The 72,089-nt window shown below is 37.0% G+C and overlaps 1 protein-coding gene across 1 annotated transcript; it reads right to left on the bottom strand.

The window, feature by feature from the left end:
• Positions 1–41,308: 41,308 nt before the first annotated feature.
• Positions 41,309–71,345, bottom strand: LOC144291330 (uncharacterized). The gene is made up of 4 exons (XM_077860879.1): positions 70,965–71,345; positions 61,469–61,561; positions 49,350–49,468; positions 41,309–41,461 (listed from the first exon to the last, which is right to left on the bottom strand). The coding sequence occupies exons 1-4, from the start codon at positions 71,031–71,033 to the stop codon at positions 41,407–41,409; spliced, it is 336 nt and encodes a 111-aa protein (XP_077717005.1). The 5' UTR covers positions 71,034–71,345; the 3' UTR covers positions 41,309–41,406.
• Positions 71,346–72,089: the final 744 nt, after the last annotated feature.

The following is a 72,089-nucleotide window of genomic DNA, read 5'->3' as shown; positions in this document are numbered from 1 at the left end:
TACACACACACATACACTGTTGATCTCACTTCCAGAAGTATTTTTGTAGCTCTGCCTTAGAATTTTGAGTAATATAAAAGCAGAAAAATTGGCATAAGAATACGTTTCCATTTTTATGGAGACTGAATGTTTCGTATTTCTTTGATTCTATGAAAATGATACAACATTTTTCAAACTGTAAAAAAAAAAAAAAAAGAAAACCATAAAACAGAATTACCGTGAAAGATTAACTGTTTTCTCCAAATCAAGTGTACCCAATCCCTCATATTGGCAACAATGAGCCCCTTAATTTTTAAACTTAGTAAAATGTCCAGAGGCCAAAGCCATGTTCAAATGAAAAAAAAAATGCCAATTTGTTGTATTTTGGACTTGAAGCTCTTCTTTAGGTATAAAAGATGCAAGTGGCCAAAGAGCATCCCTTTTCAATCATGGAACAATTTCCAATCAATCTTAACTTTAATTCATTGTCCATTCCTGGAGGTCTCTACACCCAAAACTTTGCCAACATTATACCCAAGTGCTAAAATGCAAATGCCAGATGAATAGTTTAGTGACACATTTTAAGTGTGTGTGTGTGTGTGGAGAGAGAGAGAGAGAGGGAATTGGTTTTGAAGATTACTGGATCTTCAGCAGTCCTCAGTCTATAGTTAATCAAGATGAAATGCAAGAAATTAGAGACTTGGTGAAGCCAAAGGTGAACCTAGAATGCATACGTATAGGCTCCCAAGTTGGCTCTTTGGTCTACCCGTGCTGCTGTATGCAAATCATTTCCTTCCTTCACTTGCCTACCATACAAACTCCTGGGGCAGAAAACTAGACTTTCTAATCTTCTCAGTAAAATCTATTTTGACCGTAACCTTTCATGAAAAATATTCTCAACGAATGTTTATTGAATTACACTCAATTCTTTGTCCTGCATCACCAAGCCAATCCTAACCTCACTTTCTCACATGATCTTCCGTTGTTTCCCAACATTAACCCCATATCTCTGTCCTTGATGACATCCTCTAAGAAGCAATATAGAACTCTCTTCTCCCCTAGGAAATTAATTTTAGATCTTTTTTTCTCCCTGCAAATGAGGTAATGACAAGGTCATGAGGACTTTTAAGAAACACTTGCTGTGGGTTCAATCATCCTTTTGTTCACTGGTCATTCCTAAGCTGAGAAAAGTCAATAATTTCTCTGTTACTGTAAAGGTTTTGACAGCTACACAGTCACTGCAAAAATATGCTCCAGGCTCTGAAGTAATCCATCTCATTATAGCCTGACCTTTGACCAAAAGAAAAAAAAAATGGTGAGGAGTTAAATATTTTACATGCTTCTCATGGCAAAATGTTACTTCTCCATAAAAGAGCAATCCAGCAAAGACACTAGAAGATATAAGAGGTTTTATACAGTGTAAAGGAAATCAATACTCATAAGATGATCATGATTACCTGGGTAGGTTACTAAAGTGTCCAATAAATTGTCCACAAATGCTTTTAGATGACCGTATAATAAGGAGAACTGAACTCACATGACATCTCACTTTCCTATCGATGAAACAGAAGCTATGATAAAGATAAATGTAAATTTTTTCCATAGTGGATTGCATTTTTTTTTTTTTTTTTTTTGGAATTGGCTACGATCTTAGAAGATGTAATGGGGCAGGAGTATGCTCGGATTTTTGCTTATTTTAAGAGAAAGCCAAGAGGACCCATTAGCATGTATGGAATGCCTATTTTGTCACACATACTCTTCTTGCCTCTCTTACTTAATCCTCACAACAACTCTATATGGTATTATTATCCTCATCTTGTGGAGGATGGTGCTATGGGGGATTAAACATCATGTCCAATGTTACACAAATAGTAAATTAACAAACCAGGACATAAGCTCCCTGGTACTGCTGCAATATCTAATAGATTCACTTTTCAAACATATTGAAGGAGCTAGAAATAGGAGAATAAGATATTCAAAAAATGTTCTAGAATTGTCAGTGTTATATCCTATTACCTAAAACTCTAGACACAGATTAATCTTTTATGCCCAAAATAATACTATCCCTTCCATTATTTGAATCCGATACAGAATATCTCAAAAGATATTTTATCCTATGATTTAGAGACTTTATTGTTTAAATCCAGACTCCACAGATGTTAGGATTTCAAAACCTTTAAGCTATTCGATATCCAATGGCTTGAGAATAAAAAAGAAAAAGGGTATTTAAATCTAGTTTCGTTAGATTTGGGGACAAACAAGGCATGTATCAACTGTATCCACGTGACCAGGTAAAGAGAAACTACTGAACAATTAAGACACTTGGAAGAGTAGAGGATTTGCATTGGCTCTTTGTAGGATTGACTTCAATATCATCCACAAGGGGGAAAATGGCACAGACTAGCTGAAGTTACCATCACTTCCCCACCTAGTGAACCTGGCTGACAAGTTTAATCAATCGATAGTAATATATTTTCCCTATAAACCAATGCAAGCCTCTGAATTCTTATAATATCCTTATCAAATATTTTCATTAGCACTTCAAGGAGATACCACCAATGAATAACTTCAGTTAGCATCTACCACTTAGACCTAAGCTCAGCATCTAACAAAAACCTCAAATGGACACCCCCAAGGAGCTCGGCTGGTTAAACATCAGCCTTTGGCTCAGGGCAAGTCCCAGAGACCTGGGTCAATCCAGCCCCAAGGCTTCTGCTCAGCAGGGAGTCTGCTTTTACCTCTCCCTTTGCCTCTCCTCCCACTGCCCCCCCCATGCATACTGTCTTTCAAATAAATAAGCAAAATCTTAAAAAAAAAACCTTAAAAACTGTAAATTTATTATATTGTGTAAATAAAGTTCAGTGGTAGGAAGATCAAGGCTGATGTTACAGTTCCACAGAGTCCTTAGGATCCAGGATCCTTTTATCTTTCTCTGTGAACCTTAGCACTAAATTCCATCCTCATGTTCACCTTATTGTTCAAGTTTGATCCATTCTATCATCACGTAACAGGTTTTCATTCAAGTTTCAAAACCAATGTAAGCCATGTAACCAGATTTATTACAGGGGTTAGACATCGCGGGACAGTGGGAGCTGGTTGCATGGTCCATAAAAGTCAGTGGCCCCTGTGAATGGGTAGGTGGACCTACAGCCAGCGGGGACCACAGTCAGGAAGGAGACATGGACACGAAGTGGGGACCGGCAAGAACAAACAAGAATGCATGAGGACAAGCTGAAATCCGTGAGGATGAACTGGACCTAGTGTCTCACAACCTCCAAGAATCCCACTCTGATTAGGTGGGTGACCTGAGAAGATGTGGAGCACCTTGTCATGAAACTGCACAAAAACCTGAAGGTGTAACAGGGTTCAAGAAGATCAAGGAGACCCGGCTGCTGTCTCACAGTGTGCCCTGTGGGTGAAAGGGTTAAAATAATCCTATCAGGACTCTGTGTAGTAAGAAAGAAAGTGTGTTTCCCATCTAAATTAATCTTTCTCTTTAATCTTTTCACAAATTTTTAAGCCCAATATTAACTATAAGCACAACGTAGGGCAGCATTTCACTAGAATTTTTTTCATCTTGTGACAGAAACTATACCCGTGGAAGGGTCTCCCCATTTCACTCTTCTCCGTCTCTGGAAACTGCCCTGCTACTTTCTGTGTCTATACGTTCAATGATTTAAATACAACATGTAAGTGGAATCACGCAGTGTTTGTCCCGCAGTTGGCTTATTTTACTTAGTGTTACGTCCTCAAGATTTATCAGGTGCAGCATATGAGGGGATTATCTCTTTTATAGCTGTGTAACATTCCATTGTGAGCATATAACACATTTTCTTTCCCATCCAACCATTGATGCACATGGGGATTGTTTCCACTTCCTGGCTATTGTGAATAATGCCATGATCAACATGGGAGTGCAATAGCTCCTCAAGGTCCTGACCCCAATTCTTTTGGATCAATACCTAGAAGTGAGATGGCTGGGTTATATGGTAGTTTGGGGGCTTTTTAAAGACTTTATTTATCTGTTTCAGAGAGAGAGAGAGAGAGTGCGTGAGAATGGGGGATGGGGCAGAGGGGAAGAATGTCACACAGACTCCCTGCTGAGACGAGTGGAGCCAAACACTGGGCTCCATCCCACAACCCGGAGATCACGACCTGAGCCAAAATCAAGAGTCAGATGCCTATTTTACTGAGCCACCCAGGTGCCCCTGGATTATATGGTAGTTTTATTTTTAGTTGTTCTAGAAATTTTTATTCTGTTTTTCATGGTGGTTGCACCATCGTACAATTCCACCAAAGTACACTAGGGGTCCAGTTTTCATACACCTTCACCAACACTTGTAATTATTGCTATTTTTTAATAATGACCATACAGATGTGAATTGACACCACAATTGACGTGGTTTTGATCTACATTTCCTTGATGTTTAATGATTTTTAGTGTCTTTTCATAGAACTGTCTATCATTTGTGTGTTCACTTTGGAAAAATGTTTATTCCATGTTGCCTAATTTTGATTAGGTTATTTGGGGGTTTGGGGAGGTGTTTGCCTTGTTTTGTTGCTATCATGTTGTAGAAGTGCCTTATTTTTGTGTGTGTTAATCCCTTATCAGATATACAAATATTTTCTCCAGTTCTGCTGCTTGTTTTTTACTCAGTTGACTGTTTTCTTTGCTGTGGTCTTAGTCTGATGCAGCCTTATTTGTTATTTTTGATTTTATTTTCTATGCTTTGATGTCATACCCAAGAAATCATTGTCAGACCAATATTATAAGGATATTTACTTATATTTCCTTTTTGCTTTGATTTCTTTTTATAGTATAAGGGTCCAATTTCATTTTTTTTGCATATGGAAATCTGGTTTTCCCAACATCATTTTTTAAAGACTCTCATTTTTCCATTGTGCTGCCTTAGCAAAGACCAATTGAACATACATGCATGAATTTATTTCTGGGCTCTTTATTCTGTTTAATTTGTTTATATGTCTCTCTTTATCCCAGTAACCATACTCTTTTGACTACTGCTACATTGTAATATATTTTGAAATAAGGTATTATGACATCCCTAGCTTTGCTCCTATTTCCTAAGATTTTTTTTTTGGCTACTCAGGGTCCCTTATGGTTCCATATGAATTTTAGGATTAATTTTTTACTATTTCTTAAAAAATGTCATTGGGATTTTGATAGGGATCACGTTGAATCTATAGATTGTTTTGTATAGTATGGACATTTAAACATTATTAAGTCTTCCAATTCATGAACATAGGATATCTTTTCATTTACTTATGTCTTCCTTAATTTCTTTTAACAATATTTTTTAGTTTTCAGTGTGCAAGTCTTTTCTCTTCTTAGTTAAGTTTGTTCCTAAGTATCTTATTCTTTATGATGCTATTGTAAATGGGACTGTTTTCTTAATTTGCTTTTTGAATAGAGAGTTGACTTTTGCATGTTGATTTTGTGTCCTGTAACTTTGCTGAGGTGTGTGTGATATTTGGGTCTTTGTGTGTATAAGACCACATCATTGTGAAATAATTTTACTTCTTCTTTTCTAACTTGAATGTCTTTTTTCTTCTTGTCTTGCATAGTTTCCCTGGATGAGACTTCCAGTACTAGGTTGAACAGAAGTGCTGAGAGTGAGCATACTTGTCTTATTCCTGATTTTAGAGGAAAGACTTTCAATTTTTCACCATTGAGCATGTTGTTAGATGTGGGCTTTTTTTTTTTTTTTTTTTTTAAGATGTGGGCTTTTTATATATATGTCTTTTGTTATGCTGAGGGTATGTTTCTTCTATTCCTAATTGGTTAGGTATTTTTATTATGAAAGGGTGTTGAATTTTGTCAAATGCTCTTTTCTGCATCTATTGAACATGTGACTTTTATCATTCATTATGCTAATGCAGTATAAAACATTGGTTTTTCTCTGTCGAACCATTTTTACATTCCAGGGATACATCCAACTTCATCATGTTGAGGTGCTATTAAATTAAGTTTGCTAGCATTCTGTTGAATATTTTTGCATATGTATATCAGCAATATATAGACACATATATCAGTATGGCGCATGCTTTTCTTGCTGTGTCTTTTTCTGGCTTTTGGTATCAGGATTAAATTTTCTATTTTAAGCTAATAACAAGTTCAATTACATAAAAAAATTCCACACGTTTACTTCTCCCACACACACATTTTATGTTATTTATGTTATTGATGTCATAAATTACATATTTTATACCATGTATACAATAATGTATTTTTATAATTATAGCTATTTTTATCCTTTTGCCTTTTAATTTCTTACCAGAATTAAAAGTTTCTTATGCACTACCATGACAGTATTATTACCATATTCTGTGTTTGTTTATATATATTTACCTTTACCCGTGAGTTTTGTGCTTTCTTATGCTTCTATGTTGCTTCTTAGCATCCTTTCACTTCAAAGTTAAAAAATTTCTTTAGCATTTCTTGTAAGGCAGGTCTAACGGTGACGGATGCCTTCAGGTTTTGTTTATCTGGGCAAGTGTTTCATTTTTGAAAGGTAGTTTTACCAGATACGGTATTTGAGGTGGCAATATTTTTTCTTTCAGCACTTTGAATATAACATTTCCATTCTTTTTGTCCTGTAAGATTTCTGGTGAGAAATACACTGATAGTTCTATGGGGTTCCTTTGTAAATTATGAGTCTTTTTTTTCCTTTCTGCTTTCAAAATTCTCTTTGTCTTAGAGTTCTAACAATTTGATTTTAATACATGCCAGTGTGGAGTCCTTTGGGGTTCTTGAAGCTGAAAGTCCATTTTCTCCCCAGGTTTAAGAACTCATTATTTCTTTAAATAAGCTTTCTATGTCTTTCTCCCTCTCTTCTTCTAAGAATCCACTATGGGTATTTTGCTCCACTGATGGTGTCTTAAGCTTTCTGTACTCTTTTGTTTTTTGTTTTTTTTTTTTTTCTTTTCGTTCCACTCTTTGAACAATTTCAAATGACTTATCTTCAAGTTTACTAATTCTTTTGCTTCATCAAGTCTTCTGTTGTACCCCACTAGTTAATTTTTCAGTTTATTGTATTTTTCAGTCCCAAAATTTCTATTATGCTATCTTTTCAATTTTTTCTTTCTCTGTTGATATTCTCCTTCTGTTCATTCATTATTTTCTTATGCTAATAGGATGTGCTCATAGTCATCTTTATGATGATTTTGAATTCTTTGTCAGGTAATCCATATGCCTCCTTTTCTTTAGAATTAGTTTCTGTCGTTTTATTTCGTTGGGTTTGTTTGTTTGTTTGTTTGTTTGTTGTTTGTTGTTTGTTTGTTTGTTTGGGCCATGTTGCCATCCTTCTTTGTGTGTCTTGTAGCTTTTATTGGGAACTGTGCATTTGTTAAAACAGCTATCTCTCAGTCTTTATAGACCAGTTATGCATAGGAAAAGACCCTAACTAATCAGCCCAGCTAGAGGTTCTAGGGCCTCTGAAAACTTTTTTTGGGGAGAATGCAGCTTCTCTGTGCTCACACAGGCAATTTCTCAATTAGTGTTGTTTGCTTTCTCTGGTTTCTTTCTTTCTTTCTTTCTTTCTTTCTTTCTTTCTTTCTTTCTTTCTTCTTTCTTTCTTTGTTTCTTTCTTTCTTTTTCTTTCTTTCTTTTGCTAAAGATTTATTTATTTATTTCAGATAGAGAATGTGTGCACATGAGTGGGAGGAGGGGCAGAGGGAGAGGGAGAGAGAATCTCAAGCAGATTTCTTGCTGAGCAAGAAGCCTGACACAAGCTCGATCTCCTGACCAACAGATCATGACCTGAGCTGAAACCAGGAGTCAGAAGCTAAACCAACTGAGTCACCTAGGCTCTTTCTGGTATCTTTCTCTACCACAGCTGAGAAAGAGGTGCAAAGAATACTGGCCAGTTATTTAATTTAAAAGTTACCTGGCAGTGAATCTAAAACTGGAACCCAGGCCTCTATTATCTCAGCCCAGCACCATTGCACTCTCTTTACTCATACTGAGTGTCCTCATGAGACCCCATTTTTAAAACCATATTGGGTATCCTGGCTATCAGAACCAGCACCCAATTTTTTAGTGTTCCTAATTGCCTAGAGTTTTGGGGAAAAAAGAGGGATTGAACTCTTACTTGTGATCATCAGGCTCCTAGGGCCATTAGAATGTATGCCACCTTATTTTGCCTTTTTTGAACCACAATCTCCTGCTTTTCGTCCTTTCTTACTGGTAATCCTTCTTAGTCTTCATTGACTCCTGATCCCTGGAATTGCCTAATCCATATGGAGAGAAAGAAGTACTTAGGAATTTTACATTCCCTTTTCTCTGTATTCTTGAATATGAAATCAGTTCTTTTTCCTCTACTGGGATGAATTCTATAGTGTAATTTATTCTGTAAAGACCCTTGTGGAAGACCTAGGTAGAACTTGTGAATTTATCTGAAATAACTCTCTTGCATTTCTTCCCTTACCTTGTTTTATTTATCCCACTTCATTAAAGAATCATTTGCATCCAAATCCTTGTCTTAGATTATTCCTCAAAGAGAACACAACCTATGACATAAAGTTTCTATCTCTCTTCTTAACTCCAGATGTATACCTCCAATTGCCTGCTGAGCAATATCACTTGGGAGACCCACACATCAACTTTGCATACTTAAGACTGAACTCACCTCCTTTCCAAACCTGCTCATCTCTGAATTTTCTATTCCAATAAATTGCATCATTATCCTTCTGGATCTCAGATTAATACCTTAGGATGGCTCCTTTCTTCTTCTTCCATCTTAACCTCCATCATGTTTAATCAACCATTAATTCCTATTACTTCCTTTGCTGAAGTCACATATCTCTTTTTACCTGAAAACACATCTCTTTCACTTGAATTTTTGCAACAATCATCAAATGAGTTTCACCAGCTTGGGTGCACTGCCTCCCAAGCATTTTTCACACAGCAACCAGAGTGATGTTTATAACAATACAAATCTCATTATCCATCTCCCTTATGTAAAACTTGAAACAAGTCCTCATAAGCCCACAGGAAAATGCTTGAAAAACTTATAAAGATTTCTATTGGTCCTCACTTAACTTCACAGCTGCTTTGCTTCAACTAACTGCGGGCAAACAGTGTCTCTCACCATTATGCCTTCCCTGAAGCAACTTTCTCTCGTTGGAATATCCTACTCAACCCATAACCCTATTCAACTCACTGCCCACCACCACCACCACACTCAACTGTTCCTTCTTCTGTGTCCAAATTTACTCAGTCAACAAATATTATTGAGTTTCTGTGATGTACAAAGCATTATTCCAGGTAATCAGGTAGCTAAGGCTTTAACTTCATGACACCTCACAATTTGCTTGGAAAGATGGATATTAATCAATTAATCAGACAAACAAAAGGAAATTAAACTGCTAAGAGCTACAAAGCATATAAGACATGCACAGAACAGCACATTCTTTTACTATGTGGATTTGATCTGGACAGGGAAATCCTCTATGAAGAAGCAATAATGCTTGAGGTGAGATCTGATGAACCAGCATTAATTAGATAAAGGGGGGGTAAACAAAGCATTCCACATATAAAGAATAATCTGAGGAATTTTTTATGATAAGATATAATATGATTTATAAATAAGAGTAAAATTAGGCATTCAGTTTAGTGGTCATGGCCTAAGGGAAACTTCCTGACCCAAAAGGTTGGCTCGATGCCCCTTTGACATGCTCCTATGTCACCCTGTGTGGAACTCTATTATAGTGTTTACACTACATAGTGTGACTATTTACATGTCTCTGTAACTCCTTTGAGCCCAGTACTTTGTAGTATTTATCATTATATTCATGAAACACATGACAATGATGGTATTATGAAGAAGGAAGGAAGGAAGGACAAGAAAAAAAATGGAGCAAATTAAAGCAAAGTGTAGGAAATGAAAAAGAAAGGAAGAAGAGTGTTTTTTAAAAATGAGAAGTAACCCAGTATGCTGAGAAATGAGAGGCAATCCAGGGCGTGTGGTGGAAAGAATTTACCCTGAAGTAAAAAAATGGAGTGCATGCGTCCAGTCATGGAGCCTGATTTTGTGGTGGTGGAGAAGGATGCTCTTGCATCTCCATATATCCTAGAACACAGCCTCTGGGTAGAAAGGATGAGTAATTGAGTTTGAGTTATTGCAGGAAGCTGACAGTAGATAAATCCTCAAACCAGGGCCTACACAAGAGACCTGAGCCCAGGGGACTAATTGTCCAAGAAGGCAAAGTTTAGCATGAGAAATTCTTTAGGCAAAGTACAAGGCAGCAACGAATCCAAGTTTCCTGTGGCTGTAAGGAGAGCAATAGAAACTTTTGGATCTGAAGAAAATACTTTTATTTCAGAATGAACCTGGGAGAAAAACCTCTGTCTAAATAAGTTAGCAGTGTGAAAATGCCTGTATTTGACCATTTTTTTTAATTTATAAAAATATTTCCATGTGGCAAATGAATCTTATACTCAAAAGAACTGACAATAAATAATCTAAAACTTCATGTATATCTTGATTATTTCTAACTTATCTACTTTTAAAACACATTATAGGGATCCCTGGGTGGTGCAGCGGTTTAGCGCCTGCCTTTGGCCCAGGGCGTGATCCTGGAGACCCGGGATCGAATCCCACGTCGGGCTCCCGGTGCATGGAGCCTGCTTCTCCCTCTGCCTGTGTCTCTGCCTCTCTCTCTCTCTCACTGTGTGCCTATCATAAATAATAATAATAATAATAATAATAATAATAATAATAATAATAAAACACATTATATACCCTATCGTATAGGAGTTTCTGTACCTTCACCAACTGATAGAGTATGTTTCCCAAAAAAAAAGACAAAAAAAAGTCTTATAGTGGTACATTCATTTATTCTTCATTTATTTATTTAACATCTATTTCTTGATCTCCCACTTGATGCCAGGCATTGTGTTGAGGCTGTCTCAATAGACAACACAGCAATTCATATGGAAGCTAACTTTTAACAAATAAATGAAAAAAAATGGGAAATAATATGAGTTCAATCGTGTCTCCTCCCCAAATTCTTATGATGAAGTCTTAACCCCCAGAATGTGACTGTATTTGGCGAGAGGGCCTTCAAAGAGGTGATTGATTAAAATGAGGGCATTACAGTGGCCCTAGTCCAATGTGACAAATGTCCTTATAAGAAGAGATTAGAACACAGACACATAAAGAAAAGACCACAAAGAGGTATACCAGAAACAGAGGGCTCTACAGGCCAAGGAGAAAGACTCTGAAGAAACCAAAACTGAGTTACAGCTTCCAGACCTGTGAGAAGGTAATTTCTGTCATGTAAACCACACTGTCACACTGTCTGTAGATGGTACTTTGCTATGCCGGCCTTACCAGACTAATAATGAGAACAGGGAAGTGGGAGAGGTGAAGGAGACACTAGGTCAGTACACTCTGAAGAGTGAAGAATTGGTGGGAATTAGGTGGGCTATGGTTAAAGCAAAAAGCAACACAGACAAAGGAAACAGTACATACCATGAAGCCAGGAAGCTGAAAACTTCTCTGGTTAGCTCACCTACTCAAGCCATCAGCGAGACCAAAGAATGAGACTGTTATGTGGACATGACTTTAGCTGATAGTTCCACGTTACACATATCCCTCAAGGCCAGACTTTCAAGCTAAGTGGCTCATTTATTTTTTCACACCATGTAATATTAAGACTTATAATGCCAAACATTTATTGAGTACTTTTTATACATTTGGCACCATTGTAAGCCTGTTAGTGGTATTAACATGCTCAATACACAAAACAATTCTGTAAGGTAATCTTTTACTTATCTTGCTGTACAGATGTGTTACAGGAATGAGGTACAGACAGGTAAACACATTTCTCAAAGATGCACCTCAAATATAAGAAGTAAGATGAGTTTATGGGCATCCTGGGTGGCTCAGCGGTTTAAGTGCTGCCTTCAGCCCAGGGCCTGATCCTGGAATCCTGGGATCGAGTCCCATATCAGGCTCCCTGCATGGAGCCTGCTTCCCCCTCTGCCTGTCTTTCTCTCTCTCTCTCTGTCTCTCTCTCTCTCTCTCTCCATGTTTATGAGTAAACAAATATAATCTTAAAAAAAATAAGATGAGTTAGAGTCATTCTGGCTCTAAAACCCATGTTCACATAGAACGTAACTGTTTGGGGACCTGCAGGTATGTGCTCTTTAACCATTCTTTAAGTTTTGTTTTGTTTTTTCCCTTTACTTGAATATACATACTGCCCTCAAATTAGATTATTATAAAAATATAGAGAGCACTTCATCTGTGAAGAGTTTTGAGTTATTAATAAACTCTTTGTTAAATGAACAATTTTATCATGTTTTTTTATCCCCTGCACCCCAATGTTCATAAAGCAATGTCTACAATAACCAAACTGTGGAAGGAGCCACAATATCCTTCAACAGAAGATGGATAAAGAAGATGTGGTTTATATATACAATGGAATATTCTTCAGCCATCAGAAGAGATGAACACCCACCATTTGCTTTGGCATGGATGGAACTGGTATTATGCTGAGTGAACTAAGTCAATCAGAGAAGGACAGTCATCATATGGTTTTACTCATATAGGGAATATAAGAAATAGTGAGAGGGATTATAGGGGATTATAGGGGAAAAGAGAGAAACTAAGTGGGAGAAATAAGAGAGGGAGACAAACCATGAGAGATTCCTAACTCTGGGAAACAAAGAAAGGGTTGGAGAAGGGGTAGCTGGGGGATGGGTACTGAGGAGGGCACTTGAGGGGATGAGCACTGGGTCTGATACTACTATATGCTGGCAAATTGAATTTAAATTTTTAAAAAATGTAAAAAAAATGTATCATGTTCTTAACCATTGATCATCAGGGTTTTTGTTATCCACAGCAAATACTTTCTTAAGAGATTGGACATATAAGCAAGGCAAAAAGCAAAATCCTCTGATACAACATATGAAAAAACATTTCCTATACTTCCACTAAATATTTAGACTTAGCATTTTGGTGTATATCATATCAGAATCTTATACATATAAATTCCATTGACAAAAAATTGGGTTATTTTGTAACCTATATGTTAACTTACCAATATGTCATGGATATTTTTCTATTATATCTATTTTGTGTGTATGAAAAATTAAGTCAATGGCACTGATGATTCCTCTGACACAGGAGTCAGAAAAATGTTTCCGTAAAGGGTCAGAAAGTATTTTCGGCTTGATGGGCCACATGGTCTCTGTTGCACAAAAATAGCCTTAGATGAGGCATAAGCAGATGGAAATAACTATGTTCCAATAAAACTCTATTTACAAAAACAAGTGACAGGCCATCTCTGACCAGTGAGCCATAGTTTAGGAACTACTGCTTTAAGATGTTGTTTTGAATGGCTGTCTAGAATCCCTTTATGTGAACATATTAAAATTTATAAAGCCCTTCTCAATAGTGGGGAATATATTTCCTACATGTTTGCTATAACTCAGGAAGCAAGAAATGCATATTTGTTACAAATACCAATTGAGTGAATAACTAAATGCTGATAGCTTTGGAGATCAGTGTTAAAATTTTGACATGCATAAAAAAGACAGAAATTTGTTAGAAGAAGGAGATTTATGTTGCTAAGTAAGAAAGAGAATTTGGGCAACTCTTTGTTGAGCGGGGTCAACTTAAGTTAGCAGATAAACGAGGAACAACAAAAGAGAGAATATTGAAATAGTCAACAGCCGGACGCCAGAATCCAAAGAAACATTCTCCTCAAGAGGAAGAATTTATAATATAGAAGTAGAGCAAAATCTGGATTAGAATTCAGGACTTAAATAAAGAGGACTTCAGGTCACACTAATTTGAAGTTTGATCGGAGATGAGCCCCTTCACTGAAAAGAAGATGTCTCATTCTTTGCAAAATAAGATTGGTAGATGGATGCCATCTGAACTCCTAATTTTTGTAGTACTCTTTGGTTACAGATATTCTTTATTCCGGTGTTTAATAGGTTAAGCTAAACATTGGCATCTCTTCAAATGGAAATATTAAATCGCAAGACACATAAAAGGGACATTGGAACTATTATATTCCACCTGAGAACGCAAAAATGCAAACCATGGAAGCACAAATATTTGCAAGCATTAACCAGGGTGTGTTATTAAATATTTTCTTCAATTCCACAAAAATCTATAAGAGAAAGCTATGAAGAAGCAAAATCACTGCTTACCATCCAGCAAAATCTAATCAAACTCCCCCTGGAAAACGCATCATATCTACCCCCTTAGCTATAATAGCTATTGTTTTTAAGGTTGCTTGGTCTTCCTCAGTAGTTGACTTAAACGGAATCTCTATTAGATTATCAAGCACAGGTCTTGTGATCTGTGGACCAGCACATGGTCCCTCTGGGCCCACCAGGGAATGAAGGAGCAAATGCTTGGAATCAGGATAATAAATGGGAACTATTCACCTCTCCGTAGTTTGACGCTGCTATTTAGTGACACCTATACAATAGTTTAACACACACCAAGAAGCACTTGGAAATGTAATAGAAAAACACCCAGCAAAACTTCCGGTCAAAGCATTCACCTGTGACTCAGCTGATATTTTCAGCGACTAATTTTCACATGCATTTTTATCAGGAAGACAATGGAGATTTATTATTTTACAGGATATTCAAGGCAGAAACTAAACATTTTTTTCAATGGACAGTTACTTTTCATTTTCCCAGAACTTTTGGATCGTGGATGATTTGGAGGCAAATAGTTGAATATGGGGCTTGACTTCAAGCAGAGTAGAGAAAGAGATAATACTAACACCGATAATTTAGAAACCATACACAGAAAAACATGGCAGAAATATGGGTATGCTCACCAGCTTGAGTAATGGTAACTACATTTTTGAGATTTAAGGACATCTTTTTTTTTTTAATTCTAGTAATAGTAGCACTCTACAATTATACCTCTACTGTCACTACTGAAATTATTACTACTACCACCACTTATCATTTATGGAAAACCTACAATGTGCCCTTCTTTAGTAAATTCACTAAAAAAAAATTTGTCTTAATCCATGCTATGTGCAAAACACCATATTAAATCCTGAGTACAGCTTAACATAGTTTTGCTTTTTTGGTGCTAAGCACTTTCAATAAGTAACCTGTTTCATATGCCCACATTTGAGGTATTAAAGAAGTAACCGTGGGACATTATCCAATATTTCCATTTTATTATTGATTTATTTCTTTTTAAAGATTTTTTTTGTTTGTTTATGTATGTATTTATTTGAGAGAGCACCTGTGAGTATGGACATGCACATGCTGGAGGGGGGGATGTGAAAGGGAAGGGGACAGGGGGAGGGACAGGGACAAGCAGACTCTTCACTGAGCCCAACATAGGCTCATGGTCTTGAGATCATAAGCTGAACATGATCAGAAATCAACAGTTGAACTTAACTGACTGAGTCCCCAGCCAGGCACCCCTATTTCCATTTTAAAGGCATTTTCATAGATGTTAGAAGACATATTGTACATTGAAACATTTGCATGTGCTAATGTAGGGCAAAGAAATGCCAAATTTTTAGGAAAAACCTGGAAGATCCTTCCAAAGCTACATGAGAGGAACTGTAGTACCATCTTCCTTCCACTAAATCCTGAGCAAAATGCATAAGGCACAACTTTTATTAATTCAGTGTGTTTTGAGCACCTGTTTTGGCAACTACAGTATTATAAAAATTTTCTTAATGAAAATTTTTTTCTGAGAAAATTTTGGAAAATGTATCATATGCTGTTGTACAAAATGATACAGATAGATCCTGGTATCCTTTACCCAGTTTTCTTCAATGGTGACATCTTTCAAAACAATAATGCAGTATCACAACCAGGATGTTGACATTCATAGAGTCAAAATACAGAACATTTCTAGCACTACTATGATCGTTCATATCATGCTTTTGTGGTCACTGTCGTTTTTTATTTTTTCTTTTTTTTTCTTTTTTCTTTTTTTTTTTCTTTCTTTCTTTCTTTCTTTCTTTCTTTCTTTCTTTCTTTCTTTCTTTCTTTCTTTCTTTCTTCTTTCTTTTTTTTCTGCACCACCCGTCATCCTTAACACCTGATAAACACTGTGGATTAAATGTTTGTAATTTTATCATTTCAAGAATGTTCTACAAATAGAATCATATACTATGTAAGCTTTGGGGGACTGGCTTCTCTCACTGAGTGTAATGCTCTAGAGCTTCATCTACATTGTTTTGTGTATCAGCAGATCATCCATTTTGGTTGATAAGCAGTGACCATGATATGGATGTGCCATTGTTTATTTAGCCACTCACCCATTGAAGTAAGTCTGGTTGTTTCCAGCTTAGAGCTCTTACAAATAAAGATGCCATAAGTATTCCAATTCAGGTTTTTGCAGGAACATAACCTTTCATGTCTCTGGCATGAGTGCCTAGGAGGGCTATTGCTGAGTACGGTGGTAATTGCAGATTTAGGTTTTTAAGAAACTGCCAAATTGTTTTTAGATTCGCTGTATCATTTTACATTTCCACCTACAATGGAAGAATGATGTAGTTTCCCACATACTGTCTAGCGTTTAGTACTGGAGATATTTGTTTTTGTTTTTCAATTTTACCCTCTCTGATATGTGTGTGCTAATATCTCATTGGAATTTTAATTCCCATCTTCTTAATGGTAAATGATGATTAATATCCTTGGATCAGCTTATTTGCCATCTGTATATTCTCTTTGTGTAATGTGTTTTCATGCCCTTTTTCATTTGTTAAATTGTTTCTTTTATTTTTTAATGTTGAATTCTGAGAGTTCTTATATATTTTAGATACTATTCCTTTAATACATAGGTGATTTAAAAATATTTCTTCAAGTCTGTAGCTTGTCTGTTCATCCACTTAACAGGCTTTTTCACAGTGGTAAAGTTTGTAATTTTGAAGGAGTCCACTTTATCAATTCTTCTTTCTATGGATGTTTTTGGTATTAAATCTAAGAATTCTTTATTTAGACCTAGATCTTAAAGATTTTCTTCTATTTTTTTGCTAAGAGTTTTATGATTTTACATTTAATGTGTAAGTCTGTGATTCATTTTGAGTTAATTTTGTAGAGAATGTGAGACTTTATTTGAGATTCATTTTTTTGCCTAAAGATATTCTAGCACCATTTTTTGAAAATGCTATCTTTCCTCTGTAAAATTTATTTTGTGTTTTTGGCAAAAGTCTGTAAGGCATATCTGTGTGGATTTGTGTCTGGATTTTCTATTCTGTTCCATTGATCTATGTGTCTGATCTTTTGCCAGTACAACACAACCTTGGTTATTGTTGCTGTATAATGTGACTTGAAAGTGTATAGAACAATTCCTCCCATTTTATTATTCTTTTTCAAACTTGTTTAGCTATTCCAGTCCCTTGCCTTTAAATATAAATTGTAGAATATTTTTGTCTCTGTCTACAAAAATCTTGCTGTGATTTTGATAGGAATTACATTAGACCTGTATAACACATTAAAGAAAATTAAACCCTTTACTATATAGGTGTCTTAATCCATAAATCCATAAATACCACACATGTCTCTCCATTTTTTTAGAGAACTTCTTTTTTTATCAGTGTTTTGTCGTTTTCAGAACACAGGACCTACAAATGTTTTGTTATATTTACACCTATGTATTTAATTTTTAGAGTGATTATAAACAGTATGTATTTTATATTTTCCATATGTTAATTGATTAAATACATATAACAATTACCTATTATATTGCTATATTGCAGTAACATTGATTTTGTACATTTATCTTCTATCTTGTGAACTTGCTAAACTTACTTATGAGTTCTATGAGTTTTTGATAGATTCCATACGATTTTTTATGAAGATGATCGTGTCATCTGCAAATAGAGCTTTATATTTTTCATTCTGAATTTGCATTCGTTTTAATTTCATTTTCTTTTCTTATTGCATTTGCTAGAGTTTCTAGTCCTTTGTTAAATGATAGCATTGACAGTAGTCTCCTTGCCTTGTTTCTGATCTTAAGGGGAAGCATTCAGTCTTTCAACACAGTATCATGTTAGCTGTAAGGATTTTGAAGATTTCCTTATCAAGTTAAGGAAGCTTCTCTCTATTTTCATTTTTTTTTCAGACTTTTATCATGATTGAGTGTAATGGTTTATCAAATGCTTTTCAGCACCAGTTGATATGACCATGTGCTTTTTCTTATTTGCTCTGTTAATATAATGAATTGGTTTTTCATTGATTTTACGTGTTTTTTTTCAATATTGAAGGACCCATGTGTTTCTGGAATAAATTCACTTTGTTATGGTGTATATATATTTTTACATGTTCTTCTTATATATTAATTCTATTTAAACAAAAATGGAAGGATCTTATGTATATATTCATGGTTATATTCATATTTATTCATATTAAAATTGGTCAGTAGTTCTTTTTGTAATATTTTTGCCTTGTTGTGTATCCTAGTATCAGGGCAATACTAATTCATAAAATGAATTGGAAGTATTCTCTTCTGTCAAACTGGTGTCATTCTTCCTTAAACATTTGCTAGAATTCAAACTACCTTGTTACTAGATCTCTTTTATAGGAGTTATTTTACTACAAATTCAATTATCTTAATAGTTATTCAAATTATTTATTTCATATTGGATGAGTTGTGATAATTTGTATTTTTCAAGGAATTGATCTATTTCATCTGTCGAATTTTATGTATAAAATTGTTCATAGTATTTTTTTCTTCTCAGTATCTGCAGGGTCTGTGGTTATATCCCCTGCTTTATTTCTAATATTCATTTTTGCCTACTCTTTCTGTTTAAATCCATGTTGCTAGAGGTTTGTCAATTCTATTAATCTTTCAAAAAACAGGGTTTTTGATTCCTTCATTTTTTTCTATTATTTTTCTTTCTTGATTTCTGCTCTTGAATCTGCTTTCTTCTTTTTCTTCTATTTCTTCTTCTTCTTCTTCTTCTTCTTCTTCTTCTTCTTCTTCTTCTCTCTTCCTTCTTTCTTCTGCATGTTTTGGGTCTATTTATTCTTTTTCTTAGCTTTTGAGGTCAGAGATTAGATTATTGATTTGAAACTGCTACTTTTCTAATGTGTGCTTTTAATGCTTTACATTTCCCTCTCAGTACTGCTTTAACTGTACCTCACAAATCCAATTATATCGTTTCTTTTTTATTTTCATTCAGTTCCATATGGATTTTTATTTCTCTTCAGACTTCTTCATTGATCCATGGATTACTTACATGTGCTGCTTAGTGTCTAAAGTTTCTAAGTATGTGGAGATGGCCTGAATATCATTCTGCCATTGAATTCTAGTTTCATAAATCCACAAGTTGTAATTTTTGCCAAATTTGGGGAATTTTCAGTCATTATTTTTTTTCAAATACATTTCAGCTCACTTATTTCTCCTCTCCTTCTAGTAGTGTCATCAAGTCTTTTTTTTTTATGATAGTCAGAGAGAAAGAGAGAGAGAGAGAGAGAGAGAGAGAGAGGCAGAGACACAGGCAGAGGGAGAAGCAGGCTCCATGCACCGGGAGCCCGATGTGGGATTCGATCCCGGGTCTCCAGGATCGCGCCCTGGGCCAAAGGCAGGCGCCAAACCGTTGCGCCACCCAGGGATCCCTGGCTTTTAGATTTTGATAGCTAAAATTTGGTTAAAATTCCATCTGGTTCTTCCTATTCTCTTCTATTTCTTTACTAGGACTCTCTTTTTCTTCATTTCAAGCGTGCCCATAATTTCTGATTAAAACATATTTATGACGGCTACTTTAAAACTCACTGTCAGATAATTCTGCTATCTGTGTCTTTTTACTGTTGGCATCTGTTGATTGTATTTTCATATTAGTTTAGAGATCTTCCTAGATATTACTTAGATCCTTTCTTTAATAGGCCTCCTCTAATGTGGATCCCATGAGAATCAGATGGGGGAAACACTGCCTCTTTATTGCCAGCTGGAGATGGAACCCCAAGTTGTCTTTAAAACTGGCGTGGAGGCAGCAGGATGGCTCAGTCAATTAAGCATCTGTCTTCACCACAGGTCATGATTCCAGGGTTTTTGGAATCCAGCCCCATGTTGGGCTCCTTGTTCAGTGGGAATCCTGTTTCTCCTTTTGCCCCTCACCCTGCTCATGCACTCACTCTCTGGCTCTCTCATAAATAAATAAATAAATAAATAAATAAATAAATAAATAAATAAATAAATAAAATCTTTGAAAAAATAAAATTGTGATTGAAATGCAGTGGGGAGGGCTTCTCATTACTTTCAGGCTCAGATGGGAGTGTGACTCTCCACTGGCTCTGTTGCACTACATGTTATGTTCATAACTGTTCATTAGGTAGCCCACTTTGACATGACTAGAGGGTGGCCTCATTACTATTGGGTACTGAAGGTTCTAATTCTCTACTAGGCCTCCTGATACCAATTCACAAGGAAGAGAGAGGCACAATATTACTGCTGAATGAGAGGTAAAAGTCCAAGCAGGCTTCCTACATGCCTCTACAAACACCATGGGGAGTACCCTTGGTATTGTCCAGGGAAGGTAAATATCCTGGCTGCCCACTCTTTGACACCATCCCAATAGGAAGCTTGGTATGCCTCATTGCAACTTGACAATGGTGGAAACCTAGATTCTCCATTCAACTTCTACTAATGAGTGTGGTGTGACCACAGTCTTTTCTGTGGGTTTTGACTAGAGCAGAGCGGTTATTGTCCAAAAGTTGTCTGTCTTGCTGTGCTACTTCTTTCCTATTTCTTTGATTAGAGAGAAGTGAGTTTTCCTTGGGTCACCCCCCCCCTTTTTTTTTATCTGTAGCTATTGGTATCTCTGGGTTCTACAGAATTGCTTCTCTAGCACCTAGTCTGGGTTATATGAGGCAAAAAGAAAATCCAAGGAAATATTGTCATACCAATCTTCCCATTCCAACATCCCCAGATGGTCTCATTTCTTCCTTCCAACTTTCAGTATCACATTATACATATTTTTTAAATGTCAAGTTTTTATCTATACTTTATTAAAAGGAGGAATAGAGCAATGAATGTCTATTCTATCTTTCTGGAAGTGGAAGTCCTTCATTAATTATGATTTTATTACTTACACTTATTAAATAAATATTTATTGTAACACCTACTAAGATACACAAAATGATTGAGATAGTCATGGTTTCCACCCTCAAGGGGACTATAATTTAGTATGACAAATGATAGACAAATACTCATAAGATTATTAGTTAATTGCTAGTTATATTTATGAAAAGAATATTAGCAAATATGGGGAAACTAACTTAGTTTCACACTATTTTTATAATACCTCATACATGTGTTATCTGTAAATAATATTATGTAAATAATATTATGATATATTAATAATAATATAGATGATAATTAACAACATAGTAAAAAACTATGTTGTTTTTTTTCCTTCCAATTATGGAATAGAGTACTAGCATTCATCTTTTGAAATAAATAAACATAGTGAAAAATAGCATTATATCCAGTGCTTAATACATTTATGATAGAGTGATGGTTGAAAACAATGCTCATGAATTTGAATTACATATTTGGAATGGTACATCCCTATGTTTTTGAGGTTATCATAATGAATGACAACTCTCAGATTAGTCTTCCTGCCACAAATAAGATGGAATTCCAGGTCGAGTGAACTTTGGTTATGTTCCAGTATGGTGATTCTTTGGGCTTTTGTGCCATGAAACTCTTCAGTGACACAGTACTACTTCATTAGGGAAAGTTCAGCTACTTTATTTTTCTCTGGATTGGGCTGACTATATTGTCTACCATCCTCCAAAGAACATGCTGACATTTTTAATTTGATGGACTGCTGAGAAACCACAGCAGGATAGAGACCAACCCATCAAAAGTGAATTGAGGATTTCATTGATGTGGAGAGCTAATTATGTGACTATGGGGAGTGGGACACTGATTGAAATCTATATGACTTTTTAGTGCTCACTCTGTAGGCTAGTTCCTGAGAGGAATAGTAAATGAAGGTGACTTGTCCTCTGCTCTCACCAAGGGACTGCCTAGCTCTTGGTTAGAAGTCATAGACCCTGCTCCCTTCCTGAAAATGAACAGCTAAGAGATGGGCAGTAAGAGCCTCCTTCACAGATCTTGAAGTAGTCTCATTTTGCCCTGAATAAAACGCTGAGATTCTGACTTCAGGTTCTTTACTAAATACATTGACTCTGTCTCCATACTTTCAAGCTTATCTTGAGCTTTGATATTTTAAAAATAACACCAGTCGGTTATTTTAACTAAAAATAGTAGAAAATTTTATATTCTGGTGTTGTGAAATGAATGAAGCTTTTACACAAAACAAGCTTAAATTCAATCTCAACTTCAAAAAACACTACAATTCAACCTAATAGTTTTATCTTCTCTACAAAGTTGACTTATATGGGAAAGTTCTTTGATTTTCGCTGCTGAGTTACTAAAGCTCTGGTTTTGAAGTAAGACATATGTGGGTTTGCTTTCCAATTATTACACTCACACTTAGTTTCCTTATTTGTAAAATGAGCTAATAACTCCTATTGCTCAGATTTATCCTTTAAGAATTCGGGGTAAAGTGTTTAAAGAAACTAATGTGATATGTAGCAATATCAAGTATACAGTAAGCAGTGACAATTAGTCTTATAGACCTCAAATGATCAATCTCTCAAACTTCAAGGCAATTCCAAATGAAACATTCTGATTATAGTTTGCTCTTGGTCAATAGTAATTGATTCTGAAAAATATTTGGCATTAAATCAATTATCAAAAATTATAGTTTGGTGAAATTATATGGTTAAAGTTAGTTTTTTGAAGTCAGACTGCTTAGGTTTGACTATCAGCTCTAACTAACCTGCTTTGATTTCTCCATGCTTCACATATGCCTTGTGTGTAAAATACACCAATCATTTTATGTGTGTATGTATTTATGTGTATGTATGAGGATATAGAATGTAAAGTGTGTGTATATTTGCTTAAATTTTATATATACAATTTGTTTAAATTCCTTAGGAACAGGTCACACCTGTGAGGTTATGGAAAATGTTACTAAACTGACCTGGATTTGAATTCCATTTCTATGACTTTGAGCAATTTATATCCTGCCCTGCAGAGATTTCCTAAGATAGCACCTATTACCATGCTTTTCAAAGAGGCACTCACTAAATGTTGACACCTAACATTTTCCTACCTGATATCCTTCATATGTATGGCTTCCCTCATCTTACTGAGCTTGAGAATTTTTCCTATATGTACAATGTGTTTCCTCTACCTAATATGGTTCTTAAGTCTCCATACCATGTCGGAATACTTGGCTTCGATTCTTTCTCATTGGAGTATGAAATCCCTAGTTCTTAACTCCCTGATATTTGCTGTAGAAAGACCGGTCCTTACCTCTGTTCTCACTGCTTACATTCTTGACTGAACAGCCCTGTCAAGTCTCCAGATCAAATTCTGCCATTTTCTAACAACTTATGATAGTTTTAGGAAAGAGTACTTTCTCTTATACATCAATAAAGTGATATAGAAGACATTGACATATATTTTATGGGTGTTATTTAATTCTTGTAACTTTCTTATCTAGGTATTACTATGTCTATTTTTAGAAATACACAACAGAAACCCAAAGAAGTTACTCAAAAAAGTCATATATCTAGAAAATGATCAAGTCAGAACTCAAATCTTGGTTTACCTGACCTCAAAGTGCTTTGAGCTCTTATTCCCTCCAATAGTGTTTCTTATAATCACATGATAACTTAATCCCCTTTAAGGGAGAAAAAATCTGGTAGACTTCCATTTGTGATTAAAAATTATGATCTTGGGACACTTGGTTGGCTCAATGGTTAGGTATCTGCCTTCAGCTCAGGTCATGATCCTGGAGTTCTGGGATTGAGTCCCGCATTGAGCTCCAGCCCAGCGGTAGAGTCCCTACTCGGCAAGGAGTATGCTTCTCCCTCTGACTTTCCTCCCTCTGTGTTCTCTCTCTCACTCTCACTCTCTCTCAAATGAATAAATAAAATCTTTTAAAAATTATTATATTGATAGCATTAGTTATTAAATACAAAAGATATAACTTTTAGACATGACTTCTGAGCAAACCCTAAACCAAAATATAGCTCCATTGGATGTTGACAAGTCTTTTCAAACTTCCCACCTGCAAAATTGATCTCCTGATATTCCTCTATATTCCCCAAACTGTTCTTTCTAGATTCTTTTCTCTTTCATCTAATAACAGCTACATTCTTCCAACATTTCAAGGAAAAAATATTGATGGAATCCTTAACTACTCTTTTATTGTTCACATTCAGCCCATTAGCAAATCCTACAGGTTTTATCTTCAAAATAGAAGAATAAAACTTTTGCCAGAAGGCAAAGTTTTCTTATAACCCCCACTGGGCCCATCCTGGTCCAGGTCACCATTACCTCTCACCTAAAGTAGGCTCCCAACTTATCTCTTTGCTTTTGTCCTGGACACCTGTAAAGTTCATTCTTGAAACAGCAGTCAGAGGAATCCTGGCTAACCATAAATCAGATCAGGACATTTCTGTGCTACAATGTGTCCCATGGTTATCATCGGACTCTGAACAAAAACCAAAATCCTTCCTATGATTTACAAGGTCCTACATAGTTTGACTCCTGTTTTTACTTCAAATGTTGTCTCATTTATTCTGTCCCTTATTCAGATCTCTCCAGCTGCATGGACCATCACTCTTGTCAAATACATAGGCATGCTCTTGCCTCAGGGCATTAGTGCCTTCTATTTCCCTCTGCCAGAGGTGCTATTCTCTGGTTAACTACATGGAAGTCCCATGCTTCCTTCAGATCTTCTGTTGAATTTCCCCTTCTCCATGAGACTTTTCTTGATCATGTTACTTAAAACTGCAAGTGTTCTCAATTCTCCTCTGTCCCCTTTCCTATTTCCTTTTTCCTCCACATCACTAATCAATCTCACACACTGTATGTTTTACATACTTATATTGGTGATTTTCTCCTCTATTATTGCAATAAAATGCCATACAAAGATAAAGCTTCATGTCAATTCGCTGCTATATTTCTAGTAAACAGATGATTGATTCATACACAACAGGACAATAAATAATTGTTGAATGAAAGAGTAAATTGAAAAATTAATAAACTGCAAAATCAATAAAATAGTCATATATGACAGTAGTGTAATGTTATAGATTACTTTTATGATGTATATTATGCTAATTTGCTGAAACTAATTTGCTGACATTCATTCAAAAATGGAATGATATTTGCCTGTTTTTGTGTTTCACATGTTCTCAAAAGGATTCTTTTGAATTTGAGTATATGGAGACATCATTTGAATCACCCTCATTGTCACTTCTTTTAATTCTCTTATTAATCATGAAATTGTTCTTCATTTTGATGGGCCAATCAGTATAATAGTATACCTCGAGCTATAATATGAAAAGAGAAAACACCTCTCTTTTTTTTTTGCATAGAAATCCCTCAAACATCAACTTACCATGTGAATATGGCACAGAGACCTCGAGTTCTTTTGTGACTCCATGAAGTGCAGAGATTCACTTTCATTCATTACTTTTTCCTGTTTGAAACCTTGTGAAACCTGTCTTACTGTGCCAGCTAAAATTTCCTGTCCTTCAGCCTCTGTGAAGGCGATTGTAAACACAAATTCAAACATGGACAGTAAAAAAAAAAAAAAAAAATAGACAATAAAAATACATGTCAATACTCAATTACAAAGAGGTTGTGCAAGGGACTTAGAATATGCTTATATTATTTTTAAGATCATCATCCAAAGGAAAATACAAAATTCATAAATGCTCATAAATATTGTGAATACGTCTGCAGACCCCCACGATCCACAAATTATGGTTTAAGAAATGTCCCTTATGTCACAAAGATTTTGCAAGACAAAGTATGATAAATGACACACGGAAATATTACAGTACATTCAATTGAAAGGGCGACATTCAATTTGTGAAAAAGGACAGGCTTTTTAAAGAAGTGACATTTGTGCCAGGGCCAATTTAGCAAGGTAGAAACTGAAGAGGAAGTTAATTCAGGGGGAGAAAATACCACCGGCAAAGGGATAAGAAGCAAGAAAGCTCTTGGTTTCTCAGGAAACTTCAAAAACCTTTAATTTGCGGGAAAAACACAATAAAAGAAGGAGATTAAAGTAGATTAGCATAAAGGATAATCTGAATATTAGAAATAAGATAGCCATGAGATACACAATGCCTCCTCCACCTGCCAGGCACAGTTCTAAGTGCTTTACACAGAGTAACAGGCCTAATCTGTGCAATAATGTTTTGGTGTAGATGTGTCCTCCCACTCTCGTCTCTTGTGAGGCTGAGAAAAAAAAAACAGTGACTTTCTCAAGGCCACAAAACTGGACAGATGCCACGGTTTGACGTGGGAGTCCGTGCTGAACCACTGTGCTCCAGACTTCTTGAGCGCATACCCAGGATTGGAAGGCCACACAACACGATCAATAATGACTGACAGTTGATGTGGCTGGAAAAGTGCAGACAACTTTCAGGAGCGCACAGCCCTATTTTGAAATCAAGATCTCCTAAATGTGAACAAAATATTTCACAGATTCAGTTTTTTCACAAGACCAGAGAGTGGGAAGAGTGACTAATGATCACTGGCATTCTAGTAAACCACATAATAAAGGTATATTTCTCATTTCCTTCCTTCTCTTTCTATCCCTTCCCTCCTGCTGCTTCCCCAAAGTCACCTCATCAGAGCATTTCCTTTCATTTCAAGGCCTTCAACTGATCTTACTGCTCATTTATCTTTTTTTCCCCAAGAACTAAATATTTTAGTAGTTTGTGCCCTATGAATCTGATGTAAGGAATTGTGGGCTTTTGGTAATTTCATGAATGCTAAAAGTGATTTGTGAAGACTTGAAAAAATCATGTTAAGATCTTTCTTTCCAACATTCTCCACCCTTAAGAGCATAGGGAACACTTAGCTAAAAATGTTCAAAATTTCCAAGAAACAAAAGTCAAGCATAAGAGGCAAAAGTGGTTTTATTTCTCTTCTTGGTAAATCATTTAAACTTTTTTAATGTGTTCTTTCATCTGTCAACTAGAATGATAAATGGAAGGTCTTTGATGCATAAATGGAAATTCATTTCAATTTTAATAAATACGGCAAGGATATTCCTTATTTTTTTCCACACATTCTCTTTACTAAAACATGCAGTCTGGTGAGTGATTAAAGCATTATTTCTAGATGACACACAAAATACAAAGACATTTTATATAACCTTGTAATATGTATTTGAATGGTAAAGTATTGATATTTTAAAAAACCAAGTCACTTAATATTTAGCTTAAATTCTGCTAAATCAATTTAGACCATAAAATGAAAATATACTTTCTTCTGATACACAAGGCTTTTATTTACCTGCAAATATGTTAAAGGGGAATATGCGTTTCATTCTTTGGGTGTTTAAGTGAAGGTAAAGATGTGAGAAGTAATAGTACGGTGTAATTTGCATGTATATAATGATAACTCTGGATTATCAAGAAAATTGTAAATTACACTGAGTATTGTGTTTTACAAAAGCAGATTTTAATGATTATTATTGAATTAATTAAATATTTTTAGTTCTTGGAAGAATAATAAACGCTACTCATCAAGCATCTGTAATTAAAGCAATACTGGATCAATGTTGTGCTGTGTTGTATGAGCAGTGAATTTGACAATGGAAACACTAGATAGGTCTTTAGATAGAAGAATAACTACAGTTGGAGAGGATTAATATAGTAAAATTGCCATTCCAAGCTAAAAAGTGGTTATATTATTGTATTCAATACTTTATTTTATTTTAATTTACTTTTATTTTTAAAATATTTTATTGATTTATTTGATAGAAAGAGAGCACAGGTAGGTAAAGCAGCAGGCAGAGGGTGCAGGCTCCTCACTGAGGGAAGAGAGCTGACATGGGGCTCAATCCCAGGATCCTGGGATCACAACCTGAGCAGAAGGTAGACGCTTAACTAACTGAGCCACCCAGGTGCCCCTTAATACTTTATTTAAAATGTATATGGAGGCCAGTTACTATTTAGTACTGGACATCACACTGTTTGGTACTAGTATAAATGAGAAAAGCAACACAAATAGGCAGTTACTGATTTCAGGGAACATATATTTTATTTGTGATGGAGACATATTTAATAAATAGAGAAACATGCAGATAAATACATTATGTTCAAGCCCTCTTATCACATGGCAGAAAAGACTGGGACCCTGGAAATCGAGGTTGACTACAAGTGGAGAAAATGAATACATGAAAACCGAACAAGATTAAATGTTTGCCCTACTAATTATTACCCATATGAATCTGGGAAGACATTTACATTCCGTGGGCTTCTATTTCTTCACATGTAACCCGAAGACATTACCGTGACTGATCTCTAAGACCCCACTCACTTTGTATGACATTAAAATCCTTGCTTGAGGAAGACAAAGGAACATTTTCCAAAAGGAATAGATTGTCTTCATACCCATCATTGCCTCAATTGAAATGTTCAAGGTTATAATCCATCTGAATTCAAAAGGCCCAAGAATGATAACAGAAGGAATTTAGAGACTTACAGTCAGAATAACAGATTAAAATCTTCTCAGTTAGCTGTATATCTCCCCCCACCAGACCCCACGAAGACATAAACAAAGTAATTTTTAAAAAGACATCTGTGAATTCAGAGAATAGAGACAACATGCACCAATCTTTCCAAGATGCAAAGTGTATGACTTAGCAGATGGAGAAAGCTGAGCTCTGAATCAGCACTTGAGAAAGTTGATAAGCAACTGATCTTATTGAAACATACACAGAAGACTCATAAATTGTTATTACCTGGTACTTTCTGCATTTGGGTGAAGTTAGGGCTAAAAACTAGAGTGTTGGCAGAAATTTCATTTAAAACAATTTTAGACAGACCTCCTTCCAGATCTTTTTCCTCATTCCTTATTCCTCAGAAGTCAACCCTTTCCATATTCTGGCAAGAGCTGAGGGAGTTATTCACTGGAAAGGATTTTTTTCAAGAGCTCTGAAAAAGGGACCCAAATATAACATAATTGAGGACAAGTGTGTCAAAAAGAAAACAATTAAATAAGCATATGTACACTGAATGTAGAGATTCCTGGACCTCTTTTCCAATACGATTGCATCTTAATGCAACAGTTCCATTTTGAAGAATTATTTTTATAGAAATAAATAATAATACAATAAAACAAATCAATAAGAATATTGCATCCATACGATATAATATTAAACTTCTATTTAAATGATTTATTAAATTTATATGCACTAAAGAAATAATCCCTTACAGATTTATAGTGAGAAAATAATTTTGAGGAAACTATCTTTAGTACGCTCAAATTCATTCTGAAAAAGAAGAGGGGAAAGGAAATACATTTCTCCACATAAAGCACGTATATCTGTATAATTATGCAAATATGCAGAATACTGTAGAGCAATACACTGAAAATTGTTGATTTCAATACCATTATTAGCCAAGTGGGGAAAAGACTTTTTCTGTGTATAATACTCAGCACAATATTAATGACCCACAAGACAAATTTTCACGTTCTCATCGTACCTTATGTAGACACATCTGGTTTAGCCCCAATAACTTTGATTGTGCTTATATATTTACTAGCCTTCTGTCTGATATTATATGATTCACTTTGATCCACATGAAATTGTCCATATTTAACCATTTTAGCCTACAAAAAATAATTTCATATGCTTCGATCCATTACTTACTTGTTTCTTATCTATATCACAACGGAGAAAAAGAAGTTCTTTGAGGACAAAGATTGTACCCATTTAATTCTCTTTATCCCCAGGGTGAAAATAGTTCATTGTTGCCAGTGGGCATTTGGAGAAAAGCACCTTATATTTACGTATGAATGAATAATGTAGGATGTATCATTTTCCTAGTTGAAATGGGAAATATTAGTATATGCTCAAATATCAAATTTTAAAAGTCTCTAATTATATTTTTATTTCCTCCTTTTTTAAGATTTTTTTAAAAAGATTTTATTTATTCATGAGAGACACACAGAGAGAGACAGAGACAGAGGCAGAAGGAGAAGCAGGCTCCATGCAGGGAGCCCGACGTGGGACTCGATCCCAGGACTCCAGGATCACAACCTGGGCAGAAGGCAGATGCTCAACCTCTGAGGCACCGAGGCATCTCCTTTATTTCCTCTTTAAACAAATAGTTGTGTAGGATGTAAAATCAATGGTTCAACTCCAAAGGACTTTTTTTTTTAACTTTTGTGTCTAATTTACAGTTTTATTGTGTTATCAAAAATATGGCCTGTAAAATTTTAACCTTTTACAAGGTTTGGCAAAATATACGAATAACTTTTATAAAATTTGGTAGCACTTAGGAGAACATGCACTTCTTTTATAAGATACACAATGAATGCATAACTATTATTTCAAGTTTATTGGCTGAATTATTTGCACTTTTTATCAACCATGGGCTAATGATGCGGCTTCATGCTACAACTGAGTGTTTTTAAGTACTTATATTTTTAAATACTGTGATGATATTCATTATACAAAGTTCTTAACCATTAAATAACCAATATAAACTGCATTTTTATCAATAAATAATAACCCTTTTCCCCATTCAGAAAAAAATCTCCTTTTTTTAAAATTTAAGACATTTTAATTATTAAACTACCTTCTTAAATTTGAAATGATAAAGACTGCACAAGCTAGCAGGGCCTTAAAATCTCTTGTCCATATGTTTATTTAAAATCTATTTCTACTATTTTTTTTCCCAGTGAGCTATAACTACAGAAAAAATTATAATGTATGAAAGCTGAATGAAGTGGCATTGATTTATATGCAGTTGACAGGGCAACTGAACTGCATAAATGCTCTTATAAATTTTAAATTTTAGTTTGGATACAAAGCAAAACAAACAGAGCAATTCTTGATCTTTTTTTTTTTTTCTTTTGGTATTTGTTTGATTTAGCTCCAGATCCTCAAAGTGTAAGCTTGCTTTCTTCTGTGTCATTAATTTTTTAGAAAGAAATAAAGAGAGAGGACATTATAAAAGAAAATAAGATTATTTTTTAAAAATACACATGCGACTACACACACACACACACACACACATATATATATATATATATACATAATACACAAACGTTCATATATATGTAAACTTGTGTGTGTTTATGGGTATAGAGAGAGAGGGGCTGAGATCCCTTCTTCCTTCACTAGATGAGAGTGCTCTCTGCTTATTCTCCAGGCAAACACAGGTCATCTGTTTTTACTTGCATTCAATTTTCATAATCATTGTTGGAGAGATTAGGTGGAGCAAACCATACAGGCGACACTATTTATTTTCCTTGCAATTTCTTAAATGCATGTTATCTGATTTTCCTGTCAACTGTTCCTGGACTTGTCTCTAAGCTGTGCTAAGATGCACATGGAGGTATTAGTAGACCTTTCCTATTGCCACAAATATTATTTCAACAATGACTTACAACACTGAAGGGAGGCCCAAACAAATCAGGAGCATGGATGAGTGATTATCTAGAGCACTCAGGAAAGAGGCCAAATTTTGTAAATTTAGTTTTTGGTTTTGGTTCTTGGGGTATTGTTTTTTGATTTTTGTATTTTTATTTTTATTTTTTTTTTGTTACAGCTCTATCTACACACTACTGAAATCTCAGTCCCTTAATCACAAAAATCCTGTATCTTTCTCTTTACAGGTAGTAGACAACTGCATAATTTTGCTCAAAAGAACTGGATTCACAGAATAGAAAATTCATTCCCATGACCATTCGCTAAATTTCAGCTAAACATTATTAGTTATAAATTATATTTGAATTTTTCAATATTTCTTCATTGATTGGACTTCAAATATAAAACATATTATCCCTTAATGAACACATAAGGCAGATAAATCCTATTAAGCCCTTCCCCACATTTTACTAAGAACATTGATAGCTTCCTCTTAGTTTGAACCTCAAGAACTAGACCATGCTGTTCTCCGCAGTATTAATCTTTACCAATCTCCCATCATAAAACAGACTAACCTATCTCTCTCTTCCATTTTCTTAATAGTGCCTAATATGTTCTCAATCAATTTCTTTAGTCTTTTAATAAAAGTTCACTGCACCCCTAGCATGTGCTGAGTATAGTAAGTCCAGCCACGGGCGAGAAGAGCAATGAACCAAAACTTCTGTACTCATATGGTTCACATTCTAGCAGGAGTTCAAATTTGTATTGTAGAAGTTTGGTGATAAGTGCTAAGGAGAAAAAGAAATCAGGAAATAGGACAGAGAGGGTGGGTTGGACTAGGAAATCTCTTTAGAGAAAGGGCCATATAAGCAAAAGCCTGAAGGAGGTCAAAAAGGAAGCCATGTGTCCATCTACAGATTAATGGATAATGAAGATGTGATGTTATGTGTGTATATATATATACAAACTGAGCATACAAACTGATAATCCTTCCAGAAGATGTGATGTGATAATTATATATAATGTATATAATTATATATTATATATATTATAATTATATATATTATTATATAATATTATTATATATATATTATATATAACATATATAATGATATTATATAATTATATATTATTATATAATAATATATATTATTATTGATATATGTTATATTATTATATATTATATAATATATATAATAATATATTATGTATATTATTATATATATTATATATAATTAAAGAAATATATAAAATACACAATGTAATATTACTCAGACATTGAAAAGGATGAGATCGTGCCATTTGCAATGACATGGATAGAACTAGAGCCTATTGTGCTTTGTGAAATAAATCAGAGAAAGACAAATACCAAATGATCCCACTCATATGGGGAATTTAAGAAACAAAACAGATGAACATAGTGGAAGAGAGGGGAAAATTAAAAAAAAAAAAAAGAGAGAAGGAAGCCAATTGTAAAAGATGCTTCACTCTAGGAAACAGGGTTGCTGGAGGGTAGGTGGGTGGGAGGTTGGGGTAACTGGGTGATGGGCATTAAGGAGGGCACTTGATGGAATGAACAACTAATGAATCACTGAATGCTGCCTCTGAAACTAATAATACAGTATATGTTAATGAAATTGAATTTGAATAAAAAATAAAAAAAATAGGAAGCCATGTGAATGAATGTCCAGGATGATTAAGCCTATGAAGGAGTGGAGACAATGACACTCTTACTGACACAATTAGGCCTCAATTTCCAAACTCTTACTTTGCAACAAAAAGTTAACTTTAACAAATAATAAAAGAATAAATAAACAAAAGTTAAATTTAACAAATTTATTCTAACATGGATATGTAAATAGGGTCACTTCAATAAGGGAAAAGCGAGCTCTGGTGTAGTTTTCTAGGTCTCTGTCTCTTCCATGGAAGTACTTTCCACTACTGATGATTTCCTACTAAATATTCCTTTCTGCCCTCTCTCTGCTTGAAATCCACACTCAGGGAAAGAGACAGGAGAGGTTTATTTACACTAAAAGGCATACAAACTGATAATCCTTCCAGAATTTACTGCCTGGCCTCTGGAACATTTGAATCTTTAAAGTAAACTCAAATTCAAAGCAAATAAATCAATTTATAAGGGTGGCCTTCTGGGAAGTGGGAAGAGGTAAGAATGCTTCTACAGGGCATGCAGAGGGAACACAAGCCTTCGAAGTCTCTGTTCCCTTCTTAGGAAGTTGCTGAGGGATCCTGGGCACATCACGTCTCAGAACATCGATGTCTCCCTTGTAAAATTAGGGCATTAGACCAAAGAAGTCTCTGACATCTGTACCTGTACTGCGATCCATCTGTCTTTCTCGATTCCTGTCAATGGAATGAGGTTCTGTAGGAAACATTTTCAGAGGAGGGAAAACAAAGGAAGAACATTGAACTCTGCTACGTTGGAGAATGAACTTCTAATCCAGGACCTCCTGGTCCTTAAGCACCCATTTCAATGGTAACCCCAATTTCCAAGGAAGCACCCCTGTAACTGGGGTGAGGGACACGAGAAATCCCATGGCTTTGATGTATTAAAAGTAGGATGAATGCTTGGAACTGTCTGCGGAGACCCACGTCGTATACAGTATATATTTTCTCAGTCAACCAATTGCCTCTAAATTTGCTATTTATAATTTACCCAGTCTTAATTAGCAGGCTGCTCCCCGAGTCAATCCTGCTGCAGGCAGAACATGAAGTAGAATATAAAAAAACAAAGTGTTTCTAGTTGCTGAAAGCAAGCCATACATATTCATGGTGAAAACAGAAAATCATTTGCCAAACTGTGGATGGTAAATACAAATTAACCTTGTAACGGAAAGTGTAATATTTGCATTTTCAAGCCTTAGATCTCTCTGGGATTAATTAGGTGATCAGTAGGAATTAGAGTTATCACGAACAAAACCTGGCCTGAGATTGTGTGTGTCAGTATGTGTGCTGTATTCATTATTTTCTCTTTCATTATAATTCTCTGGTCTAGTCCACAAAGACTGTGGTATAGACTGATTGATTAAATCTCTCTGCGAAAATATTTTTCAGGCTGTACAGTACTACATAAATACTTTGGAGCTTGATTGTTTTTGTGTTTGCTCAACCAAATAACATAGGGATATACTGATGACCCGAGACACCCTCCAGTTGTTACCTGCTCGTCCATCCCCACTGTGACCTCCGTGCTTCAGCCCCTCCACACCTCCTTTCTCGTGGAATACAGCAGCTTCCTAATTGTTCTCTCTGGCTCAAGATTTGCTCCATTCTGGTCCGTTCCCACAGTGCAGCCAGAATAAATTTTCTGAGACCCAATATCATCAAGTCAGATCATTTATAACGTTCTGCAATGCCTTTTGGATAGAATTCAACTTTCTTAGCTTGCCATAGACTCTCTTTGCCCTGCCTACCTCTTCAGGCTCATCTCCTGGCACTCAATCTGTCAGCAGTTCTTGATCAAGCATCAATTTGGTGCCAGGCTTGGTTCCAGACACTACACATCTCACCCACCACAGTCTAGCTTTATTAAATTATGCACAGCCCCTACGCAGCCTGGACTCTCTGAGGCTTCTGTGCCTTTCTCCATTTTTCTTTTTCTGCATCATGCTAAATGCTTAGGGTTTAAGATTGTAACCAGACATCAAATTCTGTGGGAAGCCTTTCCTGACTTAATTTTGCCCAGTTTAATGCCACTCTGGACACGTTACTGGACCCATTACTATCATGGCACCTACCACCCTGCATTATATCTGTTAATTCTCTTGTCTTTCTCCTCCCTTTGACTTCTTGTCCCTTGTAAGCAGGGGCTGTGCCCATTATTGCTGATTTGATAGTGCCTCATAGAAGCTCTGACACATTGTAGATGGAAATAAATATTCATTGAATGAATCAATGCCAGAGGGAAAAATGCTAGAGGTCTAAGACAACAAAGACAAGTCATCTGTGACATCAAATTTATAAAACAAGTTTTCATAAATTATTAAGGTATTTTGGGTGAAAGCAGATTTGTATTGTCTTTTATATTATTTACATCTACATTAGAACACTTTGAGAATTCATTCCAAAATGGAAGATACTGCGTCATTACAAATCTACCCTCTTCATTTTCTTTTACAACAAAAGACCACCTCTGAAATCTCAAGCTTAAGAAAAATAATATATCATGGATGAGGATTTGTTGGTGTTGAAGGATAATTGGGTGTCTTCCTGAGTATCCCCCCAAAAAGTAGAGTGAGGGCCTGGTGTGGTCAACATAAGACTGAAAATAAATTGTAGGATGAAAGTTTGGAGAAAAGCCAAACCAAGAAGCAAGTAGGGACACCAACACATGTGCCAGACTGTAGGCAATATTTTAAACCAGAGGTCAACAAACTATGGTCTTCTATAGTTTTGTTTTGTTTTTTCATAGTGTCTGCATGGTCATGATCTAAGAATGGTATTTACAGTTTTTGAAAGGTCACATTTGAAATGATTATCTAAGTAACTATATAATATCCATGTTTTTGCTTCTTGGCCCACAAAGCCTAAGATATTTACTACCTGGCTTTTGTTCTACAAATAGATAAGTTTGCAAACCTCAGTTCCATTAAAAGAAACAAAGACTTTGAGCACAGAAAGGAAATGGCAGACATAAGGAGAATGCAAATAGAAGGTGGAGATTTTTTTAGAGGGACCCAATGAGTTCAGATATACAAAGAGCAGGGGCACTTGAAGCCACAACATGTGTGAAAAAGTTTCTTCACTTATGCTTAAGAATATAGAAAAGAAAAAAAGAATATAGAAAAGATTCACTTTTGTATATATCCAATGAACTGGCTGATCCTAGAGGAAAGTCTTACTTCAGAGGCTCACTCATAGTCCTGCAGATGTTTTAAGGGAATTTTAGAAGACGATGATAGTATGAAATGCAGAAGAGAAATAGAAAAACCTATTTTTGGGGGGAAAAAAAAGAAAAAGAAAGTCAAAGAATCTCTCTTCTTGGATGTGTCTTCCTGGACATGAGTAAAGCTGGAGGATTTATTTTTGGCTGGGTCTTCTTCTAGAAAACACTGTAATAAAGAACGAATGTTTGGTGGCCCATGTGACCTGAGTTTAATTCACTTTGGACTTCAGATACAAATGTTGAAAGTTCGTCTGAATCTCATTCATCCTTCTCACTTAAAGTGTGTGCCCATTTAAATTGGGCTTCAGATTCATCTGCAGCGATAACTGTGTGTCAGATTGATAACTTGTGCAAAAAGACACTGGAACATGAATCCAAAATTAAGGCACGTCTTAACTAAAAAGACGCTAAGAACTCTGGAGTGAGGAAGTTCCAAACTCCATAGTACATCCCCCTCTTGTTCCTAAGAAAATGGGAGCACATATAGTGGGGCATACAATGGAAGCAATTGTGACCTGTGAAATTCTAAGTGGAATATATGGAGAATGATCAGTTTCTAATAGCCTTTAATTTAGGTACTATCACTATAATCTACAAGTAACCCTCAGCTCCTATGAAGTCTTTTTTGACTTTGCTGTTTTTACTTCTCCTTTTATTTAATTGTCTCCCCTCCAACCTTCTTTTTGTCTCAGGATAAAGCAGAAGGCAGTCCTCTAGGTCTACTAGGAGTAGAGAAGTCTAGAGAGTTGTCTGGTAGAGAAGTCCAGAAGACTACTAGAAGTAAACACAAGGTTCCATCTTTTTGGGGGACGGTTGGGGGGGTCTGGGAAGAAGGAGAGAGAGAATCTTTTTTTTTTAAGATTTTATTTATTTATTCATGAGAGACACAGAGAGAGAGAGGCAGAGACACAGGCAGAGGGAGAAGCAGGCTCCATGCAGGGAGCCCGACGTGGGACTCGATCCTGGGTCTCCAGGATCACGCCCTGGGCCGAAGGCAGACGCTAAACCACTGAGCCACCTGGGCTGCCCCAGAGAGAGAATCTTAAACAGGCTCCACATCCACTGTGAGGCTGACACAAGACTTGATCTCAAGACCCTGAGATCATGACCTGAGCCAAAATCAAGGGTCGGATGCTTAACCCACTGAGCCTCCCGGGCGCTCCAAGACTGCATCTCATGCAATCATTACTTGAGGCCATTAGTTGAGGACCTACTATATGTTAGGCTGTGTATAGGCATTTCTTATTCTTACAACAACTTGACAAATTAGAGTTTGCATTCATTTGCTAAGGAAACTGAAGTTCAGAGAAACTGAGTAGGATAACTGTTGGATTGTGCTATATCCGCTTGGATAAGCCTGGAAAGTATGGGTTATTTCCTGGATGGCTCCAGATTAAAGCCGGCCAAACGTGGCACTTGTGTGAGATTCAGAAGACAAATTAAAGCAACAGTCATTTCTCTTAGAAGATGGTTGCAATTAGACACAGTGGTGGACCGACGCAACTTGTTCTTGTGCTCCAGCTGACCAAAGCAACCCCTGGCCCACCACCAGTCGCTTGGCTACACACCAGAGGCAGAAGCTACACAAATGCTGCAGCTTCCATGGACTGTGCCACAGCTTCCTGTCTGTGGTCCTGTGTCAACAGCCAGATGTGGTTGGCTTCTCAGATTTCCTTGAAAATTCTGGCTTATCCACCTGTACTAGTGCTTCAGAAAGACGGGTTAGTGTTTCTTTCTCTGAGCCTTTGACCTCCCCTTCCCGACTCTCACTTCCCCCATTCTTCCCACATCGTTTGAAGCCTGGTTCCTATAATAATTCCCTCACTCCCATAATACTCACTGTGGCTTTGATCCCTTGTCTGACGCTGACTGATACACACAGCCAAGACCGCAGAGAAAATAAGTGAACCCAGGAAAGTCACAGCCAAAGTCCATGCTCTTTTTTTTTTAGATTATTTATTTATTTATTTATTTATTTATTTATTTATTTATTATATTCACGAGAGACACAGGCAGAGGGAGAAGCAGGCTTCCTGCGGGGAGCCCTATCCCAGCACTCGATCCCAGCCCTAGGGTCACATCCTGAGCTGAAGGCAGATGTTCAATCACGGAGACAATCTAGGTGTCTCCATGTTCTTTTTTTTATATGGATTGTTATTTTCTTTAAGCATAAAGATGGCACTATTTATTTAAAAGCAACGCTACTTAAGTATCATACACTATGTTACTCTGTCCCACTGTAGAAGAAATCAAGATGAACTAGATCTAGTTCCAGTCCTTAAGAAGATGATAGAAAATGTAATATTCACAGATAACAATAGATAGCATGCAGGCAGAGAATTAGGGACCCCCAAAGGTGGAAAGAAAATTGTACCACCTGGAGTCTTCAGAGGTGGACGTTCCCTCAGGATTGCCCAAAAGGAATAACAAAGGTCGGGAGATGTGAACCACTGAGAAGGAAGTCATGGTGAAGCAAGATGATGCATCTTCATTTCTTTTAAGGCTCTGGCTTTCTATTAGGGAGAAAGCCACATTAGTAAGGGAAAAAAAATGCCTGTATTAGAAACTGAACACACAGGTTTTCCCCAAATCCCCCCAAGGGCTGATGTGACGGGGCTCCAAGAAAGGGGAAAGTGCTCTGCATAGTAGAGACAGAGGAATTAGAGACTGGGATTGAGGGTGCATGGGAGTGCAGAGACATCAGGGAGAAGGAGATGGAGAAGACAGAGAGATGAGGGGGAGTGGAGAGGGAGAGGGGACATGATGGGAAAGGAGAGGAAGTGGTGGGGTCACTAGAGCAATGTGGGAAGTGAAAAAGGAAAGAAGGGAGACAAAAATGCTCATAGGAGGACCTGACACCCAATGGCAGGAAGTCCCCGCATCTGAATGCTCCCACATTAACTCCAAAATCTTCTGAATAATTTTTCAAATGAAATGCATTGAGCGAGCAGAGTCTCGTAGGGGAGCCCACAAGAGTTTGGAGTCAAGGTATTCCCTAGAAAAACCAAGGTCTCCCATTAGAGTGCAGGAACTCAGGGGTTCAGGGAAACGTAGGGAAGGGAGTCCTGAGGACTTGATAAAACTCACGGGGAAGATTTTGGAACAACACAGGGCATGGATTGGCGCTTGGGCCAAGTTCCATGACCTCCCCTAAGGGCAGATGTGCCCCAGATGAGTTATGGTAATTACCGAGTTATGGTAATTAAAGGTACCGGATGCTGAACATTCTGGGTGTGTGGTGCGCCATCAGACGGTCCCAACAACTCTTCGGGGTGCATACTGCTGTCATCTCTGCTTCACCAAGGAGGAGACGGCGTCCTGGTGCAGTTGAACAGCTTCGTAAGATGACAGGGACTGTCAGGGCCAGAGACGGTGTTCAAGCCCAGGTCTGAGTCCTGAACCAGCATTTTAATCATCGCTTCGCCATGAGTTGGAAACAATTAGTTGGATTCACCACAGTCCCCTTTATTTCTTTATTCTCTTTCGACTCTGCATTTTGTCAAAACCAGATTATTTCTGGAACACTGCACAAAACATGGGATCTGCTATCAATTTTTCTGGGGCCACTTCTTATTATTGTTGCCTGAAATGAGACAAAGCTGCAATATCACTGTTTCTTTTCATTAGGCACTTGTTCATGGACTGTTTAGCTATCACAATAACGCTAACATGATCTCACCCATTCTTATTAAGACAAGTGTTTCAAATTAAAAATTAACATCTTTGACATGTTAGAATGGTATATATTAACTCAAAGTCACGTTTCTAAATAGAAAAAGTATGAGATTAGTATGATCTAATGGGCAAGGGGGAAAGAACACCTCCCATTCCTACCTTCTACCGCAGAAGGAAAGATTTCCTGTCCTTTTGTTAAAAATCAAAAAGCAGGGTTAAAAGGCCAAGTGAAAATATAATCCACTTGACAATAAGTTTAATCACATATTATAAGTATAGATTTTTAAGAGGTGACTTGATATAAGATCCTTATAAATCAGAGAGGAAATCCCCAATTGTGGTTCCTATTACTCTGTCTCTTACTATTGGAGACTCAGAACTATGGAGTCTCTTTTTTCCTATTTTTATGTAATGTCAGTGTTTGGCTTAAATAATAAGGACTAGGCTTTCACATTTACACTGCACACACTCAGTAAAACTTTTTAAAAAGAAAATTCTACAATGACGAACTATGAGACGCAGAATTCTCTGGATGCCAAAGGTGACTCGTTTATGTTCTATATTAAATCGCAACAACCGAATTGAAACTAGAATAATGTCCTCACCTAGTTGCCTGGCACCCGTGGCAAAATAAGCAACTGATTTTACGTTTATGTGATTTTGTCTCTGTTTTCACAATTTTAACCATATCACTTCTCAGGAGAGGTTTGTTTTGTTTTGTTTTGTTTTTTACTTATTGAGTGCAGTTAGAACCACTTGACTTTGGTGGGGTGGTTTCTTGAAGCATTTATTTCATATAAAAGATTCAGTGAAATTTTCTACTTTTTACTCATATTTTTAAATTTCTGTACCTAAATTCAGTATACGTATCTTCTAATTATCAGAGGAAACTTTGGTCCCTTTACTTTTTCTTAGGATCTGGGGCAGGGTTTAGCAAACATTTTCTGTAAAGGATCAAATAGTAAATATTTAAGGCCAAAGTTGCTCAGACTCAGCACTACTGACATTTTGTGGAAGATAATTGTTAGTTGAATGGGTTGTGTTGTTCACCGCAGGATCTTTAGCAGCATTCGGTCTCTTCCAGTAAGACCCCAGTAGTATCCACTTTATCCAGTTATCACAACCAAAAATGTCTCCAGACTTTGCCAATTGCCGTCTGGAGCCCAGAAGCAAATTCAACCCCAGTTAAACTTTGTTTTAGAATTCACAGGTCATTCATTGTCTCTTGCAAACATGAAAGCAGTCACAGATAAAATGCAAATGAACAAGCCAGGCTGTATTCCAGTAAAAGTTTATTTATAGACACCAAAATTTGAATGTCATATAATTTCCACATGTCAGGAATACTTCTTCCTTTTTTCAATCATTTGAAAATTTAAAAACCATTCTTAGCTCATTGGGTGGACAAAAAGCAGCAGTAGGCCTTTCTCGCCAATCCCTGACCTACGGGAAAAAATGATAAACAAGATTAGTCTCAAAAAAAAAAAAGGAAAATAATTCTATTTCAAAAAATAAATTAGTCTGTGCTTCAAGGAATTTCTGATCTACAATAACAAATGTTTATTCCTTCACTTGGTAAACGCTGTCAAGAAGATAAGTAAAGGGAGTGATGGTAGCAGCAACAAGGAATATGATCTACAGTGAAGGCTGCATAGAGAAGGGATTAGACTTTTAAAAAAATATATTTATTTATTGGAAAGAAAGAGAGAGAGAGAGCAACAGAGAATAAGAGCTGGGAGGAGGGGGGAAAGGGCTAGATCCCAGGAACCTGGGATCATGGCCTGAGCCAAAGGCAGATTCTAGACCAACTGAACCCACCCAGGTGGCCTGGGGTTAAACCTTCTTTAGCTGGTGACCACAAGTTCACAGTGAATCCAGGTGAGATAGGTATATATGATCATGGATGTTGTATGTAATTTGGGGAATATAAATAATAGTGAAAGGGAATAGAAGGGAAGGGAGAAGAAATTGGTAGGAAATATCAGAAAGGGAGACAGAACATGAGAGACTCCTAACCCTGGGAAATGAACTAGGGGTGGTGGAAGGGGAGGAGGGCGGCGGGTGGGGGTGAATAGGTGACGGGCACTGAGGGGGGCACTTGACGGGATGAGCACTGGGTGTTATTCTGTATGTTGGCAAATTGAACACCAATAAAAAATAAGTTTATTATTTAAAAAAATACAACAAAAGCAAAAGATAGAAAAATATCTTGAGAAAGCCTAAAGCCTCATTTCTGATGTATTGAAGGTTTGAAGAGATATAATTATAATTTTTGTTCTGTGATTAAATAAGCCATATGAACATCTAGAACTACCCCTAATATGCAAATTGACCTAATTCTGGCTTTTGCTTCTTTGTTATTTTTTTTTTTAAGATTTTATTTATTTAATTGAGCAAGAGAGAGAGGGAGATCATGAGCAGGGGTGTGGTGGGGGAGAGGGAGAAGCAGACCCCCCACTGAGCGGGGAGCCTGATGCGGGCCTTGATCCCAGGACCCTGGAAACATGACCTGAGCTAAAGGCAAATGCTCAACCACCTAAGCCATCCAGGTGTCCTTGCTTCTATCTTTAAATGATCTATGGCTGTGCTATGTGTCTAAAATATGTTTTACCCACCAGAAAATATTAAGGAACACGGATCTCACACAGAATATAATGTGATTATCAATTTATGATACCAATAATCATCAATTGATGATATCATGCATGGGAATATGAATGAGGAATTGGAGCTTATTAAATTGTAATCTTGTGATGTTATATTTCCATTTATTATAAAGGAGCAACATCCAAGGATAAGATAGTCTTCTCTCAAAAAAATAAATAAATAAATAAAATAAAATAAAAATAAAAAAATAAAAAAATAATTAAAAAAAAAAAGATAGTCTTCTCTCAACCCTCCCATCTCCATTTTGTTGTTGGCTGGTTGGTGGCGGTAGGAGCTCTTTTGTCTTGATTTTGAGGTCTGCATATGCAGTAGCAGGTCTTGTACACAGTTTTGAGACAAGTAGTTGCTTCTGTGCTGGGGACATCATAGCAAAATCAATCATACATGCAGGAGGCTTATAGACCAACTCATTCATCAGAAAGAAGTGAAATCAGAAAATATCGGCATGGATTCATTTGAAAGACAGATTTGTCTGAGTTCTTCCATGCAAATGTATCCGAAGAAGGCCTCTAAAGATTTCAAGGAACAAGCTATATCCATGGTAATAAAGTGATTTCGAGATAATATAGTGCATTCAGTTTTAGGAAAATTGATATTTTTCCCCATCATTTCTTTGAATTTGACCCTGCTTATCAAGTTCCTGCCATCTTCAGAGTAGTGGTTTCTATAACATATACTGATATAGAAAACCCAATTTCATAACTATATTTTCCATGTAACTTTAATCCTTAGCTCGGGCCGCAACTATTCACAGTGACTAATGCCAACCAAGCTATGCAGTTTTCACTTGTTTGCAAGAAAAGTATCAACGTCAGTTGTGGGAATCTGTGGCAACCACTGAAATGGATAAAATTAAGGGTTAAGCTACCCTGTGGCCCAACCATTTCCTTGCAAGCATCGTGGCCGAATTATTCGTCTGACCTCTTCACTAAATAGCACCCTTCCACTGTTACTGCAGGATTTGAAATGGATTGTTAACGACCCAAGGAATGGCTGATCTTGATTAATGTGATTTTCCAAACAACTAAAAGTATCTCTTTGGGGGAGAAAACACACACACACACACACACATATTTTTCTGTGTGCTATATCTCTGTTATAAATTTTATTTCTTACAGTTTTGTATCATAGTTGGTAATCTACGTTTCTCTGTTACTACACCATCCTGGAATAGTTTTTTTGTTGTTGTTGTTTTGTTTTGTTTTGTTTGTTTGTTTTTTCTGGAACAGTTTTTAAGGGCAGTAGTCATGTTCATATCTGTACATGGTGCAGCACTTGGTACACCACTTAAGCATGTAATGAGTGCTTATTGTGTTTCCATTTAACTACTTAATAATGTAGTATTTTTACCAAAAACATGCAAGGATGAGTAAAGTGACATTTCAGAAACAATTATGAGCATTGTCTACAAGGAATTTTTTATTAAGCGACTAGTGAAAGATCCAGACTACCAGAAAATAGGCAGTGGCCCAAAATATTTTAGGTTCCTTAGAAGATAGCATGCAGAAACGAACAGATATTACTCCCTCTAGTCTCTCATGCCTCTGTTTTGAAGAAGGAGCTATCTATTCACATCTAAAATAAATAAACAAACAAACAAATAAAATATGAAGAGAGAAAACAACTTCTCTCTGAAGGGGCATTTAAAATGAAGATAATCCAATGAAGGCATCCCAAACCTTTTGTACTTCAGAATCACCTAGAGGCGTTTTAAAAACTCAGATTTCTGGGCTCCCCCTTCAGAGCTTCTGCTTCAGCAGGTCCATACAGAGGCCCAACGATTGGCATTTTTAACAAGTTTCAAGGTAATGGCTGATGTTGCTTGTGTAGGGACTCTACTCTGAGAACCACAGATCTAATGAAAGTTTCATGTATCCAATTCTATCCTTTTTTTTTTTTCCACTCAACTTAGGTAACTTTCCTCTTTCTCTTATACTTAAGAAAACTGGCTGAATTTTTACCCAATTACAACTTCTCTTTTCTCACCCGGACAATGTTTCTGTGGAGGATTTCCTTTCCCATCTTTATTGGGAAATGTATATGTTTTTCCAAATCCTCAGTCTCATGAAATATCTATCAAGAAACCAGGAAAACAGAAGAAGTATTATATAGTTCCCCTCTGAGGGGAATTAAAGCTTAACTAGAAAGATAGAAATGGTACCAGTCCAAAGGTTAACACTGTCTTGAAAGCAAAGTCAGGAGACACCTACATAGTGAGTCAAAGTTTGAGGTCAACCTTTTTAGAAAACAGGACAAGGAGGTAGGTGATAAGAACCGCTCTTCGCCGTTGCCTCGTTATAAATTTGTGTTCGTGGCCATCCATTGCTAATGGTGAGCAATTCTCGCAAACGGAAATAATGGTTAAGTTTGTATGCATTGTGTACTTTATACAAATCCTTTGAGAGTTCTTCCAAGAAATAACACATTTAGGAAGCAAAATGGTTTTGATTAGCAATTTCAACATATGATTCTGTGTAGTGTTGTTAACCTTGATAGGAAATCTGCATGTTGCGCTATTCAAATACTGACTATTAATGTTCGTTGCTGTGTTTGAATATTAGCTATAGGCTACAGTTCCTGGTAAACACTTTATTTTTTTTTCTGGTAAACACTTTAACAGAATTAATGCAAGAAAAGAAAATGTGAATGTTCTTGTGGGATACTCCAACATGAAATCAGAAACTGCTCTAAAGTCAGTTTAATAATGCAAAGCAATATTAATTCCAACGGCAAATAAAAGTCAAGGCAAGCAAACAAAAGCTTTTATTGCTAAAAATTGAAATGAGTTTGTTGTAGTAAGCACTATGTACCAATCTAAAGATGTTTTTGAACATGCTTTTAAAAATCTGACCAACATTAATTCAAAAGGAAATAAATTATTCTATATCTGAAATATTGGTTACAAAACAAGGATCAATTGTATTGAATAGGGTAATTAATGTCTTGGGTGTTTTAAAATTTCATTTTAATAATGATAACTTATAAATAATTAAATATTTTATATTGCCTTTCCACTTTAAATTCTTTCATTTGGCATTTATTTTGTGTTAGTTCTCCTTTTAACATTTTTTATTATGAAATATATCATGTCCTTCCTTTAGAATTTTATTATGGAATATATAACTACTTCATATATTTGAAGTATATCAAGTTGAGATGTTTCATATATATTACTAAAATACAAAATCTTGTTACAAGATATTGGTTAAATGATGTAAATCTACTGCAGATAAAATATTCACTGTTTATTTTCATGGTCACTAATTACTACTAAAAGCAGATAGAGAGCTATGAAAATACAAAATAATATTATTTTGAGAAATCCTAAAAATTTCCAGAAATTCTAATTTCTCATTCCCAAATTCAAAGACCAATTCTGTCAAGAATTTGGAAATGCTACATTTGGGACGATAAGAGTCAAGAATTTTTATTTTCAAATTTCCCAAAATAACAAGCACATGAAATTTATTTTAGCTCTTTTTTGAGGCCATGGAACCTGGTGTCTCTTCTGTCTGGAACATTTTTTTCTAGATACCTTCCTTGCTCACTCAGCTCATCTGTGAGAACAAGTCTCTCTCATGGAAAATTGGTTGGAAAATATATTCAGAGAGCACAGGGATGCACAGAGAGCAATAAATTTCTCTGCCATACATTCCCTCCCTTTATTATTAGGTATTGCAAGTGTCTCTTAGAAATAGACCATGGTCTCCCAATCATCTTTTTTCCTCAATTGAAGAAATCTGTTGCATCGCTTATGGCCCAGCCACTGATGTTAGGAAAGAATTTTTCAAAAGTTCTTTGACATATGTCCGTATACATACCCCACTAAAAAATACCATCAGACTACCTGATTTTCTTAAATCTCTGAGTCTATTTTTTATTCTTTTTTCTTATCTTTAATTTTACTTCCATTATGCTGTATTATGGGCTGAATTGTGTCCCCAAAATCCATACTGAAGAAACGTTGAAGTCCTAACTCCCAGTACTTTAGAATGTGACTGTATTTGGAGACTGTATGGCCTTTAGAAGTAATTAACTAAAACAAGGTCATTAGAATTGGCTCTCTTCACTATGATTCATGTCTTGGGTCCCTGTAAGTAGAGGAGATTAGGGCACAGATACACACCGAGGGAAGACCATGTGAGACACAAGTAGATGACAGCCATCTATAAGCCAAGACGACAGGCTTCAGAAGAGACCAACCCTACTGACACTTTGATTTTCAACTTCCAGCATCTTGTACTGTAAGGAAATAAATTTCTATTGTTGAGGCCACTCTTGGGTGGTATCTTGTTATCATGGCAGCCATAGTGAACTGATTCATGCTGTAAAGCACTTTTGTTTCAAGTATTTTCTAATACATTATGAGTTAAAAAATCAAGTAATTAAGCTGAATACCAGGTATATAGAGTAGCAATGGACTCTTTTTTTTCTGAGATTTTGCGAATACAATATATCAATCAATAGCAATGGATTCTTTATCAGAAGCCAGGATATTTTTATATTTGCAGTAAGCTGGATCTATGTTGCTTAGGAGGGTGGTCACTAGTGCTGTTCACTAAGAGTGTCCACTTCTCCTTATGGAAATATGGGAGGAATGTATTTTTCTATATCGTAGAAGGCAGAGGCAGCCATGTGACTTGTTCTGACTTGTTCTGAATATAAGCAGAAGTGGGGCACCTGAGTGGCTCAGTTGATGAAGCATCTGCCTTCAGCTCAGGTCATGATCTCAGGGTCCTGGGATGAAGCTCCATGTCAGGTTTTCCCTTTGCAGCTCCCCTTGCTTGTGCTCTCTCTCTCAAATAAATAAAATTTTTTAAGAATATAAGCAGAAGTGATGCTATCATTTCTAGACTGAAGTTTTAAGAGCCAATGTGCCATTGCTATGTTTACTTTTTTCTGCTTTGGCAACTACAGGGCATAAAGATGGAGGTTTCTGCATCCCGAGTTCCTGAGTGAGGAGGATGTACAGCAGAGCTGCCCAGCTAGCCCGCCGCAGTCTTGGAGAAGGAATGAGAAATAAGCGTCTGTTATTTTGAGGCATTATGATTAGGTGGCTCTTTGGCACTGCAGAGCAACTTAGACACCTTATCCGAGGTATTTTTTACCATGTTTTAGATACATAACAAACAATTATTAGACTCTACTTTTTTTTTTCTTTTTGGAGGATTGGAACTAGTTTTTGAGCAATAATTCCAAGGACAACGAGTGGGCTGCATTCTGAACGAAGCATTCAGTACATTGCTTTTGGGCCTCCTCGGTCATCGTGATGATACTCTGAATACTCACTGGACACAGATCCTCAGGGCATATTTCTGTACAGTGATGTGAATTTCTGTGACGCTGCCAAAATGTTCATTTTTTGCACATATAAATCAAACTCTCCCACATTTACCATAACAGAAAATTCCTTGAGGTTTCCTTAAGGCTAGCTCTCAACCTTCTGGGTGCCACTTTTCAGTGGGTTAACATCCACAAGGAAATCTTTCTCCACCCCACTTCCTCAAGGCAGGGTACTTCAAAAAGCCGAATCGCCAGAAATACCCCAGGGTATAGCCACAATCCAAACGCTCTCTCTTGAGGGTGGGGATAAACAGAACCTAGAGGTATCCTACCTAATTTCTTAGACTGGTATGCATTCTGACTGAAAAATCTACACCACTCTGGAAGCATATGGATGCCATTTATTTCATTTCCTTTGCAGAAGGGTACTTTAGGGATCACTTCACCCTTTCCCTCGCCCCCCACTTTCTTCTGTCTTATCATTTGGAGGCTGCAGAGGAATTAAATTCATCTTGAAAGAGTGTTTATGAATTAGATTGTGACCATTACTTAAATGATTAAATACTCAAGAGAGATAATCCAACCCAGAGACCATGTCACAAGAGGGAACCATGGTTAGTGTCAATTACTGTTCATTTTCCATAAACATGGCTGTGAGCCAACCGTAGGGGGAAAACATAAAGTTGGTAAATGACATATTTGGCATCTCCATATGTTTCTTTCCTTACCCCTTCAGCACTTGTTCTGGGTTCATTATGCTTCTCATGGCACCAAAACTATGAGATAAGGGGATTTTGTTTCCAGGGTAGACTCCTCAAACTTCCTCCCGCTCTGGAAACACAGTCCCATTCTCTCATCATAGTAGGGCATTATTATTGACCTAAAGTCAGAGTACTATGGAATCCTTATCTTTGAAATGGATTCTAATTGCCAGGGAAAGCCCAGGATAAGTTTTCAAAGTATTAAGCAGGTTCCTTAAGTTCTCATAGCTGCTTTCTGGTGAATAAAGCCTAGTATTTTAACAGGCTACAAATGGTACCAATTATTTGACTTTGGTTATTAGAGGATGGCCAGTTACAAAGACTCTTTTGGGTTGACTCCTGTTTTGCGATTGACTCCACCACATGGCTTCCACTCTGTCCATCTTATGTTACATGCATGCAGCTTGAGGAATCAACCCCAGGTCCCAGGGTGAGGCTTGTAAAGTCTAAGCCAATCAGAGCAATCCTATCCCTTTTATCTTGGTGACTGTCTCAGGGATAAGCCAATTAGCTAAGGCCTTTTTCAAGAGCATGCAAGAGGCATAATTCAGGGCAGCACATGGGAGAAGACACCAGCTTGGGGTTTCTGGGAAAGAAGCTTTCCCCATGTTATGAAAGACCTTTGGGAAATGACCCTTGTCCTCTTCTTCAGAGCAGAGGAGGATGGAAGGAGCAGAGGGAAGTGTGGCACTCCTCTTGGATCCACAATAGGACACCTCCCTTGACATAACTCTGACACCTGAAAGCAGAAAAATGAGAGGGAAAGGATCCTTGATAACTTTATTAAACAATTGAGTCAAACCTACCCTGCAGTCCATGTTTCTTTTGCATTTCCTCACAATTACATGAGGTCTTTAAATCCTCTCTATTTCATTTTTTTTGAGAGGGAGAGAGTGAGTGCGGGCAGAGCAGAGGGAGAGGGAGAGAGAGAGAATCTTAAGCAAGCTTCCCACATAGCACAGAGCCCAAAGCTGGGCTCAATCTCACAACCCTAAGATCATAACCTAAGATCAAACCAAGTCAGATGCTTAACTGACCGAGCTACCCAGGCATCCCTAAATCTCCCTTATTTTTTGAACAATTTCAAAGTTGTTTTATTTTAATATGAAAGAAAAATATAATTTCACTGTTAAACTCTTGCAGAATATGGGTCTTTTAATACTTTTTTTTCAAGTATGTCCTGAGCTCCAGTAGTTCATAATATAATAAGTACATTTAAAAAATAGATCTGTTTGTCAAATAAATGTATTAGAGTATCTTTGAAGAGTCCCTTTCCATGCTTAATAACAGTAATCTAATAATCATGATTTGACATATATATTCCCCAATGTAAACATCTGAAAAAAAAACATAACAGTGATTTTTGATCACAGGAAATTTAATATAATTCGGTAGTGATGACAGATACTGTCATTAAGTTGGGATAAAAATACAAAGATAATATGTTTACAAACAATGGATTTTATAGTATACCTTCTTCATGTCTCAGGCATTTATTTATGCCTAATAACATACTTTAAAAATTAAAGAATGCATCCATTAATTTGGTATAGGAGCATATTTCTACTTTTTTAAAAAAATTTTATTTATTCATGAGAGACACAGAGAGAGGCAGAGACACAGGCAGAGGGAGAAGCAGGCTCCCTGCGGGGAGCCCCATGCAGGACTCGATCCCAGGAGCCTGGGATCATGCCCTGAGCCAAAGGCAGATGCTCAACTGCTGAGCCACCCTGGCATCCCATATTTCTACTTTTTATAAAAAAGGGAAAAAATGAGAGAAAAGAGAACTCTGAAGGCAACCATAAGTAAATACATAAAATTGATTTACATAACTTCAGAATCTCTGTAACTAATATTTTCCCTCAATTTTACTGTTAACCTTAAAAATAAAATTGTCAGTTATTTTAACAGAAAAAAAAAAAAAAACACAAACATTTATTGAGGAATAGCAGAGAATTGCAACTGGGGACATGCAAGCTATGACAAAACCATAGGCAAGTCCAGAGGACAAATGAGAGGAAACTCTTTTATAGAGCAAAGACAGGAATTGTCAGGGATTTTATTAACAAAAAATCCATTGGAGTAAACTGAGATCTCAAAGTGTAGTGGCTCCTCTTTGGCTGAATTGTGACAGTCTCTTATTGGCCAGGTTATTACTGGATAAGAAAACCTTCCTTCCATTTGCCAGGGTAATAGAGTAGTATCTATTTGCCAAATAAGGCTAGAGTGGTAGAGCATAAGAGGTCCCTCTTCTGGCCTCCTGACTCCATTTTAAATGAAATTTTCTTGTCTTAATTTTCTTACTCATGACCCTATGTTCTAGTCCATTAAGTGAATGTGGTAGGTTTTTCTTTTCCACCTATACCTTATTTGTATCTTTCTGTATTTCTGCTCTTAATAAATGATTTCTCTCTTGTTCACCTCTCTGTGCCTTCATTTCTTCTTATATAAAATGGGCTTTCTTCAAGAAATAGATGAGCCAGTACTTACAGAATTCTTAGAACACTGTCTAGAGCACAGTATGTTCTCATTTCATGTTGTGTATTACTTATCACTGTCATTATTGTTGGCAATGTTATATAATGCCATCTAGGGAATGATTGCTCAGTCCTTTATAAATATAACTTTGTTAGATATGCAGTATTCTAAGAAAGGTACATCATATTTATAATGATATATAATCATTTTGTGTGGGGGGACAATTACATTGTTCATACTTTTTTGTAGTCTTTTAAATTTTGTTTTACTATTATAACTAACCATGTAATAAATATCCTTGTTTATGCATCTTTGTGGACAACTCTTTTATTTCCTTAGGATCTAGATGTAGAAATAGAATCACCCAGTGAACAGGTATATTGAGGTGACTTAAGCCCTCTAAATATTCCATGGACTTTACTATGTTTCCCGTTTCCTCACAGTTGGGGCCTAGAAGTGGTCAATGGGCCCTGGTTGATGGGCTGTGGACCAAAGTAGGTTGTGATATCTAGGTCAAATATTTTATTTCCAGGGTAAGGACTTTGGGTGTTTTGTTCTCTCTACTTTATTGATTATCTGAGTTCTTACATGGAGGGCAGTAGACCAAAGTCTGACTTCAAACAGACTCATGTGAGCAAGAAGCAAACAATTTTGTTGTTAAGTACTGGGATGAGATCTCTTTGTTGCTGCTCTTGTGCAGACTTAGCAGCTGGGTGGCAAGAATTGAGGAAATTGATATCAGAAATCAGCAAGATATTGATCCATGTAATAGCAGTTACAAAATAATTGGCAAAACTATTATATATTCAATATATTTGTGGATATATGTGAAGAGGTTGGAAAATAGGACACCGGTGGGGTAAATTGATTGCTATTGGCTGCTATTGACAAGTTACATTACAAGTAAACTCAAGAAAAAATTGATCAATTTGCAGGTAGAATCAAAAGGGAAAAGATAAAATTTAGAAATTCAGAGCCTTACAGGTTAGTGAGACATGTGCTTATTACCTCAGAACAGTAAAAGTTAGAGTGAAGATTATGAGAGTCAAAAATGTCCAGTAAAACTTTCACCTGATGAGATGCCTTGAGTGGCTCGGTGGTTTGGTGCCTGCCTTCAGCCGAGGGCATGATCCTGGAGTTCTAGGATCGGGTCCCACATGGGCCTCCCCTCAGGGAGTCTGCTTCTCCCTTGGCCTGTGTCTCTGCCTCTCTGTGTCTTTCATGAATAAATACATAAAATCTTAAAAAAAAAAACTTTCAACTGATTAAATTCCCTCAGGTCAAAGATCAGACTAAGGCTGTGGTGTCTTTCATTTACATAAATTAGCTCAACAAAAAGACTGGATTCAGGGCAAGCCTTGCCACAGAAGCTGTATGTTCACTCTCAAAACGGTCCATAGTAAATTAAAAGAGAGAGATCTATAACTGGGAAATAAAGACGTATCGCTGCTACGAAAACTATGTCTCAGAATGTACGGTGTTCCTGATTCCTGACCCATGAAATTGACTTGAATCAAATAGACAAGAAGCCTAGTAAGACTTTTAGGAAGTTGTACGGCCAATGAAACTGTAAGCATGGACTGAAATAGTCCACGTTGATTCAAACCTTGTAATTATAAACTTGGAGGACCAAACTTTCACCAGCAGAAAAGCAAACAATGCAATGCTCCTAGGGAAGTCTTCTCTCCTGAACACCTTTCAGAGGGGCCAAGGAAATGTACAGAAAGGGAAGACCGGCTAGAGGGTGGACACAGGTAACGCAATGAGCAATGGATTTGGGAGCTCCCCTCAGATTGCAAAATCAAGAACCAATCAAAGAACATTCCACACTTCCTGGGAAAACTCTAATTCACCTTTATCTAGCGCAGTAGAATCACTATGGATTAGTGATTGTTGAGTATACTCCATTCTTCCCCTTTCCGACACTGCTGTTGACTTTCCTCGCTCCCCTGTTGCATACTGGCTATGTGGTGGTGAGGGGATAATCTGCTTTGCTAGTTTATAGGCTTCTGGACCAAGAGAAGCCACATTTAAATCTGATGTAGAAACTATTATCACCACCCAGAGATTCTGGAATTAAGTCAGATATAGTAACCAAATAGAACATTGGGGAAAATAGTACAAGGACGTATTTTCTATGCACATGGCAAGACTCTGGCAAGACTCTGGCAATAATGCCCATCAAGTATTTTATGAGTTTCCCTATACTGCCCAGAACCACTGCAGTTAAGCAAAATCAAATGACTTGTTCTACTCATGGAAGAAATGTATTGATATCACTTCTGGGATAAAGCAGTTAAGTTTCTAGAGCAAGAGGATACAGTGTTATCTTCTTAGGGACTAAGAAGGCCTCACTTTGACATGGTGAGCTATAGGATGGAAGTAGTGACCACATGAGAGATAGTTCCTGTAAAAAGTCATCTTCCTCCATTCTCTCTCTCTCTCTCTCTCTCTCTCTCTACCTCCACCTAGAACTCTGATAAGACAGTTACTTTAACTAAATTTATCCCTTTCCACCTTCCATATTATCTCTTTCTGTCTCAGAGGTTGGAAGTCAAGGACCACATTTTCCAAAATACCAGATAGCAAAGAACTTAGATGCAATTAGGATTCTTTTTTTTTTAATTATTTTTTTTAAGATTTTGTTTATTTATTTTACAGAGAGAGATAGAGATAGAGAGAGAGAGAGAGAGAGAGCACAAGCAGGGGAAGCAGCTGCAGAGAGAGAAGGAGAAGCAGGCTCCCTGCTGAGCAGGGAGCCAAACACAAGGCTCAATCCCAGGACCCTGGGATCATGACCTGAGCTGAAGGCAGGTGTTTAACCTACTGAGCCTCCCAAGTGCCCCTGCAATGAGATTTCTATTAGTGAGTTGCACTTGCATGGTTTTTGGAAGACAGAAGTAAAAGGAAAAATGTTTCTTCAAATAAAGTCCAACAGGCAAGGGATTTTTCAAGGTGCATATTCTACATTTCTGTGTCTAGTAATTGAAGCACTTGTAAAGGTAATGGTCATTCTGGAAAGAGCAAAAAACTTCTCCCTGTTGTGTGTCACAGCCACAGTAATACGCCCCTAACACCAGAGGTCCAGTGTGGCATCTAACCTTACTCTTCTACTCTTTGAACTATTTTCTAAGTGTCAATACCATTCAGCATGATAGACCTACAGATGTTTCTGTTTCTTACATTAAACCTATCTGGAAAAATAACACATTATATCGAATAATTCACTAGATTCCAAGAAAAATCAAGATTAGTTATGATAAATGCAAAAGTGCTATAACACAAAGATATTAAAATATATTTACTTAAAGAAAATAAAAACTAATTTCTCTATTACATACAAGTCCAGAGATAAAGACGTTTTTATTAATTTGGATACACATTGTCAAAAGGATATAGACTCTTCCATTAGGAAGATGTTGGTTCTTGTTGTCAAACTCCATGCAGACAAGTCCACCACAAATGGAAGCTGTCCACAAGAATACTGCACAGGAAAGTCATCCATATGCAGCTGGAAAGGGCTTTCCATGGTTTTTTAATATATAAAGCCAAATCGGAGGGATAAAAATAGAGTGGGAGGAGAGATTATTTGGGAAAATGGGTTCTGTCAAACATAACATGTAACACATACTCTCATGCCAGGCTATGCTATTAGCCAGAACTATTTTGGTTGCAAATTTTGGAAACCCAACTTTATTAGACTTCAAGGAATTTGTTGGATCACAAAACTAAAAATTCCAAGGCTACATCGGGCTTCAAGCAAGCTAGAGTCAGGATCTCAAATGTCATCAGGATTCAGTTTCATTCTTTCCATTTCAGTTTTATTCTTTTTTGAGTCCACACTAAATCAGTATCTACTTCGGTAGCAAGGTGACAGCAAGCAACTCCATCCTCTCAGCTACTCAAAAAGGGGAAAGCTTCTTTTTTCCAATAAAAGTCTCAGAAGAGAGCTCCTAGAAAATGGGTTAAGTAAGGACATTTATGTACTCCTTGAAACATATCCTAGGCAGGTGGTACAGCACTCTGATTTGGTGATATTTCTATCTCAGAAAAGAGGGAAAGATCAGCTCTCACAAAATTCACAGAATAATATTTGGCTAGTAAATTCTTTACCAGTAAAAATCAGTGTGTTTACTAAAATTAAGAGATATGAATATTAAGCAGATAATGCTGCTTAATGGAAGCTGTCCACAGGAACACAGCATGGGTAATGCTTTATTTTTTAAAGATATATATATTTATTTATTTATTTATTTATTTATTTATTTATTTATTTATTTTAAGAGAGAGTGGGAGTGGAGGGCAGGACAAGGGGACAGGGAGAGGCAAAGAATCCCAAGCAGACTCCACAGTGAGCATGTAGCCCATAGCCCAACACAGGGCTCAATCTCTCGACCCTGAGATCATGACCTGAACCAAAACCAAGAGGTAGATGCCCAACCAACTGAACTACCCAAGCACCCCAGTTTTCTTTTAAGTCCATTTCTTTGTGAATGGTCAGTATACTTAAAATAATAAGCCATTTACTTATAGCTTAGATCTTGTAATTCCATATGTTAATTTTTATTTTAGTATCACATTTGATAATCCTATTGGATAAAGACTTTTCTATGCCAAAGATAGGAAAACGGCACATAATGGATGCATGATAAACATTTGTTGTGTAAGTAAATGGATTTGCATTTATCAGTTAATTTATCAGTTATCTATTGCCACATAAAAAATACCCTCAAAACATTATGTCTTAAAAGACCAGATTTGTTTTCTCATGATCCTGAGTGTCAGCAATTTGGTCATGACTAAGGTGATGCATCTCACCTCCTTTGTCAATATTACATTCACTCGTTCATTTGCAGTCAATTCTCAACTGGCAGGTAAGTTATAACAAATGTGAAAATCTTCTGCCTTGTGTCAGAAGACTTCATTCACACGCTTGAATTTTGTCTAGAAAGGTAAGGGATGACTGGACCACATACCTGTCATGATCTTGCGGACTGACCACAGGATTTCCCTGTGACTGTATTTAAAAAGCATCAAAACAAAGAAATCCCCAATGCACAATATTCCATTGGCTAATCTCAGTCACAAGGAGTGGAAAAATAGTCTCTGCCTGTTTCTTGATAAGAGGAGCTAAAAAATACTGCAGGCTTTTTATTTTTTCAATTTACCACAGTTCAACCTATGACCACATCCCTCCTATTTGCAAAGTAACTCATCCTCCCTAAAAACTCCAAAAAAATTGCAACAGATTTTAGAATGGGGCTGAAAATCCTGTTTCCGATAATCTGTATCTAATGTAAAATGAATGTGGCTTCTAAAATGCATCTCTATAGATTCAGTGACATGTAAACTAAAAAGATAAATTACTTTCCCTTAGTCTTCCCATGGACAGAATGTCCACATGAGACACTCTCATTCCAGAAGAAAAAGAACAGAAGACATTGGTCCATAGAAATTGTGAACGTGAGCCAAGCACATGGTATCAGGTCACATTACTCTGGAGACAGTTTTTCTTGATTACAGCTGGCATCTGCTTCCTACAAGGAAGTCTACTTCCCCAAGTCTACTTTTCTCCATGGTTCTCAGCTCTGCCCTCAGAGTCATTCTTCCTTATATAAAAGAAATACCCAAGTAGCGTGCTCAGCCTGATTTCTACCTCTAAAAAATTGGGGACCCCAAAACACTTCCTAATTGAAATTAACTCTCATTTTTAGCATAAGCAGTAGTACTTTCTCTAGAATTTGATGGGTTTCCCATAAATTCATAAAAAGCATAACCACATTTACTGTCACTTTAGCTAAAGCAAGTCACAAGGTCACACCCAGATTCCACGGGTGGAAAATAGGTTCCACCTCTTGATGGAAGGAGTTGCTTGTTTCTATGACCTTTTCATTAAAAACACAACAGAATGTTTAAACTTTTACTAGGAATGCTCATATTTATTTACCATAAGCAAAAATGCTATTTTGTGATATTAAACTCCTTATTCTTTATGGACATTGACTTTTCCCCAAACAAACTTACTGCCAATTAGTATCTGACATTAAATTAAATCAGGTAAGCAAAGGGGGGGAAAAACATATGTGCGATGTATATAGGTTTAGGCAAGAGATTCATAAAAGAATAAACAGTTTCCCAAATCCTATTACCTAGGCATAGCTTTTAAATATCCTCCGAGTGAGATCACAAAGCCCAGAATTCTAAACTAAGCATTGATACTGACCTCAAACATGGGCTCTAAAATGAAGAATTTATATGCAATTGCAAACTAATCCAAAGATGACCTTTTAGATCTTACCACCATCATAAGGGATAGCAGTTAATTTGGGGGGTAAAAAAGAATATTTGTCCTTAAAATTCTGTTCTACAGTGTTAGTATTATATTACATATAATCTAGGAAACTGCAATTCACTGATATAAAGTAGTTAGAAATGACAGTGAAAATTTTTACGAGACAATAAATGTTTTCAATTCTATCTTCAAGGGTCAGTATACTTATACAGTTTCTATAGAAACCATATTTCAATAACTCAGTATCTAAAATAAAATCACCTTGAAGCAAACTAAAAATATTCTGTGTATTTCATTATAGGATATAAGCTTTAGAACAATAATTCAATGAAATTTTTTTTAAAAAATACTTCATTTTTCCTAAGCTACTTAGTGAATCATATAGACTATGAAAGTTTTTGTGTTTTTTTTAAATAGCCTTGGTAAACATTACAATTAGTTCTCTTTTTTATTCCCTCAGTACTTAATGTATTTTCTATCTTTAGTCATGGGGTGGGAGAAGAGGTGTGGTGGCAAATAGGAATGGAGGAGTAGTTGGATGGAAAGATCAATCTACCCTCTGGAAGCTCATACTCAAAGGACAAAATCTACACACAATAATTTAAATACAAACTATACATAGGGGCCCCCAGGTGGCTCTGAGGTTGAGCGTCTGCCTTCAGCTCAGGGCGTGACCCCGGGGTCCTGGGATTGAGTCTCACATTGGACTCCCCACAGGGAGCCTGCTTCTCCCTCTGCCTGTGTCTCTGCCTCTAAATAAATAAATATATATATATATAAATAAATAAATAAATAATCTTTGAAAAATAAAATAAATAATAAAAATAAAAAATATGCTAAATTTTATTGAGAACTTCGCCAATTCAAAAAGGGTGAATTTAACACCTACTTACTCCCTTCTAGGCCCTGCAATAGGTTCTATTATGGTTGTCATAATAGTATTGTAAAAAAAAAAAAATAATGACTGATAAAAAATAAAGCTATAAACAAAAATCTGCACAGGAATGTTTAGAGTAGTTTTATTCCTAATTACCAAAACTTAGAGGCAACCAAGATGTCCTTCAGTAGGTGAATGGATTAAATAAATAATGAATGGTACATTTAGACATTGAGAATTTAGAAGATCATTTAACACTAAGAAGAAATGAGCTATCAAAACCCGAAAAGGTATCAGGGAGGACAGGGATCTTAAATATATATTACTAAGTGAGAGAATCAATCAGAAAAGGCTACACCTTGTATGACTCCAATTAAATAACATTCTGAAAAAGGCAAAACTAAAGATAGTCAAAAGATTAGCTGGGGCCTGGGGAAGAGGGTGAGGGTGAATAGGTGGAGCAATGAGGGTTTTTAAAGCAGTGAAAATATTCTGTATGATACCATGATGATGGATACTTGTTATCATACATTTATCCAGACCCATAGAATGTCCAGCACCAAGTGTAAACTAAAATGTGAACTATGGACTTCAGATGACTAAAATGTGTCAATGTAGGCTCACCAACTAATAAATGCACCACTCCAGCCGGGGATGTGAATGAATGTTCTTTAAAAATAGCTTGATATGAAACTGTACTTCCATTGGAAAAAAAGTGACTTCAGTATTGGTGATAACCCAAGTTTAAATATAGCTACCTTTCTTTGACAAAAAGAAGAGATTTCAAACCTTCAGGTAAAATATATGCCTATCATCATAGAAACATAAAAATTCTTAAGAGTATGAAAAACAGATCTATTTCAATTTAGAGAATTTAGCAGGTCTTATTTAGAAGGCAGCATTTGTATCAGGCCTTTGAATGTGCATGGAAAATGTGATAATCCAATAAGTATATGTATTTCTTATAACTTCTCTATTATTAGTAGAAAATATCTCTATACTTTAGACCACTTTAAAATTGAACTCATCTATATCCACATAACATGACTACCAGGATATAGAACTGAGACCACCTGTAGCAACATGAATTACTTATTTTTTCTATGAAATTCTTCTCCAGGAAGAATAGTCCATAAACCAACAACTGTCTTCATTGCTTGTTTTAGAAAATTCCTACAAACAAATTTTCTGGATAAAGAATTTTCTCTACTATTCGGTATTTACCCAGGGATAGTGAAAACACTAATCTGAGAACGTACAAACACCTTTCTGTTTATTGGAGCATTATTTACAATAGCCAAGCATGGAAACACACACACACACACACACACACACACACACACAGGAATATTACACAGCCATGAAAAAGAATGAAATGATGTCATTTGAGACAATATGAATGGACCTAGAGGGTATTAGGCTAAGTGAAACAAGTCAGACTGAGAAAGGCAAATACCATATGATTCCATTCATAAATGGAATCTTAAAAAATGGATGAACAAACAAGCAGAATCAAAACAATAAATACAAAGAACAAACTGATGGTTGCCAGAGGGGTCAGGGGCAGGTGGGAGGCCAGGCAAAATGGATGGGGAGAGGGAGATACCACCCTCTAGATATGAAATAAATAAGTCATGGGAACAATAATGTGGAGCATAGGAAATGTAGTCAACGACATCATAATAGTGATGTAATGGGACGGATGGTAGCTATACTTGTGGCGAGCACAGCATAATGTAAAACCTTGTCAAATCACTGAGTTGTACCCCAGAAACTTAATGCAGTGTGTCGACTATACTCAAATAATAAAATAAATAGTAAAAAAAAAACCAATTTTCTCATGTAGGCTATTCGTTCTTTTATCATCACTCTATACACATCTGGGCCAAGAGCTTGCTTACCCATCAGCAGAATCTCATATAATATTACCTCCCTAATCCTATACCATGTCTCGTGCACCTAATTGCAATCAGTCCCTATAATGGCTAATTTTATGCATCACCTGCTCTGGGCTAAGTAATGCCCAGCTGGTAAAAACTTCGTTTCTGGGTATGTCTCTGAGGTGTTCCCAAAAAAGAGTAGCAGATTGAGTAAAGATCACCTTCCCCAATGTGACTGGGCATCATCCAAACAACTGAGGGCCCAAGTAGAACAAAAAGATGAAGAAGAAGAAATTTTCTCTCTCCTCTTGACATGCAATGACCACCTTCTCCTGCCCTCAGACATTGGAGCTCCTGATTTTCTGGCTTCTGACTCTGAGCCTCACACCATTCTGCTGCCTTCTCATGTTTATGATGTCTGAATCATACCACTGGCTTTCCCAGGTCTGAAGATTGCAGACAGCAGATCATGGGACTTTTCAACCTCCATAGTCATGTGAACAAATTCCTATAACAAATTTCTTATAGCCCCATATATATCCTATTGATTCTGTTTCCCTGTAGAACCTAATAAAGACCTTCACCTTGAAAGATCATCTTCAAGCTCTTGATCTCAGGTCCCAACCCCTATAAATACTCTCTTTTGAACTCCCCATCTTGTTGGTGCCCCTTCTTACTGGAGTAGGGTAATAATTCTAGCTTTCACATCAACAGGTGATTCTGGTAGGCTTGCGAAGGAGTCAACTTTTGACAATCTTAGAATGCCCACCAAAATCCGGTTGAGACATCCTTACTGTCATGGCTAAGCATGCTTGACTCAGAAAGTTCATTCCTCTGAGGCCTGGAGCCTTCCACTGAGGTCTCTTCATGCCCAAGTGATGGTCTCCCTTTCTGAAGTAGGTTGAATAAACCTACTTGCCTCATCAAGTTTTTCTGATGAAGTTTTGTGGATATTTGACCCTCCATAAAATGAGTGTCTTGCTCTAGAAGACTAAACTATCCCATATACTTTATCTAGGTTTTATCAAGTGGCTTACATTATTCCTAGAAACTTCCCACTGAGAATAGTAAATATGACATAGGGTGAATGTCTGTCCAGAGGTCATTGGTGATTAAGGAAGAGACAGGATTTAAATCCGAGTCAAGCTAACTCTAAGGCCATTGGTATTATTGTTAAGTTAGTTAAAATCTAGTTATACAAGAGAATCATACCTCCAGAAAGATGAAATAGTTGTGATTTTCCCTTCTCCCACTGAGTACAGCGAAGCCCCCAGACATTACATGTAAAGCAAGAATAACCAGAATCTGAAAAATGGAGAGAAAATCAGAATAGCTAGGGAGCTTGGGATCCAAAGAATGACACATCAGTGAGCACCCCGGGTTTTCTTTTTGTCTCATATTATATCCCAGGCTGGGTGCTGGAGAAGTTAGCTACCTATGTATGTGCTATCTCCAATACAAACCTGTGGTGAAAATTCAAACACGATAAATAAGAAGAGCGGTTTTGTAAGGTGTTTTTTATTCTGTTCATTCTACAAATAGATAACAGCAAGATGCACGGTGGACATCACACACTGGGTCAGATGGGCAGGATTCTAAGATAAATAAAAACGTATTCTTCAATATGGGCCATTCTCAAAGGGCCCACAGGAAAACGAGTGAACAAATAACTTTGTTTATTGAGACCTTCTTAAGCACTGGACCCCGGGTTCAAGTTAAATCCTATTTAATCCTTACAATCCTATGAGCTAGATTCATTTATTCATTTTATGAAAGGGATAACTGAGGCACAGAAGGGTTAAAATAAATTGCCCAGTATTACAGCATGAGCAAGTAGCAGGATCAGAATTTGAACCCAAGTTTGTTAACTATTCCCAAGACCAAGCTCTCAGCTCTATTCTGTAGAGCTTCCTGTAAGTGCTCACGTAATTAGGAGATAGTGGGGAAATGCGGTAATGACACGCACATGTTTGGAAGAAGGAGTAGAAACCGTTATATTGATTTTGCATGACGTCCACTACGCTGCCAGGGGCATGTAGGTGCTTGTTGTTTACTGAATTGTGTCTAATTTAATTCAAAAGAGCTAAATAAATTAAAAGATATATACTATTTCCTAATTCCATTCATTTAGTATATGCCTATGGAGTATCTATAAAGCATAATACATACAGTATTTTATTTATATTCTCATTCTAACATGCTACCTGCCACCTCTTTCCTCTGGAAACTACTTATGTAGCTTGTTCTCCTTCCTAATTGGTCCCGATCCACATGCCCTCTACCCTTCCTGAATAATCTATGACCTAATAGTCCAACAGCCCAGTCGCTTAACTATGCTATTAGTTGCTATTTTGTGAACAGAATACATCCAATTGAACCTGTTTATGTTTTATTATATTTGTTTTCAAATACCCCATGTACCATTATGTCAACACATACTTTTTTTATTTTCCCTCTTCAGCATTTCTGAAATCAATAATAATGTGTTGGTAATTAATTTAATTTAAGTTTTAAAACACCTGCTGGGTGTTTTATGCTTTTTATGGTTTCAGAGAGTAGGGGTTAGCATGTGCGCAATATGGAAAGATTTTTATTTCTTTGCTCTTGCTCTTTTTTTAAAAAATTTTACTGCCACATCAAATTTATACTATATATTCCCATGCCGTAAAAATGCCTACTTTCCAAACTGTTGCCTGTGCAGTTTTATAAGGTGCACCAAAGGGTATTTCCCTTTCCTGCACCATTTTGATAATCACTCTGCCTTAATGCATGAAGGGGTTCTTTTGTATAATGGATGTCGGAATGTGTTGATAACTTTAACAGACAGTTGTTAAATTGAACATACATTTAGACAGCAATTTGTACTGGCTCTAACTACAATACCTCGTGTGCTACCAGAAGAAACTGACATATCTCAGGAAGGGTGATCACTCGTAATTCATCAGATATTAAATGACAAGATTGGTTTAACACATTCTATATATCTCATCCTGGTTGACATGCAACTATTTTACTCGTCCTAGGGTGCAAATCAAAATGCCATCTACTACTGTGCTCCCATTTCAGATAATCAAGGCCTGCAGTAATGGAACAAATATTGTTAAATGTGCATTATTGCAGCACTCACTTTGATCTTCATCCCCATCATTAAATTAGTTGAAAGCATGTGCTGGAATCGTGACATGCTACTAAGTGCTTCATGCCTTTTAGGGAACTATACCAGTGTCTACGCACTGAGGAGTGTTAATTAATTTGAATTAACCACCCCCTGCATCAATAGCCACCAACCTACCTGATCTGATAAACACACGATGGAAATCCTTAAGCACTGAAATGGTTTTGTGGTTTATGTTGCCTTTCCTACAACCTAGGGATACCTCTTCAAAGACGAAAATCGCAAGAAGAAAAGCGAGGGTGCTAAAAGGCCGCACAGGACAAGCTGTGCATTTCATTTCTCACACCATGGTGCGGAGCTGAGGGTCCAAGAGCCAAACCGCAACAGCAGCCCGGATGTTGGGAGAAATGGTCCCTGATACTCCTCCCTGACAGAGACCACTTTGTCTCTGCTGATGCATCCGGCACTGCTTAGGACGTTTGTCTCCTTTCTGGTGAGAAACTACTCATTCTGCAAGTACTGTCCATGGGAAACAGTAACTGACTTGAAAACACACAAAAAAAACATTTTATTTGTTCTAATAGCCCCAGTCCTTAGAGGACGCCAGATAAAACACACGCATAACAGGAGTTTATGGGATGAACAATCTGAATTAGGCAGACATGGGCTTCCATTCTGGCCCCATTTGGCACTGACTGCACGAAACTGAGCAAATTGGGGGACACCCGGGTGGCTCAGCAGTTGAGAGTCTGCCTTTGTTTCTCTGTGTCTCTCATGAGTAAATTTTTAAGATTTTATTTATTTATTCATTAGAGACACAGAAAGAGGCAGAGGCACAGGCAGAGGGAGAAGCAGGCTTCATGCAGGGAGCCCGACGTGGGACTCGATCCCGAGTCTCCAGGATCCCACCCTGGGCTGAAAGCAGATGCTCAACCACTGAGCCACTCAGGCTCCCCAATAATAAAAATCAAAAAAAAGAAAGAAAGAAAGAAAGAAAGAAAGAAAGAAAGAAAGAAAGAAAGAAAGAAAGAAAGAAAGAAAGAAAGAGAAAGAAAGAAAGAAAGAAAGAAAGAAAGAAAGAAAGAAAGAAAGAAAGAAAGAAAGAAAGAAAGAAAGAAAAAAGAAAAAGAAAGAAAGAAAGAAAGAAAGAAAGAAAGAAAGAAAGAAAGAAAGAAAGAAAGAAAGAAAGAAAGAAACCGAGCAAGTGGTTAAACATTCTGAGCCTTATTCTTCTAATTTGTAAATCAGGAAAAAGTTATTGCAAGGCCTTATAATTATGTGAGATGTCTGGGTGAATACTTAGCAGAGCCTAAAAGTGGGACTCATTATTCCTCCTCCATTATTTCTCTTCCTCCATTTTTCTTTTCAGGTTTGCCTGTCTGATTTTTCCTCTTTGGTTTTCTTTCTTCCTTCTTCAACTTCCCAACACCAGAGCCTTTCCTGCTACAAAAGATGTGTTTATCTCCCCCTGATAGATGGCGTATACCATTCATCACACCCCGGGCATCCTCATTGGTAACATTCGTTATCAGAGGTGGATTTCAGGTGACAAAAACCTTGCAAAACACAATCTGTCAAAAACTTTGTAGAGCACAAACCTGTAATGGTAATATAAGAAATTAGATGCTCTGAGTAGGACTTTCATCTCAGCACTCTAAACAAAAAACACTGTTTTGATGACAGCTCTAAAGGGAACTTGAATTGTCTGTCGATTTTTTTTTGATCATTTGCCAAAATCATTGTCATATAAAGAAGGAACTAGAGAGTACACAGCAAAGAAATGAAGAAAAATGAAAAGATTGTTAGGATTGTGTTGGCAGTTATTTAATAAATGTAATATGCTATTTTTCTGGAGTTTATTATATTCATGGTATTTGTCAGTTCTTTTGAATTTCTAATTTGTTGTACTTTTCTCTTTCAAAGTAAGTATTCATCTTTCATACTTAATTTTGTACCCTTTTTTAAATAAAGGGTGCAAAATTTTATGAGCTTCAGAGTCTACCTATAAAACCTGGCTCCAATTCTACCCAAATACTTGTCCAACTTCTTACTTGGATAGGAGCTCCATCTGTTCAATAATGACATCTTACCTGCTCACCTCTGCATGTGTACAAGGAAGTCCAAACCTCAGGCTTCCAGAGGTATAATATTTTTCATCTTTCAGCATGACTGTGAAGCATCTCGTTACATCATAGTCAACGCTGAGTCGTCCCTTCAAACTTTACTTCACTGGAAATGTCAAGGCTGGGCCTCATATTCTAAAATACAGTTGGTCTATTGGGCTGGTGCTGGTGCTCACGTCAGGGAAATGATGAGATTTCTGGGGAGAGGTTGCTGCAGGCTATCCAAGCATCTGCCACTTGAGTTTGTGTGGTACAGCTGGAAATGTCCCATGCACACTGAGACACAACTTCAAATATGTTTCTTTGGCTGTGGCTGCCTGGGAAAAACAATAAACGCAGACTGACAGCATTGCGTGGAGTAATTAAAAACAGTGACTCCTTTTGAGATCGTCCTCAGGAAATTGCTGGAAACAGGGCAGACACACCCAAAGATCTTTCCACTGAACCTCCCTGTGTAGTGAGAGGCAACAGCTCACAGCGTAGCTGGTGGAGCCACTTCAGTCCGCGCTAACTTCACCGAAGGGCAACGTATTCATGCTCTCCTGGTAAAAGAAGTTACACAGAACTTATCCCTGAAAAGCCATCATTAATCTCCATAATGACCTTCCAAATAAGGTAGAAAGAATGAACACACTTCATAGATAGGAAAACCTGGATACACAGGTTTTTGTTCAAGGTCAGAAGTCTGAGAAAAATACGAACGTTATTTTTAATAAATCAAGATTTTTCCATGGTTTCCTTACAATCCTATTCTCTGCCTGCTATAAGAGAGTGCTTTTTTCTGCCAACTGGTATTTCTATCAGAAATAAATACTTTATAAATCCATTCCCTTTGAAACTTGCATTCAAGTAGAGTCAATCTTATTTTTAGAACATTTATGCGTTCCTACTCTCAAAAAATCATTTAAAGTTCTACTTATAAAGATCATATTTCTTCTTTACTGCCAAAAGATCACAAATGCCTACAAGGCAGAAAACTTCCTGTTGAACAAGGGAGATTAGATGAGGCTTTCAAGAAAAGATTAATTTGTCCATTGAAATACAGTTGGTATTGCCTGAGCTGATGATTTTCTTAGCAACCATTTCAATGAGAGTAATATGACTTAATGTCACCAGTTTTAATGAGCGGACATTTTGGTCCTACCAAAATGCATTAGGCACAGTTTTAAATAAAGTAACCATTTACAAGTGACAAGAAGCAAACGCTCATCAATAAAACCGTGTAATAGAAGCGGAGGCTACGAATTGAAAGAGAACTGCTACATTTTTAAAAGCCAAATTATCAAATAAAATCATCAGAGCTTCTTCAAATTGCTGATATGGGCATGGCTTATCCATCTAATTATAAAGATTCCGTTGACCAAACCACATAAACAGAGGAGCATTTGTCCTTACTTAAAAGGGTAGGCAGACCACAAATCGCTCTGTAGTATCCTGAATATAGATAAGCTTGAAACTGCTTTATTTAGTCTTCACACACACACTTCAGAATAGATGATCTTTGCATGTTTAAGCACTTCAGACCCAATCCTGTTTTAGCGAGTTCTAGCTTACAATATGATTATGATTACATAGATTTATAAAACCTCAAATATCTCCAGTTATCTCTTGGGATTTTTCCTCTTTCCTGTTTTCTCATGTTCTTAACTAGTATTCAGATAATCGTGTATGGTCTGAAATGCCTTTCCTGCTTCTCAGACTCTCAATTTTATAAATCACTCAAGTCCCTTAAATCAAAATACCACCATGTCCATGAAACTGTCCCACTCTCCAACTACCTCCACCACCATCTCCGACAGAAATGATTCTCTTGAAAAATAGACTTTGGCCGGCAGCCCCCACCGCAGGCTTTCCACTCCTCACTGCAAAGCCTATAGATAACCTGAACATTTGAATGCACACAAACAGAAACACTCACAAAAATACCCAAAACCCATTTTGACTGACAACCTACTCTCAGAATCTGAGCAGCATTTTCACAAAATTTAAGACAGATGGCCCAAGTTAAGAAAATCTATAGCAGACTGGTTTATGATGTATTTTATAAACCAGAGTAGTCCTTTTTACCTGGAAGAAAGTAAAAATGAACTGTATTGCTCATGCATTCACTGGCTTTTAGCTCGCTTGTTTATAGAGGTCTGTAGGGTAACAAAACAGATGATTCAGTAGAATTCTGAGTTGAGGAGAGAAGGCAGGCTGGCTTGGTGTTTTAGCTCCTCGTGAGAGAAGCATAAAATAAAAAGCACGATGGCATTTCCTCTGTCAGAGAGTATAGGCAGGATGATAATTCATCAGAAACATGGACTTTCAGAAATCAGTATAGCATAAAGGATGCAGCCAGAGGGATGGCTGAAGGTCACACAGAAGGGAGCTGGAAATGTGAAGATGAACTCTTCCATTTGGACCACACTGATGGAGAGGAAGAGGCAAGCGATGAGGAACTGGACCCCGGAAGAAAGTTTCTGTGGCATTCCCTTAACAACAGAGAGAATTAAGTACAGGCCCAACAACGAAAACTTACGACAACATCATCAGGGAGAAGCAAGCAGCCGTGGCCTCTGTGAAAAAGAGCAGAAATCACGGCGTATGGAAGGGTAGCAGGATGAGCAGGATGGGGTAAAAGGGGAGCGTGAGTGATTCGGAGACAACACGCTGATATAATCAGGGAGTAAAGTGAGAAGAGTACAGTTCGAAAACTAAAATAGCAAAATGAAAATCTGCTTAGAAAGGCTTAGTGGTGACAGTGGAAATGGGAAAATTCAGTCAGTGGGGTTGGGGTGGAGGGAGCCTGTGAGGAAGGGATCACAGAAGAGACGTTAACAGATGTGAGGACGGGAAAAGAAGAAGCCCCCAAGGCCCACGAAGAGCCTCGCAGAGGGAGCCAGGACAACTGAACTGAGGAAGAAGCCCTGGTATGTTCGAAGAGAAATTTTTAGCAAGTGGAATATGTCTTAAGATGGTAGATGAAAGGAGATCAGAGTGTTTGAGGCAAGACATAAAGCAAGACATCTAGACACTTCGTGTGAGGAGATTTTAATTGTAACAACAGAGGGGAAAAATCCGATGCCCGAACACGCACGAGGGAAACAGAAATGTGTGTAAAAAGGGACAAAATCGAGCTGGCCTCCGACTGCCCTGTAATATTAAAGACTAGAATGTACCGAAGCAACATTCACAAAACTGTGATGAGAGAAAAGTTTGTGATCCATAAATTTTTATACCCTGCAAGTCTTCATTGGCGTATAAAGCCAAAAGAAAGGAATTCTAAAATAACGCGAAATCTCAGAAAAAAGAAACCACCCACATGGCTACCCAGGGGAAAAAGAGCTGGAGACATTTTCCAGCAAACACTGAAGTGAGTCAAAATCAAGAGCTCAATAACAGGGAAAGGTATTTTATAACACAGATGTCAGCATAGAAACTGGGATGATACTGGGTCTCTATCGTAAATAGTGCTAATAAAAGGAAGGGGACATGGAAAATCATTATTGAGAGACAGGATAGAAGTTATCATCAATAGCAACAACTGATATCCAAATCCTTACACTACATTAACATAACTGGATGATAGAAGCAGAAGTGGGAAAGAATGCTAAATTCTGTTTCATACAGAAGGCGGAGGGAAAAAAAATGTCTGTACGCTTTGATAATCATAGAAATAGAGTCTGAAAACATATTTTAAAATACGTAAAAATAACCCCTCATTTAAACCAAAAGTTTAAAATGGGATGTATTTTTTTTTCCAAATTTCTACAAAACAAATGCAAATAAATATGGTCCGTAGTGTTGGAGAAAGAACACGAAGGGAATACGGTTATTTTAAAGCATAAAATAAAGACATGAAACCAACCGAATCAATTCTAATAATAAAGGAACAGGGAGAAAATGATTTATTGAAGGGCAAGAATCCGCAGACTGAGATAAAATATGCAAAAGACACAAGTCCCACATTCGAGGTAGTAAGAGCTGGCTGCGGACCGCCAGGCCCGGCCTGAGTACTTCACAGGTTGCCCGATTCATTTCGTCTTCACGGGAAGCATCTCGGGCAGTATTACCTTCACTCCCGTTTGACAGATGAGGAAACTAAGATGCTAAAGGAAAGAACTAACTCCCTGAGATGCAATGGAAGTTTACAGGAACATTAAAGTACAAAATGAACCGGTGTTCCGCCAAGTCCAACAAAAAGGCAGGAGGGATCGCAGGACTGATGGCAAAGACTTGCGAGCGTGGTCACACCGTTCAACACACAATCAAGCCTCAGAGTGGACAATCATCAACAGGTTTTACTCTGGATGTCAGAAACTCGTTAGAAGTACCAGGCAAAGCTGGGTGCTGCTTCGTGAGAGTCTTTAATACATCGCTCTCAACCTTTGAGGAATCAAAGAATTAGGAAATAAATGTCAGAGATGTGATGACTGCAAAGCAAACTATGACCTCCCACCACGCCCCAGCCTTTCCTTTCAAATATCATAGCTTTCTTAAAATATTTTGAAGAGGGAGGACGTCTTCCATATGTTCCTGGGGCTTTTTTTTCCCCCCTTGCATTTTATACATATTCATATGTCTACGCAGAAGGGTATCTGGAATTATAGAAATTAAATGCTAGACAAGTTTGGCTGTGCTGATAGAGGTTGGAGTAGGTTTTAATAGTCATCCTTGCATTTTCACATTCTCTAAATTTTTAATATGTCCATAAATGACTTCTATAATCAGAAAAATGTATCCATGTAATATTCATGCATTCAAAAACTGCTTATTGAACACTTAATTAAGTGTCTGGATTGGTGCGAGTAAGCAGTGATTGACCCTGCGGGAAAATATTAATAAGAAAAGGAAAAGAATGCAAGTTCCTTTATTGTCAGTAAAGCATTCAACTCGATGCCCCGGACACAGCTGTACAAACCAGGGGACTGAGTGGGATAAGCTTTATAGGAAGGGCAAACATCCCTGGCCACCGATTCCCATGAAGATATCCCACTGCAATCTCTCCTGCCTGAGCGGGGTGGGAATTTCGTCAGGTGCTTTGAGAAGCTCCGTTTGCCATTCCCATGAGATTTTGTTACGGCCTCTTGGCCTCTTCCAAGTGCTATGTAGACTCTGGCTCTGGGCCTATCTGCTCACCAGGTGAAAGAGATGGTCATCAGCCCCATGGTTCCCTGAGGACTCGTCGTAAAAAAAAATATATCAAATAGGATCTTTGGGTCAGTTTCCAGAGTCTGTGTTACCCTGGCTGAAGCTCCTTTATGAATTATGTCCCTAAAACTAGGTGCCTGTAATACCCCAGGAAAAAAAATGCACTGACTCTGCCTTCCTGGAATTCATATTTTAAAAGAAAACCAGACATTGGACAAGTAATTAACATTATGAGGAATGGAACCAAAAACTAGGGCTGGATGCCGTGAAAGTCTATTTTTCCTTTTGCTGCTTTCCCCCTTTGCCTTGCTTATTAACCCAACATGGCGCTTGTTACCTTCTGTTTTGTTCTTTGCTTCCCCGTGAGCACATCTGTTTTTCCAAGTAGTCGGTTACTCGCACGCATCTGCACGGTGCCTGCCTCGAATTAAATGCTCCGTAATGTCTTGCTTAAATGAATGTGAAGGGAAAGCCTTAGGTTTCTCAATATGCTTTCCTTTATCAATATTTTCTATTTAAACATAATTTCAAGACACCAGGAGCCATGTTTATTTAATTAGCTTGAATCTTGCACCAGACAATTTGTTAGAAGCTTTTTTTTTTTTTCCAGCTTGTTATTACCTAACACTGAAAAATGATGAAGTAAAAGTGTTTACAGGGAGAGTGAAGTTAACCTTGTGCTCACCTACAAAAACCTGTGCTAGCTGTTAGGGACGCATTTCAGTGCACTGAGAAGATTGAAATATTTACTACTTCTGTGGTAGCAAGTTCAGGAGAGAAGAATCCACGGCAACGGGTTTTTGATGCTATAAAGGGAGGGGTTGGCTGCACTGCGAAAAGGCCACACCCTTGTCAGTGCTATGGAACATATTCTGTTTCCTCGGGTTGACTTGGGGACCCTGTGAATCTTTCAGTTCTCCCACATCCACTTATTAGGTTAAGGTCACTCCCATCAGCCATCCCACGGGTAAGAGGAAGTACATACCTCCCTCCCATATGCCTGAACTCAGAAAACATGGTACCTTTAGACCAAAGATGACAAATTATGACAAACTGGGGAATTTGGCTGGGACTTTTTGACCAAGATTAAGAGCCTGGGTGTTAATTTATATCATGCTGCTAGTCTAGGATGATTGGATCCAGTTGTTCCCACTGAAGAGTCAGCAAAGTCTTCCTTTATACCTAGTACCTGATATGGGGATTGTGTGTTGGTGGTGGGATATCTTGTAGAGACAGAGATTTTTTTCTTTTAAAGATTTTATTGATTTATTCATGAGAGACACAGAGAGAGAAAGAGAGGCAGAGACATAGGCAGAGAAAGAAGCAGGCTACATGCAGGGAGCTTGAAGTGGGACTTGATCCCGGGACTCCAGGACCATACCCTGGGCTGAAGGCAGGCACCAAGCCGCTGAGCCATCCAGGGATTCCCCGACAAAGATGTTTGAGACAAAAGAATCCTGCA

The sequence above is a fragment of the Canis aureus genome, chromosome 2 (genome assembly GCF_053574225.1).
Source record: "Canis aureus isolate CA01 chromosome 2, VMU_Caureus_v.1.0, whole genome shotgun sequence".
Taxonomy (NCBI): Eukaryota; Metazoa; Chordata; class Mammalia; order Carnivora; family Canidae; genus Canis; species Canis aureus.
Note: the sequence above shows the minus strand (reverse complement) of the source record. Positions and strands in the feature narration are given on the sequence as shown.

What these genes read in the sequence shown, in the direction of transcription:
- LOC144291330 (XM_077860879.1), bottom strand. Translation starts at nt 71,033, where the DNA reads ATGCGTGCGAGTAACCGACTACTTGGAAAAACAGATGTGCTCACGGGG. An exon ending in ACTATTTCATCTTTCTGGAG is followed by an intron (nt 49,469 to 61,468) that starts GTATGATTCTCT and finishes TTCTGCTTTCAG; the next exon opens with GTGTCAGAGTTATGTCAAGG. An exon ending in ACAAGGGTCATTTCCCAAAG is followed by an intron (nt 41,462 to 49,349) that starts GTCTTTCATAAC and finishes TTTTTCCCGTAG; the next exon opens with GTCAGGGATTGGCGAGAAAG.